The sequence below is a fragment of the Heliconius melpomene genome, chromosome 21 (genome assembly GCF_056956725.1).
Source record: "Heliconius melpomene rosina isolate 202511_hmr_F chromosome 21, ASM5695672v1, whole genome shotgun sequence".
NCBI classification, from domain to species: Eukaryota; Metazoa; Arthropoda; class Insecta; order Lepidoptera; family Nymphalidae; genus Heliconius; species Heliconius melpomene.
This window is the reverse complement of record NC_140409.1, coordinates 509,021-581,109: the sequence shown is the minus strand read 5'-3', so window position 1 is coordinate 581,109 and position 72,089 is coordinate 509,021. Positions and strand designations below refer to the sequence as shown.

Below are 72,089 nucleotides of genomic sequence, written 5' to 3'. Positions count from 1 at the left end.
GTGTTGATCCTCCTCTTCCTATCCGTCGTCAATATCTCTCCGATCGATTTGTGGGCAAAATGTTACAGCTTTCTTCCCATCCTTTAAGGTCTAAGCTATCCGAGTTAGCCGACCTTATCCCTCATGACAAACCCCTACCATATGTACTTAATAGTTTCCTTAAATTTACCAATCTTCCTCATCCTCTGTCCTGTTCTCCATCTAACCCATTGTTTTGTACACCATACAAGGCTTTGGTTTATGCTCCTCGTATCATCACAGATCTTGGCTTGATCAAAGAAGATCCTGGCACCAACACAAAGTTTCAAGATATAATTCAACTCAATTGGTGTAATCATCTTCTCATCTACACTGATGCGTCAAAGCTCTCTAAAGAAGGCTGTGTTGGTGCAGCATGCTGGATCCCAAAATTCAAAATTATTTTGCAATTTAAATGTCCTCCCGAATCCTCTGTGTTTACAGGTGAGGCTGTTGCTTTATTAGAAGCAATCCTGTTTGCACATTCCCATGACTTTAGACAGACGGTTATTTTTACTGACTCGCTAAGCTGCTTAATGGCGTTAAGGGGTAACCCATTTCATAGTAAATTAAGATCTTCAATTGTTTTAAGGATTCGTAAAGAATTGTACTCATGTTATCTAAAGGGTTTGGATATTACTTTAGTTTGGATTCCAGGGCATTCTGGAATTAGTGGGAATGAATCGGCAGACTCCTGCGCTAAGTTAGCTACACAGTGTGGCACTTTAGATCATTTCTCTAATTCGGCCCAAGATTTATTGTCCCTTGCATCCACTCATCTCGACGAATCCTGGAGTAAATTCTGGGAAAGATCAAAGTCTCTAAAAGGTAAGTACTACGCTTCTATCCAACCTTCTATCCCAAAGCGACCTTGGTTTTTTTCTCAAAAATTTACTGAACGGAGAATTATATCGACAATTTGTCGCTTGCGTTTTGGGCATGCATGTACGCCTGTTCATCTGGCTAAGATCAGGGTCAGGGATCACTCTCTGTGTGAATGTGGCCTCGACGACGGTTCTCCTTCTCACATCCTTTTCTCTTGTCCTAAATTGACCCGTCCCTTATATGACATCCTTCCTTATAAAGTTCCCCGCCCCCTTAATGTTCAGTGTTTGTTAATGTTTGTGTTTAGTCCGTTATGTAAATTTTTATGTAAATATATTAAGAATAACAAAATTAAACTGTAAACTAACATTTTTGTAAAATAATAGTATAGATTTTAGTTTAGATTTAGATTACTAACCCTCTTGTTTATATATTGTATATATATATATTTTTTTTTTTTTGTATTGTTATAGGTGAAGGCAGTATTTTAACTGGACCACTCTTAAAAACATGCATTTTTCTGTTGTGTAATATTATTTCTCTTTTTTTACCGTACAACCTCTTTCGTGAGTTCTCCATTCAACGTGACACTGGCGAAGTGATTTTGTGCTCAACTGGCACGCTCGGAACGCCATATTAGAAAGAACAGAACAGAACAGAACGATTTCAAAGTATTATAAATGAACCAAACACAAAATAACTAAACTGGGTGTTAGAAATAATAGCCGTGAAATGAGTGATGTGCATCATTATTACTATTTTTGACCAACACAATTTACGTTTCGATACTAAATCGCGTCTTCCACAACTTAGAACACCAGTCAAAAAACCAAACAACGTTCGAAGTTGAACACCTACTGTGGTCACAGGACTCGCAGGATATCGCACTCGCACTGATATAGAAACGATTGTTCAGTGCGTCACAATAGTAAGACGAAGTGAATAGCGCATTATCACATATCCTTCGTTGGTTTGATATTAACAATCTAATGTTAAATGACAAAAAAACTAAATATATCGAGTTTACTTTACTTTACCAAATGTTAAAACATATAACTTTAGCCTAGTAATTATCGGAGACACCCTCAATGTGTGTCGATATCGGCAATTTTCTTAGCCATAACAATAGATTCCACACTACAGTGGAACACTCATCTGGAAGCACTTGCGGATAAACTCAGCTCTGCCGCGTTCGCAATTAAAAAAGCAAGACAAATGACGGACGTTGACACAGCCCGACTAGTCTACTATAGCTATTTTCATAGTATTTTGCTATGGAGCAGTGCTTCAGATATAAATTCAATATTTATTGTCCAAAAAAGAGCTGCGAGATATATTTATAACCTAAAGGCTAAAAACCTAAAATCTCTGCGAGATGTTTTTAAAGATGCAGTTGCAGATCATAATTTGTATATTATAATATTCTCTTTGTCCGACAAAATATACATTGTCATAGTAAACATAGTGACAATCATACGATAGAAACGAGAAATAAAGATAAGCTTGTTACGCCAAGTTTTCGCCTCCAAAAAGTTAATAAATCTTTTATGGGTCTGAGTACGTGTATATAATAAAATTCCGCAGTGTATTAGTTTGCCACTACCAAGAAGTAAAGCTTATTACACTGTTCAAGAATATTTAGAGGACAAACATGTCTGGAATTAATGTCTTTCGAATGTAATGCAGGATAGCTGCCAACTAATGTAATAGATTGTACCATTGATTTTGAAAAGAGCAACTGTTGAGTTTCTTGCCGGCTCTTCTCAGCAGAACTGCCTTCCGAACCGGTGGTAGCTTTTTGTTGACATGTACATTCGACGATTCAAAACTGTTTTTATAGTTTATTTGAATAAAGAATATTTTGTATACACATTAGTTTTGTGGGTAAATAATTCCCTAGCTTTCCTCAATGTATTTCTCACCATCAACTTGCACACTTATTTACTGTTACCCGACTGCATTAACAGAACACCAAACAACACTATATTTGGAGACGGTTACAGACAGGACGGGCGTGTCCTGACATGTAGAGAAGAGCTTTTATCATTTTTAAAAACAAAATAACAGACTTCGAACAGTAAACTTAAATGTTAAAATTGAGTTATTGGTCCATTTTTCGCGCACATACTTAGTGCAAGTATAAGACATATATTATTTTCTCATGCAGGACATTCTTAGGACTGGACCAAATTATAGGGCTCCATGGCGCAATCGGTAGCGCTTCTGTTCGTAAGAGAGAGGTCCCAGGTTTGAATCCTGGCGGAGTCATGAGTACTGTAACCCCCCTTTGGCGAATATAAACCACTGTGCCAGGGCCCAGGACTTATTGGTCCAAAGCCTGGCGCAGTGGTCCATCCAGGTGGCGGTTGTTTCGGAGCCCTACAGCGTTCCTGACAGAGACAACTGGGTAGCCGACAACACCGGGGTGGTGACTATTATCACCCAGGTCGCAGCGGGCTCTCCGCCCTTCTCACGAGTAGAGAGGGGTGCGGGATGCGTCGCAGCACTTGTCGGCGACCTAGTTGTCGTTGGGGTCTACTTTTCCCCCAATCGAATTCTTGCGGAGTTCGAAGAGTTCCTTATACGATTGGGGGAAATGGTAGAGCGATTTCGTCCGGCGGAAGTGGTGGTCGCGGGCGATTTCAACGCGAAGTCCAGCGTGTGGGGCTCCGCAACGACGGATGTGCGTGGTGTGACGCTGTCGGAGTGGGTTGTTGCCACCGGTTTGTCTGTGCTCAACCGAGGGACCAAGAACACGTGTGTGCGAAGGCTGGGCGGATCCGTCGTGGACGTTTCGTTCGCGAGCCCGGCCCTAGCGTGTCGTGTTCGGGGCTGGTGAGTGCTGGATGATGTGGAGACTCTCTCGGATCACCTCTACATCTTGTACGAGATCTCCACACATCCTGCGGTGCAACCAGCCCCCAGTCCAAACTCGCGAGAGTACGGACCGCGGTGGCAACTGGGTCGTCTCGACAGGGAGTTGTTGGAGGAGGCCGCGATAGTGGAGTCCTGGCTGCCCCAGAGCTTGGCGTCTGCAGAAGACGCCGCATCCTGGGCGCAGGGGGCGCTGACGCGTATCTGTGACGCGTCAATGCCCCGTTCTGGGCGCCGCCCTCAACGGCGGCAAGTGTACTGGTGGTCGTGGGAGATCGCGCAACTGCGTAACACCTGCGTTGCGGCGAGACGCCAGTACAGCCACTATCGCAGACGGGTACAGAAGGTGCAGGAGGAGGAAGATCGACTGTACCGCGTCTATGTCGAGGCGAGAACGCAGCTGCAGGAGGAGATCGGTCGTGTGAAAGGCGAGTCGCACGACCGGTTGATCGCGGGGATAGACCAAGACCCGTACGGCAAACCTTACCGAATGGTGCTCGGTAGGTTACGGGCTTGGGCACCACCACTGACGCAGACACTCCGACCGGACATTCTCCGAGGGGTTCTGTCGTCGCTATTCCCGCAGCGGGCCAGTTTTGCACCACCCAGTATGGCCCGCCCTGCAGCGCGTGAGGAGGTAGAGGAGGACGACGAGGACAGCGTCACACCACCGGTGGAGGAGGAGGAGCTCGAAGAAGCTGTACGCCGATCTCGGCTGAAGAGCACCGCCCCGGGCTTGGATGGCATTCCCGGCCGGGCGCTAACTCTGGCCCTCAACACCTTAGGGCCCAGAGTGCGAGGACTATTCACTGCCTGTCTGGCTCAAGCCATAATTCCACAGCGGTGGAAGACAGGCAGGTTAGTCCTCATCAAGAAGGAGGGTCGCCCGGCGGATTCAGCCTCCGCCTACAGGCCCATCGTGCTCTTGAGCGAGATCGCCAAGCTCTTCGAGCGTGTTGTAGCCAGGAGGCTACAACACCATTTGGAGGGGACAGGTCCGGACCTCTCGGACCACCAGTATGGCTTCCGTAGGGGGCGATCGACGGTGGATGCCATACTGGAGGTAAAGTCCTATGCGCAGGATGCGGTGGCCCAAGGCGATGGAGTTTTGGCGGTGTCTTTAGACATCGCCAACGCCTTCAACTCCCTGCCATGGCCCTGCATAAAGGAGGCACTTTCATACCATCGTGTGCCTCCATACCTGTGCCGCGTCATCGGGGCTTACCTGTCCGGGAGGTCTGTGACCTTTCCGGCTCCTGGAGGAGGTTGGGAGGAGTTTGTGGTGTCGGCCGGTGTTCCACAAGGATCGGTGCTGGGTCCGATCCTCTGGAACATCGGGTACGACTGGGTGCTGCGAGGCGGCACCCTGAGGGGTGTAAAGGTCCTCTGTTACGCCGATGACACGCTGGTCTTGGCGCAGCAGAGGACCTACCGGGAGGCGACGGTCCTCGCGACTGCTGGAGTCGCGGAGGTGGTCGGCCGCATAAGGCGGCTCGGATTGGAAGTCGCCCTGAACAAGTCTGAGGCAATCTACTTTCATGCTCCCCGCAAGGGCCCACCACCAGAGGCCCACATCATCATCGGTGGCGTCAAAATTGACGTCGCCCGGAGCATGAAGTACCTCGGACTTGTTCTGGACGGTCGGTGGAGTTTTCGGGGCCACTTTACATCTTTGGCCCCGAAACTGTTGAAGACAGCGGCGGCACTGGCGCGCCTTTTGCCCAATGTTGGTGGGCCGAGCGCCTCTAGCCGTCGGCTGTACACCGGAGTGGTCCGATCGATGGCGCTCTATGGTGCTCCCGTATGGGCGGACGCCCTGGACCGGCACAACATCACTCTGCTGCGACGTGCGCAGAGGGTGATGGCCATCCGGGCGATACGGGGGTACCGGACCATCTCCGGTGAGGTGGCGTGCGTGCTGGCTGGAGTCATGCCGTGGGATCTGGATGCTCTGTCTCTGGCGTCGGTCTATTGCCGGCGTCGGGGCCTAGTGTCCGGGGAACCGGCAAGCCAGGCACGCACGGAGGAGGAGCGGGAAACCGCGGTTGAGTTGTGGGAATCCCGGCTGGCGACACCATCTGCCGGCCGGTTGACGATCGAGGCGGTTCGTCCAGTATTCCGCCAGTGGTTAGCGCGGCGTCACGGCGTCCTAACCTTCCGCACCACACAGGTGCTCACGGGGCATGGCTGCTTCGGGGGTTACCTGTGTCGGATCGCTGGGAGGGAGCCCGACGCTCGCTGCCACCACTGCGACGACTGCCTCGATGAGACGGCCCAGCACACGTTGGAGGTGTGCTCAGCCTGGGCGTCTCAACGTCGCGCTTTGCGCGACGTCATAGGGGACGACCTTTCCCTGCCGGCCGTGGTCAAGGCCATGGCCGGTAGCGAGACGTCGTGGGACGCGGTCTCATCCTTCTGCGAGGCAGTGGTGCTCGAGAAGGAGTCGGCGGAACGGGCGAGGGAGGCTTTTGCCGAAGTCGCCATCCGCCGTAGGAGACCGGGTCGCCGGAGGGCGGCACACGACCGCCGCCTTCCGCCCTAATGTGCCAGAGGGCGGTCAGCTTGGGGAAGCTGGCCGCCTACCAACCTGGCCCGAGTAGGCGCGCGCAGGTTGCTCCCGCGCGCTACTCAGAGCAGGCCGTCGAGGGTGCCCACACACCCTTGACTCCGCGACGTGCCTAGCAGGCTCCCGCCGCCGCGATTCGTGGACGATTCTAGTCCCCGCGTCTCGCGGCCAGTGGCGGTAGAGGAGGAGCACCGTGAGGTTTTAGTGGGTATGCGGACGGCCTACATCTGCCAAGTCCTCGAGTCCCACATAACCCGCTGGAGTCCCCACTCGGGCCGGTATCCGTAAAAGGATTTCCTCACGAAGGACTGGACCAAATTATGAAAAAAAAAAACAGAAATCGAATTCTCTCCCTCCTCCTCAACCTCCTTCGACTTTCTTGAATACAATATTAAGTGCAAGTCACACGTATTCTCGACGTTCATGCCATTATTATTTCAAGAAGGCGAGACAAATTACTGGTTAATGTTTTTGATTCGTTACAAGACGAGACTTTTCCTAATACAATTTGAGAAATATTATCAATATATACACAATAAACAAAGGAGGTTAGATAGATAGATAGATAAAATTCTTTATTGCATACACAAACTAATAAGTACAATAAAAAATAAAGAAAAACGATAACTATAGTAATACTAGCATGCATGCACTAGCATGCAAGGGCGACCTTATCACTATTAGTGATCTCTTACAAGGTACAAGGTAACCTTGAGCGTAAACATTTACAAAAAATAAATAGTAATATAAGAACTGTGTGGTGCATAAAAAGTTTGTTAATAATTACAATAATAGCGAATCAGAAAATAAACATACATATTACAAATGTGATATAATTTACATATAATACAAATACATATAACATATAATTATATATATATACATACATAATATACAGAAAAATAAATATATATACCAATATATATACATATATAGATACTTTAAAAAAAAGAAAACAAAAAATGTACTAACTGTTGTTTTGTTTTGCCAAATAGTAATGCTTCAAGGATTTTTTAAAAACGTGAAGCGATTTACAGTGTCGGATACAGGATGGTAAGTCATTCCACAAAATGACGCTTTTAAAAGTGAAGGAATCATTAAAACTTACTGTATTGCACATTGGTACCTTTAACTTGTTGTCGCTGTTGGAGCGGAGGTTGAGATGAGTCGGAGTATCGGATCCAAGGAATGTGAAGCGCTCCTTAAGGTAGTGAGGAGTGTTAGGATCGAAAAGTATAGAATAGAGAGTGCAAAGAACATGGAAATATCGACGATGCCGAACTGTTAACCATTGAAGCTTATTGCGATATGAGGATATATGATCAAATTTTTTCAAATTAAAAATATATCTGATACACAGATTTTGTAAGCGCTCTAGTTTATCTAGGTGTAATTGTGTTAAGTCAAGGCAACAGGAATCGGCATAGTCGATAATGGGAAGAAGGAGGGAAGTGGCTAATGTTATTTTTGTTTTAATCGGTAGGAAATTTTTCCATCGTCTTAGAGAACCCATTGTGGCAAATATCTTACGGCTAATATTTGAAACATGTGATGTCCAAGATAAAGTGTTATCCATGATAATACCCAATTTTTTAACGGATTTTGTGTAAGATATAGGGGTACAATCAAACATAACGGGTGGCAGATGTGTAATATTTATTTTTGCAACTTGTTTTTGAGTGCCAATAATTATTTAACAGATTTGGTGGGATTTAAGTTTAAGCCATATGATTTGCCCCATTCAAATATTATTTGAAGATTGCGGTTAATTCGTTCAATAGCTTCTGAGATGGCTTCTGCGGGAGATGATACATAAATTTGTAGATCATCAGCATAAAGGTGAAAAGGGACGGAAAGTAAGTCGGTTAAGGTGTTTATAAATATCGAAAAAAGTAAAGGAGACAAGACCCCTCCCTGTGGGACTCCTACTTCAAGACAACGGGGTGTAGTAATATTGTTGTCGTACCGAACACTTTGTTGGCGATTGTGTAAGTAGGAATGGAACCACTTGATGACATTATCGGACATGTTTATGTGTTTAAGAATAGCAAGCAAGATGTTAAAGTCTATGGTATTAAACGCATTAGAGAAGTCAAGCAAGACTAAGACAGTGACTTGCTTATTATCTATACCACAACGAATGTCATCACAAACTTTAATTAAAGCGGTAGTGGTGCTATGTCCGGGCCGAAAGCCAGATTGGAATTGACTCAGAGTATTGTTTTTAGCCAAAAATTGTAGTAGTATAGTTGTTGATGTATAATACGCTCAAGTACTTTAGAAAGAAAGGGAAGTATAGAAATTGGTCGAAAATGTGTATATAATGAGGGAGTAGGTATTTTAGGTATAGGGATAACCTGCGAGGAGCGCCATACTTTTGGAAATGAGCAAGAGGATAACGAAGAGTTATGTTGTTATGTGAGACAGAACTGGAAGGATCATATGAAAGGATAGAGTCAACATTTTACGACTAATACCATCGCTTCCGATGGCATCCGAATGTATTGCTTTTATGTTTTTTCTGATATCGTCATCTGAAATTTCCCGAAACTCAAGAACAGTCGCATTTCGCTTAGGACGTGACTTAAGATCGAAAAGAGTGTCTAATTTATTTGGAATGTTGACAACTGTCGAAGCGAAATGCCTATTTAGACTATCAAAATCAATATTGTAGTGCGTTTCTTTCGTCTGACGTCCAATGCCCATAGATTTAAGGAACTGCCAGGCTCTCCCAGAATCCTTCACATCCAAAGACTGGTGTATATAATTCCATTGTGCATCCCTACACAACTTGTTACATGCATTGCGTAGACGCTTATATTTGGATAAGTTGACATCCGATGGATTGTGTTTATACTTTGGCATTATTGCGTGCTTTATTATATTTGTTAAGAGAAAACCTAAATGACGGCATATTTCAGAGATAAACATTTTGTTATTAAATAAGATTATTTCGTCCATGTTACCCATGTTGGGTTGGTTGTTTTGTTTCAACGGCCACTAGTTACAATACAAATTAAATGTTAATGAAATGTTTAGTTTTTTTCATTGTAAATCTGTACTTTTCCTTGAAAATAAATAAAGTAAAAAATATAATTTTATATTCAAGAGAAAATAAAGCTAAATAAATCATCAAGTTAGAGAATAAAAAACCCAATCACATACAAGCAATCTGTGCCCAAAAACGATAGTTTGCAATAGACAACAAATCAACATCCACGAGCCTCGAACCTGAACCTACCCATTCAGTTTAAACCAATGTAGAACAAAGTTTGACAACCACAGAAATACTTTGTAATAAGAAAAAAACTTATTTTTCTTCTCCTATATATAGATTTTTTAAATTCTCTGCGCGGGGAACGCGGAGAACTTAGTGCTCTCAGAATTATTAGGCTTTCGAATTTTTTCCAACATTTTAAGTAAAATTCATTCATTCATTCATTGATATTAACAATAATAGAATTTAAGACCAAATAATAGACAATAAAAAACCTCACCTTTCAATTTAATCAAAGAAATAACTAAAAGAAGACAACCACTAGACTAAAAACAAAACAACAAATTTATACTTCCAATCACTTTCTGCTTTATCCAAAATAGCAACTGGACAAGACTAGTGTCATAACACTCCAATTTAATCCGCTTTAAAGATGGCGGATGGTGCAACTTAACGCCGCGTTATAATCTATTCCTTTGATAATAAGAATGGAACCTACAATCTTGAAATATTACTTAAAAGGAATCTGCCGTAATGTATTCATATACTTGTAATAGTTGACCCGGCGAACTTCGTACTGCCTAACAGTCATTGTTTAGTTTTTATTTTTTTAATACTTATTCTGCTATTGGGGGACACCGGGTCAGCTAGTAAGATAAAAAAAGATAAAATAAAGTGGGTAAGTCAACAATCACATTATGTTATTTTTTTCTTTTAAATCATTTAACATTCTTTCAAAGTATTGAGATCATGCGACATACGAATAGTTCCATAAATTAAGCTTCTTTCATTATGTACGAGCAAGCGCGTACTTGAGACCGCTTAGCTTGCATTTCCTTTATATGACCTAAATTACGCATTCCCAATATTGTAGTACGGCGCGTGGCTCAATTTATTTTTGCATTTTATTTATAAACACACATATTGGTTCTCCGAGCCTACATAACAACGGAACCCTTGTACATCCGCGTGTGTGCGGTTCCGTATACCGGTGTACTTGTAGAGATACAGTGCATTAACTATAATAAGTGACTTTCGTGTACTACGTGTATCTACGTTAAGAGTTCCAGTGAAAATCGCCTGAACGCTAAGGATTCAGGCGCGCAGATTCCAAGTAAGATCTGTCCATTTATTTTATATTATTTCTCTCTCAATGATGTCTTCGGTGGCGGATATTTTGGATAACCTAAAGCAGGTGGCATCGGCCATAGAAAGGGTATATACAAATTCTAAGAAAGATGGCGCAAGTAGATACATAAAGAAGGCGTTGGTCCTTCTAGACAGCTATTGGTTTGCATATGGGAGTAACTTTTCGAGACTGTTGATTAAGGAGTTAGAGATTCACACTGGTGGGATGATGAAAGAGAGGTAGAAACCACAATCTCCCCTCGGCAAACCTCCCACGTTCACACTGAAAACACAGGAGCCTAATAAAGGATTGTCTCCAAATAATCCACAACCGGGCGGCAGTAGGGCTGCTCTACAACACTCACATACGGATAGCAAAACCGTAGACATGCTGAGAAAGCAACAAAGCAACTTCAGGGCCTTCCATAGGGCAATGGAAGGTAAGCCTACGTTTAGCGGAAACTACAATAACTGGGTTTTATTCAAGGACTTGTCCAGTGAGACTATTCATAAAAATAATAACATGTCTGACGCACAGAAGATGCAGTATTATCATAAACCGTCCTTTATTAATAGTAAAGTAATTTCACCAGTTCTTAACAATCCGCAAAACACTCGCGCATCGACGGAAGTCGGTCATAGCGGTGAGGGCAACTCTGCTTATACAAGGGAAAATGCCAGCGCAGAAAAACAACTTCCACGTAACTCACACGTGTCAGTTCAGGAGGATCCAAACGAGATCTTACTTCCTACTACAAAAAGGCACGATGACGGTCGATACGATAACTTCGTATTCGTTCGTTCGTTGCCACTGAAACCCGAGTACCAGGAGAAATTAGGGAATTCAAAACCAAAAGCAATAGCTCAATTTTATAATTTAGAAAGACGACTTCAATTAATTAAACCAATTAAAAATGATTATTCGCAATTCATTCAAGAATATTTGTCGCTCGGACATATGACACCAGCGGCGGTCGATCGTAATGCATTCCTTAGATGTTATTTACCTCCCCATTGTGTCACCCGAAACGATTCGACGACAACTAAATTATGCAACTTTTTTACTTTAATTACTTCAACAAGAATTATGGATCTCATTCTGAAGTTGTGACAATTTAAATGGTAAACAAAAAAATGTTTAGGCAAATATGGGTAAGTAATAAAGATAAATAAATCCCTTACCAAGTAACAATAGTATTTATTTCGACCACATTAAAGACATGCAAATAATTATAGGCGACTGGCGGCTAGTAGTGTATTACGATACTCAACCGTATTCAGAAGGCATTAAGGCTATTGGGAAATACATAAAGTACCTGAAAAATATTTGTGAAAAAATACAATCACGATCACATTGGGACGGCGCACTATGGAAAATCGAGGTCTGTATCAGATCAAAAATCGATAACTTTTTTATTTGTTAAGATAAACAATTGAATTTTTGCACAAGCATAAAGTATGAAATAGTGCGTTAGATGATGTTCAGATATTATACTTTTATTGGAGAATATATATATATATATATATATATATATATATATATATATATATATATATATACATATATTTTTTGTTTTTTTTTTTTTTGGAGAGTAGGCGTTAAAGTGCGAACACGTGAAATTTGGACTCTCGTTCACATGTTGTGAATTCATTAAATATAAATAATATTAGTAAAGTGATGTAATTAAAAAATCATCCCAGCCACCAGCAAAACTATATTTTATTAAAGGCACAGTATATATATATATATAACAGCATATATATATATAACAGCTACACACAGTATATATATATATATATATATATAACAGCATATATATATATATAACAGCTACATCATATTCTACAGTATTAGTGCACTATGGAATCTATGAAGCACACTATAAGTGAGTTAAGTGATCTTTTCAACAAAAGAATGGCAGAGTTTGAAAATAATCTTCATAGTTCTCCCACTCCAGCATTGAGCCCAGGATCTAACCTAGCAGCACAATTTACAGAGTTTAAAACCTTTGTTATGTCAGCGTTAGAAAATCTTCACAAGCAACTCATGTTCCTAACCAGCAAATTTGAAGCTTTTGAAATGAAATCCAGAAAGAAGATCATTTTAATTCATGGGATTCCTGAGAAAAATAATGAACATGCTTCCTCTACAGCTGTTAAGGTATTCTCTGAACATCTTAATATGTCTGATTTTAACGCTCCTCTTATAAGCCGGTGTCATCGCTTAGGTCTCAATAATAAAAACAAGCCAAGGCCTATTTTGGTTAAATTTCATGACCTAGCATTGAAAAACAAAATATGGTTTGCTAAAACTAATTTGAAAAATACAGGCATAACAATGTCAGAATTTCTCACTAAGGAAAGACATAAGGCATTCCTCTTGGCTCGCCAAAGTTTTGGAATTGGTAAATGCTGGACCAAGGACGGTCAAATAGTTGTTATGGGCAATGATAAATCTATTAATCGGGTCACATCTGTGGCTGAAGTAAATTCATTACAAAAATCTTGCTCTCAAGCCGGCCCATCAAGCACCAGCAGTCATGCTAGTCAGCAAAATCCAGGCTACAAAGAAACCAAGGCATCACAAATTAGGTCAAAACGGACTGTGAAAAAATAAACAGAGTGTACATTCCCTGTGAGTATTTAGTTTTCAACCTATAAATGTTGATAAGATTAGATTGTGACCTTGGTAGTTATCTTTTTATTGTTTTCTTGGTGTTTTTTTGGTGCTGGTCTTTCTTTTTTTATAATATAGTGAAATATTGTATTATTACTTTTTTCTTTTTCTTTTAAATAGTAATAGTTACATATCTTTGTATTTATTTATTTTTATTTTTCCTGATTATGGTAACTTTACTTTTTTTTTTTTATGTACTAGGTAACTAAACACTGTTTTATGTAATTAATGTTCACTTTGTTCTTTATTTGTGGTTAAGTATGTTTACATTGTTTGACATCTACAATTTTTAAAATTAATTATTTCTTTTTATGTCACCGTGACTTAAAATGTGGATGTCGAATACAGGTTATTTTAATCATTTGCACTCATAGACAACATTATATTATATTTCTAGTTTATTTTTCTATTTGTATTTCTATTTTGTTTGTTTAAATAATTAAGACTAGATTATTATATAGTTTACTTACTTATATAGATACATATTTTAAAATAGCTTTTTAGTTTACTTAAATAAAGTAGACACTATTACTGTTGTTGATTTGCTGTGCTAATTTTATATATAATAATAATTTATTATTATTATTTTTAACTTATGTTTGTACCTATATATTTAGTTACCTTTTATTATTGTATTAATAATTAAATAGCAATATTTTATCGTTTGCTTATCCTGATTGTGTAGTGTGAGTATGAGTGTTGCCTTCTATTTTTTGTTTTATATATTTTTTATTATTATAATTTCATTGTTGTGCTTTTATAGGCATCATTCAACGCAATCTCTTTCTTGTTTCTTATTGCTGGTGGTCAAGGGTGAATAATGTTATATCCATATTTGGTAGTAATAGCCGTAGTGGTAGTTTTAGTAGTGTTTATATATTAATATATATATATATATATATATATATATATATATATATATATTTTCTGTATCTATTATAGTATTTGTTATGTATGATAATAGTATTTTTAATATAAAAGACGATTCTTTTTACTCTTTATCATCTTCCTCTGATGGCAGTCTTCACAGTACTTCCTTACCCATATCTACCTTCCTTGACAATACTTTTTCAAATTTCCAAAAAAACTTTAATGTTGTTCACACTAATGCCCAAAGCATCCCTGCTCATCATACTGATCTTTTAACTTCTTTTGATTGTGAAAATGTCCATGCAATTTTAATTTCCGAATCATTCCTTAAACCCTATCTACCTTCTGCTTCCTTCTCCATACCTAACTTCCACCTTATACGGAATGACCGCATTGGTAAGGGCGGTGGTGGTGTAGCCATTTACATTCGCGACCATATACCGTTTACGATTGTTACCAAATCTCCATCAGAATACTCTGAAGCTGCTGAATATATTTTTATTGAAGTTCTACTCGGGCGATCCAAGTTGTTACTTGGAGTGTTTTATAGCCCATCCCTGCATATAAATTATTTTGACACTTTAGAATCTATATTAGATAAATACGTACCTACTGCTGATCACACTGTGATTCTTGGTGATTTTAACAAGTGCATTATAAAAAATGACCCGCGTACGAAACAGCTGTGTAACATTATTAATAGCTCAAATTTGAAATTACTCCCATCGAACCCTACACATTTCTTCCCTCATTGTGCGCCGTCCCAATTGGATCTTATAATTGTTTCCTCGATCGATTATGTAAAGCACCACGGACAATTTCCTGCCGAAGCCTTTTCCTACCATGATTTAATGTATTTGTCTTATGATGTTCGCCCGCCTAAGGTAAAGCCGTCCATTGTTATGAGACGCAGTTTTAAAAATTTCAAGCATGATGAGTTCATGCGCGACCTTAATGATATCAACTGGGATTCCATCTTTAATGCGTCAACTATTGATGCTAAATTAGAGTTGCTGAACTCAATTATAACTGAGCTTTATGACAAACATGCTCCTCTGCGGCCTATGAAGTTAAAACACTTACCTGCGCCCTGGATTACGCAAGAGATTAGATCGTTAATGACCAAAAGAAATTCTGCTAAATCTAAATATAAAAAAAATCCTACTGACCAAAATCTTCTAAAATACAAATCCTTGCGTAATCGGTGTAGTAGAGTGTGCAGAGATGCTCAAAGAAATTATATTCACACAAATTTGAAAAACTTAAATACCCGCAAATCATGGAAGTTTCTGCAGTCACTAGGGATCGGCCGCCAACGTCAGGACATGATTCGGGACATCGATATAGATGCCTTGAATATACATTTTGCATCAATTACACCCATGGACGATACAGTTAAGGCAAATACATTAAATGTTATCCGTTCCTTGCCCACTCCTTCAACCACTCCATTCCTTTTTGATTTAATTACACCTGCCCAGGTTAAAAAAAATATTCTGGCGATAAAATCAGATGCTGCTGGTTTTGATGGCATCAACCGTAAGCTATTACTTTTACCCTTAAGAGTGCTGGCACCGGTAATTACACATATTTTTAATTTTTCCCTCTCCTCTAACTCCTTTCCAAGTGCATGGCGAATAGCCCGCATTATTCCTATACCAAAATCCAAAAATCCAAAATCCTTTTCCCAATACCGTCCAATCTCAATACTTCCCTTCTTGTCTAAGGTCTTGGAACGTATTGTCTCGGAACAATTAAATCGATACCTTTTAGAAAATCGTACTTTGTCTCAATTCCAATCTGGTTTTCGAAGTGGACACAGCACAGTTACTACTTTAATCAAAGTGTGCGACGATATACGGTTTAATATGGAGAACCAAAATCTTACCCTCATTGCATTGCTTGATTTCAGTAACGCTTTTAATACTGTTAATACTGATTTACTAATTGCTGTCTTACCATCAATAAACATCTCCCCAGAAGCTACTGAGTGGTTCCGAAACTATCTATCGAACCGGCGACAATACGTACAAGCAAACGACAAATCATCTTCCCTATGCTCATTGTCTGCGGGTGTCCCACAAGGCGGTGTCCTTTCCCCACTCCTGTTCTCTATTTTTATTAATACTGTTTCCCAAACCCTATCCTCTTCCTTCCATCTATATGCTGACGACTTACTGATTTACTTAGCGACTCCATCCAGTGATATGGATGTGGCCATTTGTAAATTTAACGAGAATTTACATAATATATCTGTGTGGAGTACATCTTACGGACTTACTATTAATCCTAGTAAGTCCCAGTTAAGCATTATAGGCAGCACTAAGCAATTAAAAAAACTTGAGGGTATAAAACTTCCCTCAGTACAGCTTAATGGTGTCGTTTTAAGTGTTAATGCGTCTATAAGGAACCTTGGGATTATTTTAGACAACTCGCTATCTTGGTCAGCGCAGATAACGGAGGTCAGCCGAAAATTATTTGCTAGTATTGGATCCCTCAAACGATATAAACATTTCCTACCGGTTAAAATCAAAACTACTCTAGCTCACTCACTACTGCTACCGATTTTAGATTATGCTGACTCATGTTACCCAGACTTATCTGAGGAACAATCAAACAAACTAGAGCGGTTACAAAACTTATGTATTCGATTTATTTATGGTCTTTGTAAATTTGATCATGTCTCAGATCATCGTCGTCAGCTTGGATGGCTTCCTATTCTGATAGGAACATCGCCGTAACTTCCGGATGCTTACTCTCCTCTATTCAATCCTTTATAATCCTCTCTATCCTGCTTATTTAAAAGATCGTTTCTGCTTCCGCGGCTCCGATTCTAGCCTACGCCTTGAACTTAGGTCCAGGAGCGATAATCTTCTTAAATTTCCAACTTGTCGTACCCAATTCTATTCCAATTCCTTCACTGTAAAATCTGCTATCCTCTGGAATGAACTTCCGTCCGAAATACGTCATTCTAAATCACTTAATATTTTTAAAAATCGTTTAAAAGACTATCTTTTTCAAATATAACTGTAGTTTATCTTTAGTCGTTTATATATATATATATATATATATATATATATTATGTAGTATTATATTATTATTATGTAAATATGTATATATATATATATGTATGTGTGTATATTCATTATTATTTTATTACTGTATGTTATTTCATCTAATTGGGCACTATAACGTTATTCCCATTTCTTTATTTTTAGTCCTTTATTTTACAAGGGTTGCCTGGAAGAGATTGCTTGAAGCAATAAGGCCGCCTTTGCATACATTTTATAAAAATATATTGTTTCTTTCTCTTTTATATGTATTTATGTGTGCAATAAAGTTTTTTCTATTTTTTTTTCTATATATAAAAAAATAATGAAAAGAAAAGTTTTCAGTAAATAATAATAAAAATTAAAGGAATAATAGTAAAAATGTATTATTAAATTAGTTTATTATTATTCCCGACTACTAAGGAAGAGTTATGTTTTTCGCGCGTATTTTGTATGTATGTAAATAAATACACACATAAATAAATACACACATAGATACCATATATACATTCATATAGAGATACAATAATAGACTTACATATATACATATGCACAAAACAGATACATAGATTATAACGATAGGTAGTACTCCTTAAGCCGGCGCATTAAGATACCAACTGATGTCGACTGCCTGATGCACCGGGGTAGCTCGTTCCATAATTTCACCGTTTTTACGGTAAATGATTCACTGTAGCACTTGGTGCGACATAGTGGAACCTTCAATACGTTGTCATATCTTGAACGGAGATTGAAAGACTGAGAGTGGGAGCCCAGGAAAGTGAATCTTTGTTTGAGGTATGAAGGAGTTAAAGGAAGATACAAGATAGAGTATAAAAGGATAAGTGCATGATAATTGCGTCGATGCTTGATGGTCAACCATTTAAGTTGAACTCGATGTTGAGTAATATGGTCATACTTCCGCAATCCAAAAATGAACCTAATTATTACATTTTGAACACGTTCGAGCTTGTTTAGTAATTGCTGTGACAAATCTAGGTAACAGGAATCTGCGTAATCCAGAAAGGGGAAAGAGAATGGATTGAGCTAAAGATATTTTGGTTTTAAGCGGCAATAAATTTTTCCATCTCTTTACCCTCCCGATAGCAGCAAAAGCTTTTCGACCTAACTCTGCTATTTGAGGAACCCATGTCAAAGAACTATCCATCCTGATACCCAGATTCCTCACGCAAGTACCAAACTCCATCTTGCAATCATCAAGCATTACGGAAGGAAGTAGGGAGTAGTCAATTTTGGAGAGTTGCTTTGAGTTACCGAGGATGCACAGCTGAGACTTGGTAGGATTTATCGACAGACCAAATGATTTGCTCCAGGTACTAATAATGCTTAAGTTAAAATTGACATGCCGTATAGCATCAGCAATTATACAGGCATACGCACCAACTGAATGTTCTACACAAGAAGATTTAGATATATTCTATAAAGACTTGGAAAAAGCTCACGACATGATCTCAACACATTACGTAATAGCTATGGGCGACTTTAACGCTCAGGTCGGCAAACCAAATAACTACGAGAATAAAGTAGCGGGTTTCCATGGTTTCGGAAACAGAAGCAAGAGAGGGGAAAGATTAATTCAGTACGTGTCCGAACAAAATCTGAAAATAGTTAATACAATGTTTAAATTAAAAGCCAATAGAAGATGGACCTGGATTTCACCTGACAAAAACACAAAAAAAGAAATCGATTATATAACAACATCCAAACCTAAGTTATTTTCCAACTACGAAGTGCTGAATTCCTTTTCCTTTGGCACGGATCATAGACTTTTGAGAGCGACTCTTTGTCTAAGTGGGAGAAAAAAGAGCAGAAAAAACTTCACCAGCCCTAAAAACTTACTAAAAACTCCAGAGGAGCTGGAAATATACATAAAAAAATTAAGCAAATTGATACCTAATCTAATCGTAAACCATGAAAAGCAAACAGTTACCGAATACTATAAGAAAATAGAAAATTCTATATTAACAAGCCTGAGAAACAAGAAAACATCAAATAAAGTTCCAATTCTATCGGAAAAAGCAATTCAATTAATGATTAAACGATGCAGACTACAAAACAAAGGTAAACTTACTAAAAAGGAAAAAGAAGACCTAAAAAACCTATACAAGCAAACGAATAAAGAAATAAAAATATGCTATGATAATCATAGATTACTTAAACTGGAAAAATGGCTAGAAAAATCGAGATCTACTAAAAAGGCATATAAAGAACTAGATAGTTCAAAAAATGGATTCCGTCTCTACAGAGGGGATCTTCAATCTGTACATCACGGAGTGACATTGTAAACATAGCTAGAGACTTCTACGCAAACCTTTACAATTCTACTTCAGATTTAACGAAAAACAAACAACAAGACATACCAAAGACAACAATGAACATTCAAAGGTTTACGGAGACAGAAGTTAAAAATCAAATAGAAAATTTAAAACCAGACAAGAGCCCAGGGCCGGATAGTTTAAGCAACGAATGTATCAAGCACGGTAAAACTCTACTACTAACACCACTTACAATTTTATTTAATAAAATTCTAGTGGAGGAAATTGTACCGCAGCAATGGACAGAATCAGAAATTATCCTACTTTATAAAAAGGGTGATCCTAAAGATATAGGAAATTACCGCCCGATAAGTCTCATGTCTTGCCTATATAAGCTTTTCGCATCTTGTTTATTAAAAAGAATAACTCCACAGTTAGATTCATGCCAACCGAGGGAACAAGCGGGTTTTCGAAGCGGATTTATTACTGCAGATCACATTCATACCGTAGATCAAGTCATCGAAAAGTATGTCGAGTACAATAAACCTCTCTACCTAGCTTTTATTGATTTTAAGAAAGCTTTTGACTCTATTTCACACTCTAGCATCTGGGAAGCATTAAGCAAACAAAATGTAAATGCTAAATATATAAATATTATCAGAAATATATACATAAATTGCACTAGCAAAATCAGGCTAGATAGAGTGGGTACTAGAATTAACATTAACCGAGGAGTCAGACAAGGCGATCCCATTTCGCCGAAATTATTTATAGCAGTTCTGCAAAACATAATGGAAGACTTAGCATGGTCAGGCCAAGGCGTCAATGTAGGTGGAGAACATCTAAGCCACCTACGCTTTGCGGACGACATCGTCTTGTTCTCTGAGTCTTCAAATAAGCTCAATGAAATGATTAACGAACTTCAATCTGCTAGTGCTCGCGTAGGCCTGGAAATGAACCTAGATAAAAGCAAAGTTATGACTAATAGTGAGATGTCTCCAGTACTAGTTAACGACGTGCCGTTCGAATACGTAGAGAGCTACGTTTACCTTGGAAAACAGATCTCATTTAGATCAGACCGGAATATACAAGAAATTAATAGGAGAGTAGCTATTACATGGAAAAAGTACTGGGTTCAAAAAGAGGTTTTCAAATCAAAACTACCAACAAGATTAAAAAAGCTAGTTTTAGACACAACCATTTTGCCTTGTCTTACATATGGCTGCCAAACTTGGACATACGACCACAAGGCAAGATGTAAAATTCAGACAACTCAGAGGGCTATGGAGAGAAGTTGTATGAATATGAAACTGCGAGATAGAATAAGAAATACAAAAATTCGAAAAATAACAAAAGTGAAAGATGCCTTGCATTTTGCTAAATCTCTAAAATGGAAGTGGGCTGGTCATGTGGCGAGGTTTGCCGATGACCGTTGGACAATCAATGTCACAAAATGGAAAGGACCACATGGCAAGAGAACCAGAGGTCGCCCACGCGCTCGTTGGCAAGACGAGATTGTAGCACATGCAGGAAATGCGTGGATGTTTACGGCAAACGACAGAATAAAATGGAATTCTTTGGAGGAGGCTTTTACCCGGAGGGGGTCCACATAATTAAAACAGAAAGAAATATTAATAATAAGGAATTAAAAACAAACACAATTAAGAAATAAAAATATACAAATATACACATTAAAAATAAAATAAATAATATATGTAAATAGTATTAGTTAGTTAAGTAAATTTTGTAATGTAAGCAACATGTATTTTTTGTGGAATAAATAAGCTATTTTATTATTATTATTATTATTATTATAGCATCAGCAATATCATCAACTGCCGTGGTCGTATAAATCTGCAAGTCATCAGCGTAAAGATGAAAGGACAATGTCAGCAATGGAGTTAAGAAGTTTATAAATATAGAAAAAAGTTACGGAGAAAGTACACCACCCTGAGGTACCCCAGCACTGAGTCGATTGTATGAGGACTGTTTGTCATTAGCACGAATGCATTGTTCACGATCGACGAGGTAAGAATAAAACCATTCAATAGCGTTTTGCGATATATTAATAGATTTAAGTATAGCTAAAAGTATGTCGACATCAATTGTGTTAAAAGCATTAGAGAAATCTAATAAGGCTAATATAGTAATATTTTGCTTGTCTATTCCACTTCTTATATCATCGCATACTTTGTTAAGTGCTGTAACAGTGCTGTGTCCCGGCCGGTAACCAGATTGGAAAGATGATAATATATTATTTTTCGCTAGGTACAGCGAGAGTTGGTGATGTACAATTCTCTCGAGAAATTTGGATAGAAAAGGAAGAATAGAAATAGGCCTATAGTGTGTGAAAGATGTAGGATTGGTAATTTTAGGTATAGGGATAACATAAGCAAATCTCCAAGAGCTAGGGAAGGAATTGGTAGAAAGGGAACAGTTAAAAATATGACAAAGTACAGGAAGCACCACATTCAATGTCATAAGAATCATTTTACGACTCACCCCATCAGCGCCAATTGCGTCCGACTTTATGGCAAAAATATGCCGTCTAACATCCGTGACAGTAACTGAAGAGAAATTGAAAGGACTAAAAGACGGAAAAGGTTGTGAGGAAAGTGACAAGAGAGTACTGGATTTAATGCTCTGGCTTAAGAGGTTCACAGTAGTAAAATGCTTATTAAGTTGATCAAGATCCATTCTGTCGTTTATGAGTGTAGTTTTACGTTGTCGCCCAATACCCATAGAATCGAGAAACTTCAATACTTTAGCAGGACTATTATTAGTTACTGACTCGTGTATGTGTTTTCGTTGGGCATCCCTACAGACTTTGCAACATCGATTCCGTAGTTTTTTGTATTTGGAGCGGTTAGCATCCGTAGGACTTATTTTAAATTTGGTTTTTGCTCTATTCCTTTTCGACATAAGAATTTTAATATCGTCCGTAAGCCAAGGAGCTGGTAAATGTTTTAGCTTGGCAGGTCGTAAAGGAGCATGTACATCGAAAAGGTCAATTAGTAATGAGTTAAATATACTAACTTTATCGTCAGTTGTCGGTGCGTTTAGAACAGTATCCCAAGGTAGCCGGTTCAGATCCTGCAAAAAACTATCGTTGTTGAAGTTCTTGAAAGTTCTACGCATCACGACTGTTGGTTTTTGTTTTGGCGGGCGAATTTTATATGAGAGGTATATAAGATCGTCGTACGAAAAAGCTTCTGCTCCCAGTTGTCCATGCGTTAGAACTCTATCAGTAGACGATACTATTATTAAATCCAGTAAAGAAGGAGGGTGTGGAAAAAAGTGAGTAGGATTGGAAGGAAGTATATCTAAATTGACACTTTGGTATTTGACAACTGCTTTGTACGCCAGACATTTTTTAGCAGACAGGTGTTGAAATCACCCATTATTATAACGTGATCCGCATCTGGTACGTGATTTTCCAGGAATTCTTCAATGTCTCGAAATAATTAATTTGAGATGAGGGGCTATAAAATACTCCGAGTAACAGTTTTACAGTACCGAAAAGTACTTGGATAAATAAATGTTCAGATGTTCTTGAGTATGGTGATGGCGACTTGTCCAGTATACTAAAAGGAATATGACTACGCATATAAATAGCAACACCTCCACCACCCTTTTCAGTTCTGTCGTTGCGTATTAAGTGAAACCCTGGCAATGCAAACGATGTCGATGGTAAACATGGTTTTAAAAATGTTTCCGAGACCAGGATCGCATGGATATTCGTTGCTTCAAATGAACTGAGTAAATCGGGATAGTGGGCAGGTATGCTCTGTGCATTTCTATGTACGACATTAAAATTTTTCCCATGATTTTCAAAAGTTGTATTTAACGCTGAATTAAGTGGCAAGGAATCGATACTCTGGAAACTATCATCTGAACTACATTGAGAAAAAATGTCGTCATGCGAGTCATCACATTCAGAATTATGTCCAATATACATAGCAGCAGTATATATAATAGCAAATAATAATAAAAATTATCAAACAAATTACTAATATATAAATAAACTTATTGTAATTTAAGTAATGATCAAATAATAATATATATAAATAAAAAGATATTTTAAAATAAATGTATATATAATAGATAATAATAAATACAACTAATATAAAAAAATCTATGAATATTAAGATATATTTATATCTAATACTATAAAAACTCTTATGCATCGCTTCCCGCCAGCATAACATCCCATGTTACTTGAAGTAAGAAATTACGTTTGTGGCAGTCGAGGGATTGAAAAAAAACCGAATAATTATTAATTATTTATTAATTATATATTAATACAATTATCTTAAAACTAACGACTGCTTTAATCGAAGTGAGAATAAAGAGTATTTTTTAACTTCTAATAAGATATTATAATTACGAGAATTAAAACACAGGTGCATTGGACAATTCGAAGAAATCGCTGGGTGGTCGCCTGAGATCAGGCGAGTACTTTGGTACGTCAGCATATTCGTAGGGTTAGGGTTCCGTAACTCCTCCACCCCTAGAGAGGCAACTATTTGAGAATGTTGAGTGAAAAAGTTGCCGGAGTACACGCTTCCTTAGGATCTTCTGGGTTATCTCCATTTTCCAAACTTTCCTCATTCTTTCCAATAGTTTTCTTATACTTTTTATATTGTAATAAAATGATAAGTGCACCTGCACTGAATAATATTGCGTATACTGGTATGGTTGTATGATATACTGTAGTATCTTTTTCGTGTTCAATGTGTAGCGGTGATTGCATCACAATTTTATCTTTGAGTCTATGGAGTCCATGAAGATTTATAGATGATATATTAATAGTTGTATCTAGGTGAGCAATTTCATCGGATATCTTTATCAATTTTAAGGGCTGTCCTCTTATTTCGTTGTTGTCGTTGATTAACGTAAATTCTTCGGATATAATTTGGCATCCTAGGGGAATAGTTATAAGGTAGCTGCCTTTTAATGATGTAAATTCGTGTTTATTGCATGATATTTGTATCTTTTGATTCTCAGGAAACGATATAATATAGTGCATATCGTCTAGTTTCTCCATAGATCCTCGTAGAAGATTAACTGTAGTTAAGTGACAAGATTCTTTCAATATTTGGTTAATAATTAGCTCGTGGATACAATCGGAATTTGTACGTATCTGATGGTTGAGTTCTACTTGGCAGAGATACCAGCTGCTATGTTTCGGGCATTCGGCCTCTATGTACAAGAATGAATTCTCGTTTGTTGCAATGAAAGGAGAGGATGGGATAAGAGCCTGTGATTTTTTATTAGGTACTACTGCTAATCTATATAATAAAAAATTATCCTTAGAAATAATAGGAAATCGGAATATAAAAACTATTTGCTTATTAGCATAGTAAGAAGCCGGTTGAATTATAAGAAACTAACTTAATATATCTATACTAATCATAGAATGGTGCATGCTTGATGCATGTATAAAAGCTAAACTATTTTCTATTCTTAATAATTCGTTCCTTAAATCGTCTATGTTTTCACTTAATATTACTAATAGTTGGCCAAATTTCGCATATTTAATTAAAGTCAAACCATTATTCATTTTGTTAGAAAGTATTAACATTAAGGTACTATTAATTTTACTTTGATTTTCTACTAGTTGAGTCAAAACGCTATTATATTTAGTGATCCATTCTTTGCTTATGCTTAATTGATTATTAATTTCATTTGTAATTTTATCTTGATTACTTTCTAATAATTTTATAGCTTCGTTATACTTTAAAGCATCAGTATAGTCTAAGTTCCCTGTAATACTTTTTATAACTGTTCCGAGTCCATCAATGATTCCTCTTTTAGATCTAGTGGGTTGTAAGGATTTAATTTGAAGTAATATCTCGTCTAATTTGTTAAGCAAGTAATTTATCTGTATTTCATATACTGAATACATGCCCTTAGGTAATTGATTCTTATAATTGTTTAAATGATTCTGTAGACTGTGTGTGTTATCTTCTATGTCGTCAAGTTTTATGTATTGTAAGAATGTATGATGATGTGTCGCTATTTTCATCGGTCCAAGTTTGTAGGAAAGTATTCCAGGTCCATCATCAAGACTCTCGAATTTAATGTCCTGAAGATGCACCAGGGGTAGCATCGCGAACACGAGGATCCTGTAACAAATTCGCTGCTTTAGAGATTCGCTTTAGTCGCGATTTTGCTATAGGGCCACGTTTCTTTTTAGTGTAAATATGTATGGGTAAATCGACAAGGACAGTGTCTTGTGTATATCTAGGGGCTGTTTTTTGTCTTTCAGCTAATGGATTCTTTACAAAGATCTGTTGATCGGGTGCATATTCTATCTCAGGTTCGCGTGTATTATTTCTATTTTGGTATATAGGTATACTTAGTGGAAATATGCGTGGTGCGAATGTGTGGTCAGTAGCGTTAGGTCTAGCGGTTACGGTTTTGTTAAATTTTGAAACCTCGTAACGGCTGTGCATGTACATAGTATTAAGTTCTTCATGTACATATTCCAGAGCTTTTTCTATAGTTGGTGGTCGCATACAACGAATGCGGGATCCTAATGGTTCTTTAAGACCACGAACATAGGCCTGCATTGTTACTTTTTTATATAAATCGCGCTTTGCTTCGATAGTGGTGGATAGTGTTTCATGTAGTGTAACATAGGTCATTAACATGCTAAACAAATTTTGACAATGGTCATAAAATTCTTGAGGGCTTCTATTACCCTGTGTGGCTAAGGAGAGATCATTATATAGGGCGGTCTCATCCCTTTGGTCGGAAAAGTTATTAATTAAAAGTGTTTTAATACCTAGCCAACTATCGGGTATTCCGTTTGAATTAATTTTGCTTGCTGCTGTGCCCGTTATCTTGTTTAAAATTCCATTTAACAAACATACGTTAGAAAATTCACTACCAGGTAATTCACTTAGATATTGGATCGCTAAATGGTCACAAATTTGAATAAATCGAGTTAAAATATTTGGGTTCCCGTCGAACTCCGGGACAAGGCGGAGGGCCTTAAATATGGTGTCCGGATCGTGAGACATGTTAACTAAATTAATTAAATTAGAATAACTACAATCTAAATTTAAATTTTTTATTTCTTGCGAATTAATATTTCTTAATCTATCTATACCTAACCGACGGGCCTGCCTAGATGGAGGCTCTCGGGTCCTAGATGTGTTAGGATGGAAAATTTTGGTAACTTATGAATAGGAAGGAGCAACACGAGAACAATTCTTATGTACTCACATAAATTGCATTATCTGGTCTCTTCTCAGTTGAATCGAAGGCTGGATTCTACTCCCGGCTGCCACAGGTCCGTTGATTCTGGATTCTCGAACGGTGCTCGATAGCCACCCGGGCGGCACGCGACGCGATGATAATTATCGAGTAATTAATTTAAACCGATCGCGAACCGGCCCGCGAAAATCCTACCGACGGCGCCAATTACGTTTGCGGCAGTCGAGGGATTGAAAAAAAACCGAATAATTATTAATTATTTATTAATTATATATTAATACAATTATCTTAAAACTAGCGACTGCTTTAATCGAAGTGAGAATAAAGAGTGTTTTTAACTTCTAATAAGATATTATAATTACGAGAATTAAAACACAGGTGCATTGGACAATTCGAAGAAATCGCTGGGTGGTCGCCTGAGATCAGGCGAGTACTTTGGTACGTCAGCATATTCGTAGGGTTAGGGTTCCGTAACTAAGAAGTAAATAAATGAATAAGTTATATATGATAAATAACATAATAACAATATGTGTGATAATGTAGCTTAAATATGTAAACTAAACATATTATCAATACAGCAATATTATTTCCACATAATATGACATTAAAAGTTAATTAATAATTAATTAATATAATATATGTTTACTGTCAACTGTCACTTGGCACTTATTGTCAAATATGAATGTTTAGTTTACTTCTTAAAGACAAATAAAGGTTTTTTCGATACCCCTCGTTATACCTTAATTAGGGACTTCGCTGACGTTTGTTTTGGCTGACACACGTGTTAGTGAGAGTATCTTGTTTTAGTATTCTATTTTAAAGTGAAAAAAGTTGCAAGTTGTTAAAAGATATCTATAGAAAAGGTGTTTGGTTGTAGTGAGTGTTTGTGTTGTTTTGTATTTAGATTAGTCGTAGTATAAGGTAGGTTAGTTTATGTAAATTTAATATGGATCCTGATCGCCCACCTGATCCCCCCGATCCGGGCGGTGATATACAGGCAGCTTCCAGAAAAAGTTCTTCCTTCCACCCATGGTAGTGACCACTTCCCTATTTTACTTTCTTTGTATAATAGACTTCCTTCTGCTCCCATTCCTAATACTCCACCTAAATATAATCTTAAAAAAGCTAACTGGATTGAGTATGCTAACTCTGTGGATTGCATGCTTGACAATCTTCCTGAGTCTGGTAATTCTGAGAATATCATTCTTTGCTATGATCGGTTTGTCTCTGCCATTTTATCTGCAGCTGACTCTCATATCCCTAAAAAACACTCCATTCAGAATTGGATGCATTTCAATCCCTGGTGGGATCAGGAATGCTCTGATTCTGTCAATCGGCGAATATCTGCCGAGGAGTCATACACAGCCTGTATGACTATGGAGAATTACACTGAGTATACACGCAATGACGCGAAGTTTCGAAGAATGGTTGGGAAAAAGAAAAAACTTGGATGGGTTAATTTTTGTGAATCCCTTGATCCACGTTCCCCTCCTTCCCTTGTATGGACAAATGTTAAGAGATTTCGCCGTTCTCTTAACAATGCTCCTAGTCTTAATTCCAACAATCCCTCTTTATGGCTTAATAATTTTGCAAACAAACTGGCACCTCCTTTTGTTCCATCCCATGATTTATTTATATCCCCTCTGATTGAAACTTTGGACGACATGGATGCTTGTTTTTCATTCGAAGAACTCAATAACGTCTTAACGGATTTAAGAGACACTAGCCCAGGCGAGGATTGTGTCTCTTACTCTTTTATTGCTAGACTAAATGAGAAGTCTAAGCTACATTTTTTAAATTTGATTAACAACATCTTTCAATCAGGTATCATTCCCGAATCCTGGAAATCCCAAATTGTTATTCCCATCCTAAAACCTGGAAAATGTCCCTCTGACCCTAATTCATACAGACCCATTGCCCTAGCATCTGCTTTATCAAAAATTATGGAACGGCTTTTAAAAAGTCGTTTGGAGTGGACAGTGGAAAGCAGAAATATCTTAGCACCCTCTCAATTTGGCTTCAGAAAGGGGTTAAGTACTACAGATAGTCTCAGTGTTTTTACTACAGACATTCGACGAGCATATGCCAAAGGAGAGTATTTGGTTGGTGTTTTTCTAGATGTTGCGTCTGCATATGACAATGTTCTTCTTCCGGTACTCAGGCAAAAATTGCATCAGCTGAGTATTCCGCCGAGGATGACTCATTTCATATGTAATCTGCTGACTGGTAGATCAATATCTGTAAAGCATCCACTTCTTACTATACCTCCCAGACTTGTCTGGCAAGGTTTGCCTCAAGGTTCAGCTCTCAGTCCTCTGCTGTATAATGTATACACTCATGACCTTGAATTGTCTGTCAATAGTTTTTGTAACATTCTTCAGAATGCTGATGACATCGTCCTTTACTACAGCTCAAAATCTGTGGAGGATATAACTTATCGTTTAAATACTGCTTTGCACTATCTAAACCAGTGGCTCTCCAATCATGGCTTGGCACTATCAGTAGCAAAGTGCCGGGCGGTAGTGTTTACCAAAAAGAGAGTAACTCCTGATTTCCAAATAGTTTGCGGTAATAGTACTATTCAATTAGCAGAAAATGTTAAATTCTTAGGCATGGTTCTTGATAAAAGACTGAACGGAATTGCCCATGCTGAACATATCAGTAAAAAATGTGAAAGCGGCATCAATGCTTTGAGAGCGGTGTCTGGTGTGTGGTGGGGTGCACACCCATATACTCTTAAACTACTGTACAATGCCATAATCCGTAGTCACATTGACTATGGATTATTTGTTTTACACCCCTTTAACAAAGTTGCTACTGAGAAACTCAATAAAATTCAATACAAATGCCTAAGAAATATTATAGGTCCAATGAAGTCTTCCCCCACCAACGCACTGCAGGTGGAATGTGTAGATCCGCCTTTTCCTATCCGTCGACAATTCCTATCTGATCGGTTTGTTGGTAAAATGTTACAGCTTTCTTCCCATCCCCTATGGCCTAAGCTATCTGATTTAGCGGACCTCATCCCTCGAGGCAGGCCTCTCCCTTACTTGCTCAATAGTTTCCTTAAATTTACCTCTCTTCCTCATCCCTTGTCATCTTTTCCATCTAATCCTTTATTCCGCACGCCTTATAAGGCCCTAGTACACCATCCTACTGTCATCACTAATCTTGGCCTAACCAAGGGAGCTGTTGACACCAACACTAAATTTCAAGCCATAGTAAATGAAAATTTTTCAAACCATATCCTCATCTTTACAGATGCATCAAAGCTTTCTAAAGAAAGCTGTGTTGGTGCAGCATGCTGGATACCAAAATTCAAAATTATATTACAATTTAAATGTCCTCCCGAATCATCCAATGTTTACTGGAGAGGCTGTTGCTTTGTTAGAAGCAATTCAGTTCACATTCTCCCACAACTTCAAACAGACTGTCATACTTACAGACTCATTAAGTTGCATATTGGCTATAAAGAGAAATCCATTTCATAGTAAATTAAGGTCTTCAATTATTTTAAGGATTCGTGAAGAACTGTACTCATGTTATCTAAAGGGCTTGGATGTTACTTTGGCATGGATTCCAGGGCATTCTGGAATCAGTGGGAATGAATCTGCAGACTCTTGCGCAAAATTGGCCATCCAGTGTGGTATTTTAGATAACTTTTTTATTTCGGCCCAGGATTTGTTGTCTCTTGCATTAACTCACTTGGATGTGTCCTGGTCTGAATTCTATGAATTAACAAAAACTCAGAAAGGTAAGTATTATGCTACTATCCAACCCAATATCCCAAGGCGACCATGGTTTTTTTCTCAAAAATTTGCTGAACGGAGGATTATATCAACTATTTGTCGTTTGCGCCTTGGGCATGCATGTACACCTGTTCACCTAGCTAAGATCAGGGTCAGGGACCACTCACTGTGTGAGTGTGGCCTGGACGAAGGTTCCCCTTCCCATATCCTTTTCACATGTCCAAAGTTAATTCGTCCCTTGTATGATGTCCTTCCTCATATAGTTCCCCGTCCCCTTAATGTTCAGTGTCTGTTAATGTTTGTATATACTCCTTTGTGTAAATTCTTATGTAAATATATTAGATCTAATAATATTATAGTATAAGCTAACAATTTTGTAAAATATAATCTATTACTAACCCTTTATTATGTATATATTGTGTATAATTTTTGTTTATCTTATAGGTGAAGGCAGTATCTTAGCTGGATCTCTTTTTAACGTGCATCTACTATTGCGTAATATTGTCTCTTTACCGTACACTCTCCTTTGTGTGTTTTCCATTCAACGTGACATTGGCGAAGTGATTAGTGCTGAACTGGCACGCTCGGATCGCCATAATTAAAGAACAACAACAACAACAAGGTTTTTTCGCTGACGTTTGTTTTGGTTGACACACGTGTTAGTGAAAATATCTCTTTTTTAGTGGTGAAACTCTTTATTTACTTAGTGGAAGCATTATATAATAATGTAAATAGATCCATACTAATAAGGTAATTGGTAATAGTGAGTAGTTGTGCTGTTTTATAGTTTAGATTAGTTTTAGTTTATAGTTAGGTTATTTTATTTAAAGATGGATCCTGATCCTCCGCCTGACCCCCCGGATCCTGGGGGGGGTAATGTAAATTCTACAGTTCTAATTAATAGAAAGAGGCAAGTTGAGGAAACATCCTCAAGCCAGGATATTATTAAAAAAACTATTATAAACCCATCCACCGCCACTCCTTCCATCCAGAATGTATGGACCCACCCTGCCTTATCCGATGCCCCAAAATCCTATATTAGTACTGATAAAGGTCCCTTTATCGTGTATGTGTCAAGGGAATCTCCTGGTCCATCTGCAAGGACCTCTATAAGAGCCATTAAATTTGGTCAATTTCTCCATACTAATAAAATCACTGATATAGTTAATGATGGAGTTAAAAATGTGGGTCGCAATAAAATCAGTGTCCAATTTACATCTGCTGATGCAGCAAATTGATTTTTGAATAATCCTGTTCTTAGTCTATGTAAATATGTTTGTGTAATCCCGACATTTAATATTACAAGGATGGGAATTGTAAAAGGAATTCCCGTTGAATGGTCTTTGGAAGAGTTTGTTGGCTCACTGATATTTCCTAGTGCGTGCGGAGAAGTTATAAAAGCAAGACGAATGAACCGCAAGAATGTAAGTGAGGGTGTAGTTACATGGGTGCCAACTCAAACTGTTGTAATTACTATACGTGGCCAACAATTGCCTGAAAGAGTGTTCTCCTATAAATCTGTCCTTAATATTGAACTTTATAAATATCCTACAATCCAGTGCCTTAATTGCTGTCGTTTTGGTCATGTTAAGTCACAGTGTAGATCAAAGCCAAGGTGCTATAGGTGTTCCCAGTCTCATACTGGTGACGCATGTGACATCCGGCAGGAAATTTCAACCTGCATCCATTGCTCAGCTAAACATTTTGCAACTGATAAAGGGTGCCCTGAGTATGTAAGACAACAGAACATTAAGACGGTTATGTCGCAATAGTGTATTTCCTATATGGAAGCATCCTCTCGGTTCCCATCTGTCCAACGTTCCTATGAAGATGTTGCTAAGGAAATGTTTTCACCTCCTGTTTTCACGAACTCCCAATCCCAACAAAGCAGACCTGCTACTTCCTCCAAATCCTATTGTAAAACAGTTTTCCAAGCTCCCCCCCCGTCCCCACGCTCCTATGGCAAAGGGATACAATAGACAAGCTCACCAGTCCATTATTAGCAATTGTTCCTCGTCCCTTCCTAATGGTTGAGCACTAAATCAAGGTTCTGACAGTCCAGCAGAATCTACAAAGGATCTGTTAATTGCTTTGACTGACACTCTTGTGAGCATAATCTCAACTGCTGATGAACTTCCTTTACCGTCCTACGTTGCCCAAAACCTACTCAAAATCTTTAAAATCCTTAACAATGGCTCCACTATTCTTCCTACAGTGGAATAGTAAAAGTATTCGTGCTAAAAAGCATGAATTACTTTCTATTATTTCTCTGCATAATCCTGTCATTATTGCCCTCTCAGAGACGTGGCTGATGCCTGACTCCCGATTCAGGGTGCCAGGTTTCGCCTGTTTAAGGGAGGACAGAAATGACGGGTATGGAGGTAGTGCTATCCTCATCCAGCACTCTTCTCCATATTCCCGTATTCCTCTCCCTTCTCATAGTCAACAGTTGAATGCTGTTGCTGTGAGGGTCCTTGGTATTTTCTTCCTTTCTGTTTACATCCCCCATCCTTCCCCTTCCATCTTTTTACAGCTTAAGTCTATTATCTCTTCACTTCCTAACCCTGTGGTGGTCCTGGGTGATTTTAACACCCATCACACTTTGTGGGGGTGTTACTACTGTGATGGATTTTCGCCTTTGTTGGTGGACATGATTGATGATGTGGATCTCTGCATTCTCAATGATGGATCTCCGACTCGTAGGGTTAATCCAAATCAGAACCCTAGATCTGCTATTGATCTTTCCTTATCTTATCCTTCTCTTGCTTCCCAACTATCATGGTCTGTACTTCCATCTACCCATGGTAGTGACCATTTCCCGATTTTGCTGTCCTTAAATAATAGACTTCCCTCCACTCCTAGTCCTTCCCTTCCCCATAGATTTAATTTAAAAAAGGCCAACTGGAACGAGTACGCCGACTCTGTGGATTGCATGTTGTGCAATCTTTCTGAGTCTGGTAATTATGAGAGTATCTCTGTTTACTATGAAGGGTTTGTCTCTGCTATTATGTCTGCTGCTGACCTACATATCCCAAATACCGCGCCATTCAGAATTGGATGCATTTCAATCCCTGGTGGGATCAGGAATGCTCTGATTCTGTCCTTTGGCGAACATCTGCCGAGGAGTCATACGCAGCCTGTATGACTATGGAAAATTTTATCGACTACAGACGCAAGGATGCGAAGTTTAGAAATTGCATTTGGAAAAAGAAAAAACGTGGTTGGATAAGTTTTTGTGAATCCCTTAGTCCTCGTTCCTCGTCTTCCCTTGTTTGGACAAATGTTAAGAGATTTCGCCGATCTCTTAACAATGACAGCAGTCCCAATTCCAATAATCCTTCTGTTTGGCTCAACGATTTTGCAAACAAATTGGCTCCTCCTTTTGTCCCATCCCAAGATTTATTTATATCCACACCGGTTGAATCTTCGGAGGAAATGGATCTTCCTTTTTCCTTTGAAGAACTTAATAACGTCTTAACGTATTTAAAGGATACCAGTCCAGGTGAGGATGGTATTTCTTACTCCTTTATTACAAAATTAAATGATAACTCTAAACACCATTTTCTAAACATGATAAATGAAATATTTCAATCAGGCAATATACCCAACTCATGGAAGTCCCAAATTGTTATCCCTATACTCAAACCTGGAAAATGTCCTTCAGATTTTAATTCCTATAGACCCATTGCCCTGGCATCTACTATATCTAAGATTGTTGAACGGCTTTTGAAAAATCGACTGGAATGGATAGTGGAAAGTAGGAATATCTTAGCGCCCTCTCAGTGTGGCTTTAGAAAGGGGCTAAGTACTATTGATAGTACTTAGCCCCTTTCTCAGTATTCTTACTACAGATATTCGACGAGCCTTTGCCAAAGGAGAGTATTTGGTTGGTGTCTTTTTAGATGTCGCATCTGCATATGATAATGTTCTTCTTCCGGTGCTCGGGCAGAAATTGCGTCAGCTGAGTATTCCGCCGAGGATGTCCCATTACATATGTAATCTGCTGACCGGGAGATCGGTATCTGTAAGACATCCGCTTCTTACTATACCTTCCAGACTTGTCTGGAAAGGTCTTCCTCAAGGTTCAGCTCTTAGTCCGCTGTTGTATAACATATACACACATGACCTTGAATTATCTGCTAATAATTTCTGTAACATCCTTCAGTATGCTGATGACATCGTCCTCTATTACAGCTCAAATTCTGTGGAGGACATAACTTTTCGTTTAAATACTGCCTTGCACTATCTTAACCAGTGGCTCTCTGAGCATGGCCTGGCATTGTCGGTAGCTAAATGTCAAGCGGTCGTGTTTACAAAAAAGAGAGTAATTCCAAATTTTCAAATTTTGTGTCATAATCAAATCAATCAATCAATCAAATTTTTAGGCATAATACTTGATAAACGATTGAACGGAGTTGCTCATGCTGAATATCTCAGCAGGAAATGTGAAAAAGGCATTAATGCTTTGAGAGCTGTGTCTGGTGTGTGGTGGGGCGCACACCCTTATACAGGGTGAGTCATATTGAACTTTCCGATTTCAATAAGGTGTGTATTAAAAACAAAGCGACATGCAGTAAAAAATATTTTATTGTTTGAAAGCACATAACATGCAGTTTTAATTTAGTTGGTTTTAAAAATGATATCCTGTAAATGTCTACCTCCATTGACCACACACTGCTGAAGCCTTTCCCGGAAGTTGTCCATTACTCGTCGAGTCATATTCAGCGGAATAGCATTGATTTCTTCCGTGATTGCAGCCTTCAGTTCATCGATGGTTCGGGGACGATGCGTGTACACCTTTTCCTTCAGGTAACCCCAGAGAAAGAAATCGCAGGGGGTTAAATCAGGTGATCTCGGCGGCCACCCAACGTCACCTCGCAAAAAAATGAGATGACCGGGAAACATTTGTCGCAGGATTTCCATTGAACGCCTGGATGTATGGGCTGTAGCACCATCTTGTTGGAACCAGATGTTATCGTTGTCATGATTCTGCGTTAATTCCTCCAATTTCGGTTTCAGAAAAGTTTCAAGCATGTCGCAATACCGAGCAGAGGTAACTGTGACGACTTGACCATCTTCTTCAAAAAAATAGGGACCCCACACACCAAACTCTGCAATAGCGCACCACACTGTCACTCGAGGGCTGTGAAGTGGTCGTTCGTGTAGGTTTCGTGGGTTATTCTCAGCCCAGTATCGAAAATTCTGTTTGTTGACAGTTCCGGCGAGGTGAAAATGTGCCTCATCACTGAAGATCAAAACAGCAGTGCGGGGGATCTGCTGAATGTCGCGGCATAAATTTGTTCGTGTGTCTAAGTCTCTAACTGTTAATTCTTGCACTACCTGAATCTTGTATGGGTGAAATTTAAGGTCTCTATGCAGTATTCTGCGGACACTACTGAAAGATAATCCTAGTGAAGCGGCATGTTTCCGAACAGAACGCCGAGGGGATTGTTGAATTGAAGCCCGCACTCTATCCACGTTTTCCGCTGACGTTGACGTCCTAATTCGGCCTTGTGGTCTTGTTTTTAATGCTGATGATGTTGCTCTAAAATTTGATACCCAATTTCTGATTGTTGGTCCAGTGGGAATGGGATCACGTCGACCAATAGCAAAATGTAAACGGAACGCACGCTGTGTTGTGATCACGGAGCCGCCATTTTTAATAAACTCTTCAACTACGAACGCACGATGTTGTCCCGACCAAGCCATTGCTCACACTAAAACTGCATGTCATGGCGCGTCTAATGACACCATCCCCACCCTTCTACTCCTTCCCTTCTTCGTGCAACGTCCTTCCAAAACCGGAAAGTTCAATATGACTCACCCTGTACTAAAACTGCTGTACAATGCTATAATTAACAGTCATATTGACTATGGATTATTTGTGTTAGACCCCTTTAATAAATTACCTACTGAAAAATTAAACCGAATACAATATAAATGTCTTCGGATTATCCTAGGTGCGATGAAGTCTACTCCTACCAATGCATTGCAGGTGGAGTGTGTAGATCCTCCACTTCCTATCCGCCGACAATTCCTTTCCGATCGATTTGTGAGTAAAATGTTGCCTGTCTTCCCATCCTCTACGGTCTATATATAAACCTTTACCATACCTGCTTGATAGCTTCCTTAGACTTACCTCTCTCCCTAATCCTTTGACTTGTTTTCCTTCTAATCCACTATTCCTTACACCGTACAACGCCCTAGTTCATTCTCCTTGTATTGTCACAAATCTTGGCCTAACCAAGGGAGATCCTGGCACCAACACAAAATTTAAAGAAATAGTTCAATTCAATTGGTCGAATCACCTCCTCATCTTCACTGATGCATTGAAGCTCTCGAAGGAGAGTTGTGTTGATGCAGCCTGTTGGATACCAAAATTCAAAATTTTTCTACAATTTAAATGCCCTCCCGAATCATCTGTGTTCACAGGCGAGGCTGTTGCTTTGTTAGAAGCAGTCCTGTTTGCACATTCCCACAATTTTAAGCAGACGGTTATTTTCAATGACTCACTAAGCTGCTTAATGGCCTTAAAGGGAAGCCCATTTTATAGTAGATTGAGATCTTCAATTGTTTTAAGGATTCGTGAAGAATTGTACTCATGTTATCTAAAGGGTTTGGATATTACTTTAGTCTGGATTCCAGGACATTCTGGAATTAGTGGGAATGAATCGGCAGACTCCTGCGCTAAGTTAGCTACTCAGTGTGGCACATTAAATCACTTTTCTAATTCGGCCCAGGATTTGTTGTCCCTTGCATCTGCCCATCTAGATGAGTCCTGGAGCAAACTCTGGGAAAGATCAAAGTCTCTGAAAGGTAAGTACTATGCTTCTATCCAACCTTCTATCCCAAAGCGACCTTGGTTCTTTACTCAAAAATTTACTGAACGGAAAATTATATCAACAATTTGTAGTTTGCGTTTTGGGCATGCATGTACGCCTGTTCATCTGGCTAACATCAGGGTCAGGGATCACTCTCTGTGTGAATGTGGCCTCGACGACGGTTCTCCTTCTCACATCCTTTTCTCTTGTCCTAAATTGACCCGTCCCTTATATGACATCCTTCCTTATAAAGTTCCCCGCCCCCTTAATGTTCAGTGTTTGTTAATGTTTGTGTTTAGTCCGTTATGTAAATTTTTATGTAAATATATTAAGAATAACAAAATTAAACTATAAACTAACATTTGTGTTAAATAATAGATATTACTAACCCTCTTTATTTATATATTGTATATATATATAATTTTTTTTTTTTTTGTTGTTATAGGTGAAGGCAGTATTTTAACTGGATCTCTCTTAAACATGCATTTTTCTATTGTATAATATTATAACTTTTTTTTAACCGTACAACCTCTTTCGTGAGTTCTCCATTCAACGTGACACTGGCGAAGTGATTTTGTGCTCAACTGGCACGCTCAGAACGCCATAATAGAAAGAACAGAACAGACAGTTGACATTTGTAGCACAGAAGTCTCCTAACTATATTGTAAATTTGTGTTTGTTTTGTTTTAGGTGAAGGCTGTACTAACACAGGATCTCTTTTTTTTACATGTATTCTATAATTGTGTATATGTATCTTTTTTATTACCGGTCAATTTCCTTCGTGTGTTTTCCATACAACGTGACATTGGCGAAATGAATTGTGCTCAACTGGCACGCTCGAAACGCCATATATTGAGAAATCAATCAATCAATCAATCAAATAAAGAGAGATTGCATATTATACCATTTGTAAACAAAAAGATAAAAGTTTAAACTAGTTTGCATGACAAGAATACAAATATAAGTAAAATACAAAGCTTAATCTCTTTGTAAATTTTAAATTGTAAATTTAAATTAAACAATAAAATAAAATAAGCTATTATATTATATAAATAAAACAATTTTATATGAGAATTTAATTAACTAAATAAAAGATATTTTACAATTCAAGTAATTAATAAATGACTAATAAAGTTACTTTTTAATTTGTCTCTTTCTACGTGAGACTAAAGTTGTTTTATTTATTTTGGAGTCTAGTGAAATGTGTGGTGGCCTAATCTCAGAGACACTAGAGATCTTTTTCAACTCAACTATAGAAGTGAAAGAATGGCGCTTCCCATCTGAGCTTATAACATTAATAACACCGTCTTTTGTCCAACACTTAGATATCCCAAATTGTTGTCTAGCCGCTAGGAACGCTTCATGTCTGGGTTTTGTCAAGAATTCAGACAAAGTAATCCCCGTATTCTTAAGATTAGTTTTACTAAATCAAACTTTATTTCTGGAATTGAGATCTTTGAACTTAACAAGTATGGCTCGTGTCCTATTAGAGGAAGAAGTTCCCAACCGGTGGCATCTGTTCACATCATTAACAGACAGATCAGAGATTTTCAGATGTTCAGACAGTACCTGGATGACTGCAGCAGATGTATTCTCTTTCTTATCCTCCGCTACCCCATGGACTAAAAGAATCTTTCTTCTGCTGCGCATTTCAATCTGATCATATTGTTTGGACAACAGTTGTACCTGCATTTGAAGACCTTCAAGTGCAGACATTACAAATGACCGGAAAGCGTTAAATTGTGTTGCCAAGTGAGAAGTTTGACTTGTAGCTGGTATACTATTAGTACATGAATTCAAATTTTGTTGGAATTCAGTCATTTTGCTGTTAAATTGCTGTGTAAGTTCTTGAATTGAGTGCTTTATTGAGTCCATAATAGTAATATTCTATAGAATTGAGTACTCACAGTTGGTCAGTCACCACAATCAATGTCACAATCAGAGTAATGCTTATGTTATATATCTTGAAGAATGGATGTATTGCTGGCAGGTTATTTAGCTTCTAATTCATTGTTTTACTTATAATAAACATGTATTTATAACTTTTACAAAAATATTAAATAGAGAGCTCACAAAAAGACGTTTAACTTTTTTTGCCTACCGCCGGCTTACATAATTGAGGTATCGTTGTATTTGCTTTAGCAGCCCAAGTGTTCTTAGATAGGTGACGTTAAAAAATAATAATCATGGCGGCTGTGGGACGCCATTGGACTTAGTGAAAAAAAAATTTTTGGTTTCGAATACCACAATATGGGTATCAAATTCAAGAGCTCAACACGAGGATTTCAAAAATGTATATCATGATTATCATTACCATAATAAATCCTAACAAAAATTTGAAAAATAAAAAATATTTATTAAAAAACAAACACCCCGACTGATAAATCTGAAAAGAAATTAACAAGCCCAATAGTTTATTTGGATGAACAGTCGGGACCTATAAGTAATTCTTCACTCAATAAAATCTTTACCAGGAACCTCAAATAATATAAAGAGGTGCTAATTCTTCTCCTATTGAACGTATACCCTGCACCTTCAATGTATGGGAGTAATAATTCACGCTTGAAACACTAAAAGTATTCGTCATTTAGAAATTTAGTGAAGACACTTAATAATCAAACGTCTGTTAGTAATTTTATTACTAATTTGTAATATTTTTTTAAAATTAATTCACTTTTCATATAATTTCATAAATGAGGGTAGTGTGAATAAATGATTGTGCAAAATGTGTGCAAAATGAAGATAAAAACGTCCTTTTATCAATAAATAACAATAATTTTATGGAAATTTACCGCAATCTAATCAATTAAATAGTAAAACATTAGAAACTACAATAGATAGAGTTTTCGTGTCCCCTGACTTGTATCGCAGTTTCCGTGATAACTTCTCAGTCTGCAGGTCTCTGCAGCTGATTTTTGATAAATATTGTTTATGAATATCTGGACTATAAAACAATATCAAATATAACGCGTCAGGAGACGTCGGTAACTGTTAAAAGTCTCGATGAACTTTAAACACGTACCTTTTTTCTCTTCACTTATTGTTAATATTTTTATAAAAATATAGTCACGATAATTGTTTTAAAATCTACATACTATGGGCTCTTCAAAAATATATACCACTTTATACCTACTTGCACATTTTTTTAAGGAAATTATATTTAAAGTATCAAAGTGAACAACCTGAAATAGACATTCACACGAATGACAATTTTTCACGATGAATAAATATATATTCCAAATGTAATTCACGAAAAAATAATTCATAACATTAAAGTTCCACTCTTATACTATTAATAAAAAAAAAATTGAGCGTCAGGGACGACTTTGAAAAAATGACTTTTGATCTGACGTTGTTCTACCATTTTCCATAGTGCGGCGTCTTATTGCAGCTACGGCATGAAGTGACGTCACTGAAAGCTATGGAAGAATCAGACGTCGGTGGTAGAAGCAGAGTTTAACTTAATAAAACGCACTGAGGAATATCGAATTAATGAAAAATACCGAACCCTTAGCAGAAATGTATTTTCACGACGTCCACCACTATGCTGCGATATACATGTTATTCGCTTTAGTGGGCCTCGGTGGAGCAGTATAGGTTTACAATTGCAGCAGCAGGCGAGCGTAATGGGCGCCGGAGCGAGGGCCACAGGCGGCCCCGACCCGAGAGGCGCCCCCGTCGACTCAGTCTACAATCAGTCTACTCAGTCTACAAGTGCAAATGTCTTAGTGAAAGAGACACGTAGACTTAGTGTTCCCGAGGGATATTGGAACACTTCTTCAGTATAAGTTAGATGTTAAGAAAAAAATGTAATCATCTAGTAATCATTATTACTAATCACGGGGTTCATGGCAGTTAAGCAATTTTGTAATAATCACCTACCTTGTTATCATCGCAGCATCTATCTCTTCTACTAACCCTCATCTTTCCCGCCCGGGAATATGTACGAGCAAGCGCGTACATGTAGCGCTTAGCTAGCATTTATTTATATGACCTAAATTACTCAATACCAATATTTTAATTATAATACGTCAGTTCATCGCTATCGGTCATTAAGAGTACCGCGCGTGGCTCAATTTATTTTTGCGTTTAGTTCATTATACTTTTAGATGCATTTAATATTATATATTTGTTAAAGAAAACTGTTTTATTTATAAACACTCATCCCGTACATATTAATATAATTTGACGTTCAAAGTAGAAAATATAAAAACATATTCATTTCAATAGATTTGTAACATAAAAATATTGTAACACATTAAAAAGTAAAACATGTCTACTAGACTTCTAGACGACTACTACTACTACTACTACTACTACATACATCATACCTATAAATAATAAAAAATAATGTTAAAAACTCCTATAGTTCTAAGAGGTGCGGGACTCAACAACAGGAAAATTAAATAATAGTTATTTCTCGTATATGGAAATTATATCTAAAGATGTCTTTAAAAAAAATCTGTTTTTTTAATACTTTAATTCCTTCATAAAAAAAATTACAGTATAATAATACTTAGGTATATAAGTTGCATTTCATTATTTACTAATAATTAAAGATTATAGAAATTGCAAATGGGAACACAACCCACGACCAACTTACAAATTTATATTAATGATAATAATACTATTTATAATTATAACTAAAATACCATTACTAGTATGTTTAATTAATTAATCATAATCAATCACAAATAACAATCTCAGTAATCTAAATAAAAAATGTAAGTTATTCCAACTCAAGCGAAGGTTAAGTTAAAAATAATATATTTCTTAAATTAATGACATAAGAGAAAACAATAAAGAAATGTTCACTGGTGAAAGTTATTAGCCTATAGCCAACAGCCTACTTCCATAAACAGACTATTCATAAAGTAGTTCCTGAGATTACTGAGATTGTACTACATGTGCTATAAATAATTGTTAATACATTTTTTACATCTTATCTTGGTTATATCTTCAGAGGCGCCTCTCGTACAACGCCGCATATCTTTAATATAAATAATAAACAAACATTATTATTTATGAAAAACTGATTAATTATCAGTATCACGCTGTATCCCGCACACAGCAGGTAGGCAAAAGGAACCTAGTGTTAAGACACTCCCTTCCCTACTTTCTGCCAAATTGTACAGATATTGTGAGTTAGTGCTTTGCCTCGATACCAGGGCGAAGAAGTGGAAATATAAATTTAAATAAATATTTCTTTTTCTCGAGTGGGGATAGAACCAACACCCAGTCAGTTGTACAGTCACACTAATTAATGTCAATAATAATTTATCTTAACATTGTACCCACTGGCTCCACGTACAGCAGGGATGAGCGTAGAAGCGGGACACATCAAATTTTACTTACAACAAAATTTGTCACAAAAAAATTAAAAAAACGGGACAAGCGCGAGTCGGGATCGCCATTCTAGGGTTTCAATCAAAAATTGAAGGTGTCGAGCCTTTGTGAAATTCAAGCTTAGCTTAGCGAGAGCCCTTTCATCTGACACCTCACTTTGAACTAGCGGCTTTTATACCAAATTTTGCCTCCGTTTTAAGGCTGTTAATTTTAGGATTTAACCACAAATCTATTGTTTCAGATCGCGTTTTTTGCTAAGCGGCCATATGTTTTTTTTAGTTAATGTAAAAAATACGATTTTTTTCAGGAAATCAAATTTAAATGTCAACTCTATATTTCCAAGCATTTCTGAGATAAAGACTCTTGACAAAAAGATCAGACAGACAACAAAGTGATCTTATAAGGGTTCCTTTTTTCCTTTAAAGATACGAAACCTTAAAAAACAACATTTACACGAACATATCTGTTCAAAGCTGAAGTCCAGGCCAGAAAATATTTCCAGATACTCTACTAATAGCACAGTAGCTAAGGGAGGGCAACTTCATTTATCATGCACCATTTTACTTTCAATACATAACTATCAAACCGATAAATATAATACCGTATTTAATGAAACATTCACATAATATAATAAGAGAAAGTAATTATGAATAAGCTTACCAGATGGTCGCGGCGGTCCCGTCTCCCCTCGCCCGCTCCCGTCCTCGTCGCTCTCTGTAATTAGGAACCAGGAAAAAATACAATCTGTAATCTCAAATTGTATTTTTTCCTGTAATAACGTTAAATAAGCATTTATTACTTTTCGGTTGGGGGGGTGGACAGCCTCAATCCAATGTTTTTATCAAAAAATTTTAGGTAATTAAATATATATATATATATATATATATATATATATATATATATATATATATATATATATATATATATATATATATATATGCACAATACATACATACAATGGAACTCAACTTTTTGTTAAGCTGAGTTCCCAGGTTCTCTTGCCACCCTGTTGAGTGTTGGAACACTCAACAAACACTGAAAGTAAAAAGACATTTTATATACCTTTCACAGTTCCTTTTGTTCCTTCGCACATCAGAATCATTCTGAAGAACTACTTTTGTCAACTTTTTTGAAGATTTTTGATAGTTTCGACATTGGACATATTTTTTAGTTCTTCTGTATTAGGTGCAGGAAGTAGCCGGTACGATGAGTCGCAAGCAGCGCCGGACACTAGCATTTGTATGCTTCAATACACTCTCCGTCACCGCCATCTGCAAAACGTATGTGTTTAATTTTTAATTTTAATTTATAACCATGATTACACAGTTCGAGCCCCACTTTCTGTTCCAATGTAAGATATTTCACATTAAGTGGCAAATGTTGTCCCCGCTCCCTCCAGGTTACCCGAGCAAGAAAATTTAAACAATCCATCACCAGAAGTAGGAATCGAACCCATGACCATCACATATCAGACTGTACTACTACACCACTTGATTAGAATGTACCTAATAAAAAAGTATAAAAAAAATTTTAAGTTAAACGGTTTTATATTGCAGATAAATGTACTAAAAGCTAAAAAATAATTTCATAGAAATTATGATTACTAAAATTTAATCGTGGGGCACGTCCAATATCTACAATTGAAAGACATAGCGTGAGACTTCACCCACCTAGTGGTAAGTAGCAAGTGTTATGTATATATATATATATATACATATATATATATATATATATATATATATATACATAACTATCAAACCGATAAATATAATACCGTATTTAATGAAACATCCATATAATATAATAAGAGAAAGTAATTCTGAATAAGCTTACCAGATGTTCGCGGCGGTCCCGTCTCCCCTCGCCCGCTCCCGTTCTCTCTGTAATTATATACAGTATATATATATATATATATATATATATATATATATATATATATATTATATATATTATATATATTATATATATTATATATATTATATATATTATATATACTATATATATTATTATATATTATGTACAATTATGTATTATATCTATAGAATTATATGTAGATATGTGTATATATATATATATATTTTATTATATATATATTTTTTTTGAACTATAACATTATTCACATTTCTTTATTTTTAGTCCCTTATTTTACAAGGGTTGCCTGGAAGAGATTGCTTGAAGCAATAAGGCCGCCTTTGCATACATTTTATAAAAATATATTGTTTCTTTTTCTGTTATTTTCTGTTATATGTATTTATGTGTGCAATAAAGTTTTTTTTTATTCTATTCTTTGTAAATACACATACATCTTTTCCCAACTCTTTTAAATTGTGATATAGAACATTCTCTTCACTCAAATCACTCACTTCAAATTCAAAATATTCTTTATTCAAATAAACTATAAAAGCACTTTTGAATCGTCGAATGAACATATGAACAAAAAGCTACCACCGGTTCGGAAAGCAGTTCTGCTGAGAAGAGCCGGCAAGAAACTCAACAGTTACAACAGGTAAAAGCATACATATTGTCCCATACAAGAATTATGGACTTTATGCAATCCAATTACAAGTGTGATAAGTTTAAGCCTATTTCTAGTACCGATTAATATTATGTACACCACCCATTTTGATAAAATTATTAATATTTCTTAACATACATAACATTTTCAAATTGGTAAATTTTAGGGCTTAAGTTATATGGAGATAGCATGAATCCCTTGCTTTTGCAAGACAAAATGCAATTGATGTAATAATATATAATTAATACCATAAATAGGTCAAAGTAGCCAAAAGAAGAAAGGCAAGCTGTTTCCACAGCAGCAGCAGTGATAGACAACAATATCAAATATCTTTTAATGGAAAAACGTCACTATACTTAACAATGAGTTAAAAGTTATGTTTTGGTTTTCTCCATACCTACACGAGGTCTTCATGTATGTATTTCTATCTTTGAGTCCACTTGACACATGTAGTGTTGGGCTATAAGACCACAACGTCCCACAAAAAGTGAGAAGCTCTTATACAAACCAGTAATTGTTTCCAATTGACAAAGCGGACAAAATAAAAACTACTATTAAATTTATTTACTCTCACTAGTTTTCAATTTTCTAGTTCGACATTAATGTAGCTGAATGACAATCATTTTAAAGTCAGCAATATAAAGATGGGATGTAATATTCTTTATATAATTTTATAAACTATATATATAATAACACAGTGAAAATATTTTGTCTGTACATTTAATATTTTTGACTGAAATGGATAGAGGAACACTTAAAGAGCAAAAATATTTTTTTTAATTTCTTGTCTGTCTGTCTGTATGTATTACGGTAATGCGATAACTAACTCAACATTAAAGTTTGTTTCATCTAAATCTGTTCATTAAAAAAAGTTATCGGCATTTGAATGAACTCCAAGGCATGAGTTTGTCTGCAAATATATAGCAATCCATATCCATACTTATATTTATAATAAATCTGTATTTTAAACCATCTTTTAAAGCAAGGAGGAGGAGGAAATATTTTGAATTGAAAATATTTCCTAGGTTCCTTAGGTTCATTAAATTATTTGGAATTTGATTTTGATATTGGATTATTTGATTCAATCAATAACATTACATTTAAGGCTGTTTCTGAACGAGTTACTTAAATTAGTCATTGACATCAACACATATGGCTGTCAGTCGATTCTGTTTTTCAAAGCTTTTATTTAACTTGCAATGTAATTTAAACGAATAATCAATCATCTAGTAGATTAATGTTATTTCTTGTTTTAGTAAAAGTAAGCCAAAAGATTTTCCAAAGTAACTATGGAATTTATACCACCATTATAAACCAAATAGAATTGCAAATTAAATAAGAATAGTTGAGAAACTATTCTAAAAATTCAATGAACTTGAGGAATAATCAAGTGACAAATTTCCCCATAGGGTTACATGTCTCCTTTAACGGGGTAATGCTGAGCGCCTGCTATAGATACCGGTCAGGTCATTAATGCAACTATAATTGAGTTTAGAAAACAATTGATGCTCGCTTCGCTCAACATGTGAACACTACCGCAGCGAGTCAACATTGAGGTCCGATTCGCGCCCCCTAGTTAATGTTATTATAACAGCTTAAAATTACCCTTTATACCCAAATAAAACTGTCACACTGTGCCCCTGCGCCAGATTGGCCTCAATCATTAATTTCTTATTTCTTAAAATATCATAAATAATAAAATACTCACTTTAGAAACTGCTCGAATGTGCTTACACTTACTTTTAGAAGACTGACGACACAACATGACAGCACGTGGCGGCGATACATTTTGAAATAACAACTGGAAATGAAATAAGTAATTGTCAAACACTAATATCATGGAATAATCTAGAGAATATTTAAGTATTTGTAGCTAAGTTATGATAACTTGAAATCTTAACAATTGCAATGAGAATAGTCCGCCATTACCGTAGGTAGGTACTATTAAAATAAATATAATATATTGTATTGCTGAACTAATTTTATTAGCTTCGTTTGTAATAATTACTTTAAATATTTATATAAATGTAATTAAAGATCACATTTCAAAACTAACACGACAAAAACTAGTTTTTTTTTTTTCGATTTTCGTCGCCATCTTTCTAAATTGAAATTTACGAAATAATTATGCATAACTTATACAATAACACAAAGCAACGTGAAATTACCAAATAAAGTAGATACACAAACAAATGAAGTTAAATTTATGTTTTAAATGAATATAAAAAAAATAAAAGTACATTTACCCATTAGCGTCGTTCAGCGGACACAGGGAAAAAGTGGAAACAAGGATGATATTCAAGATTACTGATGTCGATTGTCCGCACAGATCACAGAACACATTTACTCAAAGAATGTTCACTTCATACTAAAAAATGGGTGACAAAACGATGCTGCTGCCATCTCTAGCATGCCCAACGAAACACAACTTGCGGGAAATTCAAAATTTGGCTTTAAATCGATTTTTATTCAAAAGCCAGAATTATTACTCCTTCAAAATCATTTGGAAGTATTATTATTTAAATTATGTAATAATACTTCCAAATGATTTTGAAAGAGTGAATAATTTATATATAGTACAATAAAAAAAATAAATGCAGAAATAAAACTAATAAACATTTTACATTTTCTTTATTGCTTATAAACATTTGTTTTAATGATATTTACACAAACAGTATTTCTGCAAAACAATTAAAATATACTGCTAAAGATTACAACATTGCTACAAGACAAACTTGCCCTTATATGTTAAAATAACAATTTTAATTTTTATAAGTTAAATAGAACATAATCTGCAAAAAATATATAATTTATATATTTATTAACCTATAAGATTGTGGGCAGTTGTACTTGATTGTTGTGTTATTGAATTTATTTTTTTAAAAAAAATACAGACAAAGATAAAATTAATAAAGTAGGTATAATGAACTTAATACAGTGTTGGTCAAATTAAATCTAACATTAATATACAATTACTTTTAATATATCTATTTTCCTTTTTAACAATTTCTGATAATCTGCAAATTGTTTATTTTTAACTAAACAAAATCTTTTTACCGTTATGTGGAAGACACTATTACATATAAAATCAACATTTTCTTTAAGATGTTCCTCACATTGGGCAAGAAAACTAAAATTTACATCTTTTTCCAATTTGCAGATTGCAAGTTTTTTGAGGTTTAAAGAATATGATAATGTTTCGTATAAATTATTGCAGATTGTGGCACAGTTCTCAACACATAAAATGTTATAAAAGTTTTGAGATACATAGTTTAACTTCTTTTTAGCATTATCACATTCTTTGAAGTCCATAAAAGTGTATAATAATATATTATCGGTATGTTTCAATTTTAAAACTGAATCAGAAAGCTTGCCAATGCAAGCTTTGTGATTTATAGCTTCCCATAGCGCCCATTGGGGCGAGCTATGACAAATGTACAATTTTCAAAAAAGGCATACATTTTCTTCAAATGATTGAGTTAGAGAAAAAAGACATACATTTTCTTCAAATGAAGAATTGTCAGTCATGTTGGTGTGGCTTTCGATCTGCAGAATCACTATTTCAGCAGCTAAACAATTTATCCATATAAATCCTAAATTTGCAGTGACTGTTGCCTCTCCAGGTAGCAATCCTGAAAATAACAAGAGTTAATAAAGGTCAGGTTACAGAAACTAAAACCAACATATCATTGTTAGATGAATCTTCTTGATTAAGCAATTAAAAGAAAATTAAAGAAATTGTTTAAGATTAATGTAATTGTAGTTCTAACTATTAGTATTTTGTTAAATTTATCGTATTGTTTTAAAACTGTTAATTAATATTTTATTTTTACATATATATCTATGTGTTTTAGGTTTTTTTCACTGTTACCATAAAATAGGCTATTTATTATGATAAGTTTTTAAGTTAAATATATTGTCATTACAAGTGAACCAGTATCAATTAATAGTATACTTGAATTACCATTTGAATACTTGTGAATACCATTCTTTGCAATGGTCCAGGTATAACATTTGCAGGAAAATGTGATGTCCCTGGTTGTTCAGTGGAAAAATTTAAATCTTGGATTACCTGATTCTGAAAATAAAATATAATTGGATGAAAATACATTGCCAATGTATGATTACTAATATGTACATAAATAAAACAGTTTTTCTAAACAGTATTTTTTTTTTCAATAAAATTGACAAATGAAGGCCTTTCAAAATGGTGGCAACATAACATTCTATGTTCACCATACATTTTTTTCTGAAAATCGATAGAATACCATGGGCCTTCGGGGAAGCAAAACTTGGCCCAAGTTTCACAACTGAAAAAGTACAACATTTAAGATATGACTTTATCTAGAGTAGTTAATACTTAATGATTACTTACCGGTGTGAATTGGAAATTTCAGGATCTTCACGAGGGGACATTTTTCAAATTGTCTCCCATATTTTAGATCCATATATTCAAACAGAGAGAACAACTGAACAACAATAGAAATCTAAATATAAAATACAACAGAAATGTTAAAAACAGGTTGCTTGTTTAAGTCGCAGTAGTATGTTCGCCATTTGCAATGTAAATGCTACCATTGCCATATCAAAACGTAATCCTACTACTGTACTTTAAATACCGGTTACATAAACTGTTTCTCATATCGAATAACATTTTATCACGGTACCTTGCATACATGAAATATTATAAAGAAAGTTATTTATTAAACATTAAGTAACTAAATCGTGCATTAAAATTAAATTCTTAAAAAAAGTACTTTTATAAAAACTACTAATTAGTAGTTTTACATTAATATAGCAATACCATGGGTCCCAAGTTAGGTGTGTCGCCCAAGCTCCTTAGGAAGTCGACCGGGCCTGGCACAGATAATTAATGCTTCAATATAAGCATATTGCATATTATCACAGGTTATAAACCATTTATCTAAAATATTATTGTATCATTCTTTTTTTTTTTACCTAAAATAGTGAATATTTCAAAGATTAATTTGTTAAAATTTGTATGTAATATTTATAAATTTATACGCTTAAAACCTTTTTTGAATATTATTATATGTGCTTCACACGCTTGTGATGGCTCGGCAAACGCTTACAAACTCCTAGGCTTCACAAACGTTTAGCCTTCATTTATGGCAAAGAGTAAAGTAATACATAATGTACAGATAAAACATACTTGCTAAAAGTAAAGAACTGATTCCAAAATCAGCACAAACAAATCCGAAGGTGTTTTTTAAAATTTTCAAAATTGAAGTAGTCTCCTAGACGAGAAATGATTTTTAATACTCCCATACAATATCAAAGATCCTACAGGCCAAATATCAGTTATACACCGCGTAAATATAATGCGAATTTTGTATTGTCTCCCAATCATTCTGTAATGGAACAATAAATAATACATTTGTTAAAGTAAATCTACAAAATGCTATTCTTTATTTGTCTATCTTTCTTATTTCTTTATATTTTAACCAAAAATTGTGGAAAGGTGTTCCATACATTTTAGTTTTTGTAGTGTTTAATTTTATGTACTTGCTCGATATAACAATATTATGTTGGTGACCAGTGCTGCCAACCTCAGGAAACCAAAAAAATAGACTAAGGAGACTCCCGTGCTACAAATGTCAACTGTCAAATATAGTACTGCAATGTGTCAATGTCACTGTCAATATCAAAAAGCCCGCTCTTTTAATTTTGTTATTAAGTTAGTAGATTGAGATCTTCCATAATTTTAAGGATTCGTGAAGAACTGTACTCATGTTATCTAAAGGGTTTAGATGTTACTTTGGCATGGATTCCAGGGCATTCTGGAATCAGTGGGAATGAATCTGCAGACTCTTGTGCTAAATTAGCCATCCAGTGTGGTACTTTAGATCACTTCTCTATTTCGGCTCAGGATCTGCTGTCTCTTGCACAAACTCATTTGGATTTGTCATGGACTAAATTCTGGGAATTGTCAAAATCTCAGAAAGGTAAGTATTATGCCACTATTCAACCCAATATCCCAAGGCGACCTTGGTTTTTCTCAAAAAACTACTGAACGGAGGGTTTTATCAACTGTTTGTCGTTTGCGCCTTGGGCATGCGTGTACGCCTGTGCACCTAGCCAAGATCAAGGTCAGGGACCACTCACTGTGTGAATGTGGCCTGGACGACGGTTCACCTTCCCACATACTTTTTTCCTGTCCTAAATTAATTCATCCCTTATATGATGTTCTTCCTTATAAAGTTCCCCGTCCTCTTAGTGTTCAATGTTTGTTAATGTTTGTGTTTAGTCCTCTATGTAAATTTTTATGTAAATATATTAGATATAATAATATTAAACTATAAGTTAATATATTTGTAAAATATTGTTTACTACTAACTCATGTTCATGTATATAGTATATATTTATGATTTTTTATTTTATAGGTGAAGGCAACACTTTAACTGGACTCTTTTTGACATGCATTCTCCTATTGTGTAATATAATCTCTTTTTTACCGTACAATCTCCTTTGTGTGTTTTCCATACAACGTGACATTGGCGAAGTGAATAGTGCTCAACTGGCACGCTCGAAGCGCCATAAATAAAGAACCGAACCGAACCTTGTTATTAAGTTACTAATTTAAGCGGGAAGACATATTTGGCCCTCATATACTTGAGGTTACACGTGTTGTAGTCGATGTGATTTGTTACTAGGTTGTTAATAGATAATTATTAGCAAGTTATAAAGTAATTTAAATGTTTTAATTAATAAATATTGTGAATTGGTTAAAAGAGCTGCTATAATTAACACTGAGTAAATACCTATATGTGTTTTCGAATGTTGTTGGTGTTTTATATAGGTTTCTAGTTATTTAAACTTCAGTTTATAGTTATTTTGATTTTTAATAAATAAGATTGTATTTGTAACAATAGTGTTGTATAGTTTTCTTTTGATATTTCACTTCTGAAACCTAATTTTAGAAGTGGGATACCTATCTAAGCCCATCAGGCCAGATTCTTTACCTTATAATTTTGTTATTTTTGTGAAAGCAAATAAAACACCAGTTTCATCATTTCTCTTTTCTTAAAGTATTTATTGCCTATATAGAAATACAGTGTTAAATATGGGTGATGCTGGAAGTAAATCACAAAACAAATCACGTCGACCGGACACGACACGTGGTCGCGGTTAGCGAGATAGGTTAAGTCATTTGAAACTGACTCTGACTCTGTTATCAATGATATTGAGCTATAGTATGAGGAGGTGGAGAGGGTTAGAAGTGCTAATAACTTGAATGATTCAGAATGTTTATCACATGACTCTGGGCGCCTTAAGGGTGATGTTCATGGTTGAATGAGTGAGTGAGTGATTACTGGTGATCATAGGTGGTTGATGTTTTATGCAGGCTGATTCTGAAGAGTCCTGTGGTTGTGCTTAGTGTGCTAGAGGAGGGACGGGTGCCAGTTTGCCTAGAGATGATTCTTGTCAATGTATATAGGGCTTAGTGAATTGAATTGAATTCTTGATATATGGCGTTTCGAGCTTGCCAGTTGAGCATAATTCATAGTGACTAAAAAAAAAGGAAAGACAAGAGATTCATAGCTTAATAATTGGGCGTCCGTTACACAATTCTTTTAGATTGGAACAATTTTATGGTTGGTGAAGGGGGTGTGAGTAACATTGGATAAGGAAACCTAGAAATGGTAGCAGTATGACTTGTAACCTTTGTTTGTTTTGAAATGTTAGTTGTGTGAGGGAGAATCAATAAACTGTACCTTAGAGGGTGAGTAATACTGTTAATTTGTTGGAAGGAAATGGTTTTGTTTCCTTGGCTATTGATGAGCTCTCGCTTGGAGCCGACTTGATAGTTGTTCTGAGATCTTGCATGCCTGTTCTAGTTATTATAGATGCTGATGTTATTGTATGTAGAATGTGTGTGCTGTTATGTACATTTGGCTTAAAGTTGTTTTAAAAAAAAAAGATTTAATCAATGAAAAAGAGATTTGGTAATAATTTAAAACATATTAATTAAAGTCTCAATCATAAAACAAATAGAATTGAGTCACAGTGGAGATAGAAAAATGTGTAGCTGTTAGGAGAGTTTCAGGTAGACTAACTATGTTTTATACTAATGACTTATTAATGCATACATAGTATTGAAGTGATGCAATGCTGCAGATAAGGGTGCAAACCTTGTATATAACTTAGGATTTATTAAATTAAACAAATTAGGATTATTAATATTTTTAATTTATGTGCAATTGCAACAATTGTCTGCTATAAGATTGAAATCAGAATGAGTAGAATTTAATTTAATTGTTGGATTAATTGAACTTTTTATATTTACTTGTTATGTAAAATTCATTATTTTACATAACAAGTAAATATAAAAATTGTAAATTTTATGTTAATAAAACCAAATGTAATATTTTCATGCCTAATGGTAGAATGTATATGGAGACTAAATATTAATAATTAATTAATTACATCTGTAACATATGTTGTAGGTAACATTCTGAGTAAATAAATTCAGCTTCAAAGTTAAAATTCCAGTGTCAAATAAAGTTACATTGAAATCATTGTTATTACAATTAACATGCAATTTAGTAGATTTGAATAAATAAAGACCCATCAGTTATTACCTAGTGATTGACAAAAATGTAAATTTCCTAAAATAAAATTTGTTTTACAAATAGTAGGAAGTGAATTAAAAGCCATAACGTACATAGACATAATTTCAGTTTCACAAATAAGATTATCGATTACATCAAGTTCATTAAGATTACTACATAAATAATTTTTGCTAAGACTAAGTTTACAACTATTACTTATATAACTGAGGATACAATATTTAGACTTACCTCTATTAATAGCTATATAAGTAATTAGCGGGAGGGATTATTGTAGCAGAAGATTTCTGTGTATTACTATTATGAGGTTACAGAGTTTGAATTATTTTAAACAAATTAAAATGGGAAATTGAAACCAGAAGAATGTTTATAGTAAATAATAATTTATTGTTTATGATATAGGAGACAATTTCAGACAACTTAATTAGTGAGGAGTAAACAATGCCTAGGAATGTCTATTGAAGTGTCTATCCTGGTCTGAAGTGTGAAGTGTGTCTGAAGTGTGTGTCTGTATTGAAGTGTCTGTCAGCACATTCAGCGTTTGGCAACACATTAATGTACCACTTAAGTTATTAGCTGGATTTTCTTATGTACATAATAAATAAATTTTCACATTATTCGATCGCCGGTGCCATTAAATGTGCAAACAACGGTAAATATGGGAAAATGCTTATCTTCTATATGGGGTGGGGAAAAGCTTAAAGTACATGAATTTGTCAGCTATCTTGAAGAGAGGAGTGTAGTATGTGTGTTGGAGGGTGCAATCCAAAGTGTGTATATGTGTTGATTGTGGGGCACTGAAAGGGTTGAATATCGGAGGATGCTATCTTCTCCCTTTGATTGATGATCAAACACGGATAATTTGGTGGTGGTGGTGGTTATGAATATTTTATGTAAACACATATTGAATGTGGTCATGTTTTAGAATATGTTGATGACGTGTTGATAATGCTTTATGATGGGATTCAGTCACTATTAATACTCAAACGAGAAACCGATTTTCCCATAAAATTTCGAATATGTTTATTACTTCAACAGAAATTGAACATGTTGGTTGAATTATAAATAGAGGTCAGGTTAGGCCGAGCTTCTATAAGACTGAGGCAATTAATTATTGAGTGGTGGTAGTTAAACCACTCGAGAAGCTCTAACATGGTACAATGGCATGGGGATTAGTAATTGGAAATTTGTACTGCCTTTTTCGTTGTCAAGTTATTTTAACTGTATTGCACTAATTCTTGCTTTGTTGTCTAGCACAATTTCTTTCTAAATCATTACATGCTTACATACATACAGACCGACATTTTATTTTTCTCTTCCTCCATTAATTCTTTTTCTAAATGTTTAATTTTTGTCTGACAACCAAGGTGGGGCTTAGTGTACAATACTGGTGTAATGTGGCAGTTTGTTTATTGAGTTCAATTGGATGTGTGGTCCCTTTGGGCACAGACATGAGGTTGGGTTGGGTGTTTTGACTTTGGGGTGCTATGTCGGTTACCTCCTCGTGGAGCACCCTGGGCAACGGGACGGGCAGCAGCATCACAGTCGTGGTGTTGCTGCTCGTCGCGGCTAATAAACCGACACGCAGGAATGCGCTCCGGCGCTCTGTATTATAAGAGTTGTCCCGTGAGCGCATTGTAGGGAGGTACTCCTATGATGGCTTTGCGCGCACGCGCTATGTCATTGTGTAGGTATGGCGGGTTCGGCGTGCGCTTACCCCGCCGTCGGACAAAGCAGTGCTCTCCGTCCTTTTCGTAATCCCGTGAGCGGTGTCTGTGGTCATGTCTCACGGCCACGCACGGGACCGAGGTCTTGCCTTCACCGGCCGGACCGCGAGGAAGAAAACCTCTATAAAAAATTACCCCAACCCAAGCGGCGAAGCAGCGCGAGGGGTGCGAGGCTGATGGGGAGATCAGTCGTTACTGCTGTCCCCGCCCGGGTACCGGCCGACACCCGTGGCGGAATTAGGCTTATCCAAGTACAGGGGGCACTACTTGGACGGACCGTTTTTCCCCCATACTCGTGGGACTAGTATGGATATTGTAAATGAAAAAACCCAAACAAATGATGATAGCGGAGGAGTTATAGAGTCTGCTTCAGACTCAGGCGTCGTGCGGCGCGCTCGGCGAAAACGCATGCCTGTAACAATTGGAGAGATTTCTGGGTCGGAAACCGAGGCAGGGCTTTCCAAATGCCACACGGCGAGAAGAGGTAGGCCTCCGAAAGCCCTTGGCGCTGGACAGGCACGAATGCGCAAAGAACAGAGACAAAAGGTGTTAGATTTAGACAGAAGCCTCTCAGATTGGGCATCACAGCATGACAGGTCTGCCCAGACGACGGATGCGGAGAGTTTGTTAGAAGTAGAAGATAACAGAGATACTTCTCAGTATTCAGCTGAAGAGCTGCGCACGTACGCCGGAGAATGTGCAGCCGCTATACTGGATGTAGCGACTAAATCTGGCAACCTTAAGGGCACTTATGTGCGTAAACTGAAGGACGCTGCTGCAGCCCTGACTGACATAGTTGAATCTCTAGTCACTCGTACTGAGAGTGAAGAGGTTCGCCGTGCACGAGAGGAAAACCAACGCCTCACTAAAGAGGTAGAGAAACTGCGAGCGGAAGTGCAAACCTACAATAAAGATGTAAAACAGCTCAGAGTGGCCTTGGCAACAAATAAAAGGACGCCTCAGAATGTTTCAGGATCGACTCTTAGCTTAGGTGAAGACGTACTGGAGGAGTTAAGGCGCTCGATCGTCTGCTCAGTGGGGACTTTGATAGAGGCTCGTTTTGCTGGTATCGAAGAACGTCTCTTGCCTGCAAAGAGAATGCGTCCTCCTCTAGCGGCAGACTCTAGGAGAACACTACCTGAACATCCTCCAAAGACGTCACAGTTGGTGTGTTCCGAGACCGATAGGCGGAAACCGAGGCGCAATAAGACCACAGTTCGTTCGGAGATGCGAGAGAGTGCGCCTTTGCCAAACGCTCTGCCAGAGCCGGAAGTCAGAGCCTCTAATGTGCAACAAGCGAACACTGTTGAAAATAGAATAGGTGAGGATGGTTCTTGGACTACAGTGGTAAGGAGAGGTAAAAAGGGAAAAAAGTCTTCTCGCGTCCCTGCGGCGAACATGACGGTACCAGTTGCTCGCCGGCCTAGACCTAGAGTAGCCAAGCCACCCCGCACAAAGGCGGTTATTGTTACCTTAACGGACGAGGCCTTGGTAAAAGGTGTAACCTATGCTCAGGCATTGGAGCGAGCGCAGCAGGGTATCAATCTGGCACAGTTGGGTATAACCGAGGGCCTAACAGTGCGCCAGGCGATTTCGGGCGCTCGGTTGCTGGAGTTGTCTGCTGCACACTCCTCAGAGAAGGCGGATGCTCTAGCGGAGCGGTTGCGAGTGGTACTAGATGGGTTGGCTGTGGTCACCAGACCCCGTAAGAACGCCACTCTAAAGTTATTAGGGCTTGACGACTCAGTCACCAGAGAAAAAGTGGTTAGCGCTGTTGTGAATACTAGTGGCTGCACAGCCGACGCTGTCACAGTTTCCGAACTCCGCGTTGGTTCCAGAGGCATGATGACAGCGGTGGTGCGATGCCCATGTGAATCTGCAGATACTATCGCGACTAAAGGCCGGATTTTAATAGGCTGGAGCTCTGCCAAGGTTCAAGTTCTAGAGGAGCGTCCTTTGCGCTGTTACAGATGTCTCGCACTTGGTCACGCTAGGCCACAGTGTCCTTCAACAATTGTCAGGGAGCATCTATGCTTCCGTTGCGGTTCTGAAGGGCACAAGTCTTACACATGCCGTGCTGAGCCTCGGTGTATGGTATGCACAGACGCAAAGAGACCATCCGGACATGTAATGGGTGGCGCTGAGTGCCGTCCACCGCCTGTCAAGCGATCAGAGGCCCTTAGGACCAGAGCTTCCTCTGCAATCGGCGGCCTACAGGACGTAGAGGAAAATGTTATGTCATCATAATGGATAGAAGACAAATACACTTCCTACAGGTGAACATCAACCATTCTGCCAGAGCGCAGGATTTACTACTGCAATCTATGGCAGAGTGGAGTATTGACATTGGCGTTGTATGTGAGCCGTATTTTATCGCCCATCATTCTCGTTGGTTGGGTGATTTGGATGGCACTGTAGCTATCACGTCTGGAAGCATCACCAATATTCCCCTCTCAACCCTAGAAAGAGGCTCGGGATATGTCGTGGCAGAGTGGGGAGAATACGTCATAGTTGGTGTATACTTTTCCCCCAACCGCAGTCTGGCGGAGTTTGAGAATTTTCTTGACTCCGTCAGAGTTGCCGTTGCTAGACAGTCGCCGAGGAAAATCATTGTCCTCGGTGATTTCAATGCTAAGTCCCGCGCGTGGGGGAACCCTACATCAAACGCAAAGGGTAAAGCGGTGCAGGTGTGGGCTCTGCTCTCCGGGCTGTCTCTCCTTAACGTAGGGACAGCCTTCACTTGCGTGCGGCATAATGGGGGGTCCGTAGTGGACCTCTCTTTTGCCTCTCCATCTGTCGCGTGCCAGGTGAATAATTGGAGAGTAGAGGAAGAAGTGGAGACTTTGTCCGATCACCTTTATATTCGGTTCGATGTGTCCGCTCAGCCAGCGCTGGTGGTTCAACGTAGGGGTCCATCTCAAAGGTTCCCTAGGTGGGCTGTTAGTCAACTTAACCCAGAACTGGCCAAAGAGGCTGCGATTGTGGCAAAGTGGAGCTCTCAGGAGAGAATAATAAGCTCCAGCTCAAGCGTCGAAGTTATGGCAAGCCAGTTGCAGAACGCAATGACTAAAATTTGCGACGCCTGCTCAATGCCGAGAGCCCGGCGGTGGTCAGCCCGTCGCAAAATGTACTGGTGGTCCCCTGAGATTGCTGCCCTGCGGTCTTCTTGCATCCGGGCCCGACGGGCGTATACAAGGTGTAGGAGAAGGAACGGTCTCAACCCTGCACTTGAGAGTCAGCTGCAGGGCATATATAAAGAAAGAAAGAAGGCTCTGCAGCACGCTATTAGCTCAGCGAAGCGTGAGGCTTATCAGGAGCTATTAGCAGGTCTTAACAGATTTCCATGGGGGCGGCCCTATCTGGCTGCCCGTAAAAAGGTCCGTGCGCAAAGCGCTCCTCTAACGGAAACTCTGTCACCAGACTTTCTCTTACGCCTTCTGGTGGACTTATTTCCGGAGCCGCCTAGGCACATCCCCCCTAGAATGGCTCCGTCCTCTGTGCATGAGGAGGTTATCCCGTCGGTTATCCCTCTCATATCTGAAGGAGAGATGAATATGGCACTCAGGAGACTGAGGGCTAAGAAAACGGCTCCGGGACCAGATGGTGTGCCAGGAAGAGTTTTGAGCATTGCCCTAGAACACCTTGGTGAGCAACTTCGGAAGCTATTTGATCAGTGCCTTTTAACTGGACAGTTTCCGAAGTTGTGGAAGGAAGGAGGACTATGTCTACTGCGCAAGGAGGGTCGTCCTCTGGACTCTCCTTCCGCATATAGGCCAATAGTGCTGCTGAATGAGATGGGCAAGATCTTAGAGAAGATCATTGCTGCCCGCCTTGTTCAGCACCTAGAGGAGGTAGGTCCTGGTCTTTCAGAGGCGCAGTTCGGGTTTAGGGCCGGCCGCTCGACCATTGATGCCCTGAACGCCCTGAAGACACAGTCGTTGGCCGCGACGGCAGATAAAGATGTTCTTCTCGCCGTCTCGTTGGACGTGGTCAACGCCTTTAACAGTCTGCCGTTTGAGACGCTAAGAGAGGCACTTCGGTACCATGGAGTGCCTTTCTATCTCCGGCGGCTGTTAAATGACTACCTCCAAGACAGAGTAGTCTTATGGATTGGGGGAAATGGCCAGATCGGTCGACGAAGCGTCGGATGCGGGGTTCCACAGGGGTCGGTTTTGGGCCCGATACTTTGGAATCTCGGCTATGATTGGCTCCTGCGTGGTCGTCTTCCTCCTGGTATGAGTGTCATATGTTATGCGGATGACACTCTAGTCACGGCCAGGGGAACGTCTTACCAGGAGGCGGCACACTTGGCTGAAATCGGCACCTGCCTTGTCGTCGACCGTATCGAAGCTCTGGGTCTGAGAGTCTCTATGCCCAAGACTGAGGCCCTCCTATTCCACGGCCCGCGTAGGGGTCCCCCCCGTAGGGCTACTCTGCGCATCCAGGGACAGGACGTGGAGGTTCGGACTCAGATGAAGTATCTGGGTCTGACCCTGGATGGACGGTGGTCATTCGCTTCGCACTTCGCTCAGCTTGTGCCGAAGCTAGTAAACGCTGCTGGGGCCCTCGGCAGGCTCCTGCCGAATGTCGGAGGGCCAGATTCTCCATGCCGACAGCTTTATGTCGGCGTGTTGAGATCCATGGCTCTGTACGGTGCCCCTGTGTGGGCAGATTCTCTCACCGTTCGCAATAAGACCCAATTGCGGAAAGCGCAGCGTCTCATAGCGGTGAGAGCAATTCGGGGGTACCGTACGGTGTCCTGGACGGCGGCAACTCTCTTGGCGAGCGATCCGCCTTGGGAATTACAGGCGGAAGTGCTTGCCAGAGTTCATGCTTTCCGCACAAGCGAGCGGTCGCGAGGCGTACAACCATCGTGTGAGGATGTCGCACGGATAAGGAGGAGAGCGGATGAAGCCCTGATCCGGCGATGGAGGGGGGACCTGGGGTCTCCGGCGGCAGGCCTAGCGACAGTGGAGGCAGTTCGCCCACACTTGGATCGCTGGGTTAAAAGGAGGTTTGGTGTCCTGACGTTCAGACTGGTGCAGGTTCTGACGGGGCACGGTTGCTTCGGTAAGTACCTGCATCAGGTTGCACGTCGGGAGATGTCGCCGGTGTGCCATGAGTGTGATGCCTCCGTGGATTCGGCGCATCACACTCTGGCTGAATGCCCCGCTTGGGCCCCACAACGCCATGCCTTGATGGCGGTAGTGGGTAGGGACCTCTCACTGGCCAGTGTGGTAGGGGCTATGCTGGACTGTGAGAGGAGCTGGTCTGCAATGGTCTCCTTCTGCGAATCAGTAATCGCATTGAAGGAGGCCGCGGAGCGGGTGCGCGAGTCCAGCTCGAACGCAGATTCGCTCCGCCGCCGTAGGCCAGGGGATAGAAGAAGGCGGTATGCGCATCTTCTATTCCCCCTACCCTAGAGGAGTTACCGCGGGAGGGTCAGGGTGATCTTCCTTCAGGTTATCAAGGCTGCGGATGCCCTAGGAGAAACCCCAGGGCACCCAGAAAACGACGATGGCCTGCAAAAGGCCTTCCACCGAGGCGTCGTAGTAGCATGCGCGAGCGATCCTGCGGCGTCTCATTTTGGTGGAGAGGGTTTCCGCTGGGTTTTAGTGGGTAGGATCGGTTTTACCGATGAGTCCCACAGTACCGCTCATCCGTAAGGCTCGCCTTCCGTATGGGCGGTCTGCGTAAATGCATTTCCCAGCGACAAAAAAAAAAAAAAAAAGGGTGTTTTGACTTTGACTTTTGACTTTGACTTGTATCAGACGTTTGGTCTGATGAGGCATATGGCCTGAGAAATTTTGACGGGGGTGTGGCCATGAAAGATTTTGTGAAGAGCATGTGGCTCTGAAGGACGTTTGGTCCTTGTGGTCAAGGTGGACATTTGGTCCTTGCTGACATTATGGCCTTGTGGACGTTTGGTCCTTGCTGACGTTTGGTCTTTGTGGACCATGTGACGTCTATGTGGACATTTGGTCCTGGCAGACAGAGGGGACGCTTTCTGACTGTTCTGTTCACAGGTTCCGGAGTTTGCTGCACCGGACTGAACATACTTGGATATGAAGATTTTACAGGGTTAAAAATGAGAGCTCTCAAAACTTTTTATTTTTATATCTTTTGTCTGTATATTTTGATTGCCTATCCGTTTGTTGTAATGTTTAGACATTTATAAACTTAAAATTTTAGATGATGAAGACAGCGAATATGGTACTACTGTAGAATTTTCATCAATACAGCCATGAAACGACGCTGATGACTTTGGGGCTAATCGGGATGCACCAGCATGTGATCAGGCAACTGGATATTAATTCAGCTACGTCGGGGACGACGCAGGGTCAGAATGGCCGACTTAGGAGACTCCCGTGCTACAAATGTCAACTGTCAAATATAGTACTGCAATGTGTCAATGTCACTGTCAATATCAAAAAGCCCGCTCTTTTAATTTTGTTATTAAGTTACTAATTTAAGCGGGAAGACATATTTGGCCCTCATATACTTGAGGTTACACGTGTTGTAGTCGATGTGATTTGTTACTAGGTTGTTAATAGATAATTATTAGCAAGTTATAAAGTAATTTAAATGTTTTAATTAATAAATATTGTGAATTGGTTAAAAGAGCTGCTATAATTAACACTGAGTAAATACCTATATGTGTTTTCGAATGTTGTTGGTGTTTTATATAGGTTTCTAGTTATTTAAACTTCAGTTTATAGTTATTTTGATTTTTAATAAATAAGATTGTATTTGTAACAATAGTGTTGTATAGTTTTCTTTTGATATTTCACTTCTGAAACCTAATTATAGCATATTATGGAACTAAAAAAACAGTAGAAAACAGTAAAATAAAATGTCTCTCTAAGCTGGTTACCACAAGATCGAGTATCGGATATGTTAAGCTGAAATGAATATCAAATAACTAGAATTACGAATCTTATCGAATCCCTTGGAGCTCAGAAAATGAAAAGTCATGTAATCTAAAAATACGAGCGATTATAGTTTTTGCTGCATTTTGTATAAAATTCAACTCGTGCAAACTCTTTATGGTACTTCCTGTGGACCTACAATTCTGAAATTTGACTAAAAGTGAAAACTTACAATACATCGAAGTTATGAAATGAGTGCAAACTTATACACATTTGTCAACTTTAATAAGCAAAGTTCCTGTTGAACTACAATCATAATTATTTTTACGCCTTTCAAAAAACAGTAGATATGAGGACTTAAACAGAAAACAGGGATACAAGGCAAAAAATAGTCTGTTCTGTTCTGTTCTTTTTATTATGGCGTTCCGAGCGTGCCAGTTGAGCACAAAATCACTTCGCCAGTGTCACGTTGAATGGAGAACTTACGAAAGAGGTTGTACGGTAAAAAAAAAGGAATAATATTATTCAACAGAAAAATGCATGTTTAAGAGAGATCCAGTTAAACTACTGCCTTCACCTATAACAATACAAAAAATATAAATACAATATATAAATAAAGAGGGTTAGTAATATCTATTATTTTACACAGATGTTAGTTTATAGTTTAATTTTGTTATTCTTAATATATTTACATAAAAATTTACATAACGGACTAAACACAAACATTAACAAACACTGAACATTAAGGGGGCGGGGAACTTTATAAGGAAGGATGTCATATAAGGGACGGGTCAATTTAGGACAAGAGAAAAGGATGTGAGAAGGAGAACCGTCGTCGAGGCCACATTCATACAGAGAGTGATCCCTGACCCTGATCTTAGCCAGATGAACAGGCGTACATGCATGTCCAAAACGCAAACGACAAATTGTTGATATAGTTCTCCGTTCAGTAAATTTTTGAGTAAAGAACCAAGGTCGCTTTGGGATAGAAGGTTGGATAGAAGCATAGTACTTACCTTTCAGAGACTTTGATCTTTCCCAGAGTTTCCTCCAGGACTCATCCAGATGGGCAGATGCAAGGGACAACAAATCTTGAGCCGAATTAGAAAAGTGAACTAAAGTGCCACACCGAGTAGCTAACTTAGCGCAGGAGTCTGCCGATTCATTCCCACTAATTCCAGAATGTCCTGGAATCCAGACTAAAGTAATATCCAAACCCTTTAGATAACATGAGTACAACTCTTCACGAATCCTTAAAACAATTGAAGATCTTAATTTACTATGAAATGGGTTACCTCTTAACGCCATTAAGCAGCTTAGCGAGTCAATAAAAATAACCGTCTGTCTAAAGTCATGGGAATGTGCAAACAGGATTGCTTCTAATAAAGCAACAGCCAACAACCTCACCTGTAAACACAGAAGATTCGGGAGGACATTTAAATTGTAAAATAATTTTGAATTTTGGAATCCAGCATGCTGCACCAACACAGCCCTCTTTAGAGAGCTTTGATGCATCAGTGAAGATGAGAAGATGATTACACCAACTGAGTTGAATTATATCTTGAAACTTTGTGTTGGTGCCAGGATCTTCCTTGATCAAGTCAAGATCTGTTATGATACGAGGAGCATAAACCAAAGCCTTGTATGACGTACAAAACAATGGGTTAGAAGGAGAGCAGGACAAAGGATGAGGAAGATTGGTAAATTTAAGGAAACTATTAAGTACATATGGTAATGGTTTGTCACGAGGAATAAGGTCGGCTAACTCGGATAGCTTAGACCTTAAAGGATGGGAAGAAAGCTGTAACATTTTGCCCACAAATCGATCGGAGAGATATTGACGGCGGATAGGAAGAGGGGGATCAACACACTCTACCTGGAGTGCGTGAAGTGAATGATTGAATGATTCGGAGACATTTGTATTGAATTCGATTGAGTTTTTCTGACGCTACTTTGTTAAAGGGGTCTAAAACAAATAAACCATAGTCAATATGACTACGAATTATTGCATGGTATAATAATTTAAGAGTATAAGGGTGTGCACCCCACCACACACCAGACACAGCTCTTAAAGCATTTATGCCTTTTTGACATTTTTTGCTGAGATACTCAGCATGTGCAATTCCGTTCAGTCGTTTGTCGAGTATTAAACCTAAGAACTTTACACTTTCCGAAAAATTTATGGGAATATTATCATATAAAATGTTAAAATTTGGAATTAGTCTCTTTCTTGTAAATACCACCGCTTGACATTTAGCCACTGATAATGCCAGGCCATGATCAGAAAGCCATTGGTTAAGATAGTGCAAAGCAGTATTCAAACGAAAAGTTATGTCCTCCACAGATTTTGAGCTGTAGTAGAGAACGATATCATCAGCGTATTGAAGTATGTTGCAAAAACTATTGACAGACAATTCGACGTCATGTGTGTATAAATTATACAACAGAGGACTTCTGAGCCGAACCTTGAGGAAGACCCTTCCAGACGAGTCTGGGAGGTACAGTAAGAAGCGGGTGCTTAACAGATACCGTTCTACCGGTCAGTAAATTGCATTTGTAATGAGATATCCTCGGCGGAATACTCAGCTGTCGAAGTTTCTGCCTGAGCACCGGGAGAAGAACACCATCATATGCAGATGCAACATCCAGAAAAACACCAACTAGATACTCTCCTTTGGCATAAGCTCGTCGAATGTCTGTAGTTAAAACACTGAGACTATCTATGGTACCTAACCCCTTTCTAAAACCAAATTGAGAGGGCGCTAGTATATTCCTGCTTTCCACTAACCAATCCAAACGGTTTTTCAAAAGCCGTTCAACAATTTTTGATAAAGTAGATGATAGAGCAAAGGGTCTATAGGAATTAGGATCGGAAGAACACTTTCCTGGTTTAAGTAAAGGAATAATAATTTGGGATTTCCATGGGATGGGAATATTACCTGATTGAAATATAATATTTACCAGATTTAAAAAATGGCGCTTTGCTTGTTCACTTAATCTAGTAATAAAAGAATAAGAGACACTATCCTCTCCTGGACTAGTGTCCCTTAGATCCGTTAAGACGTTATTGAGCTCTTCAAAGGAAAAAGGACAATCCATTTCCTCTGAAGATTCAACCGGCAAGGATACAAAAAGGTCATAGGATGGTACAGAAGGAGGGGCCAATTTGTCAGCAAAATCATTAAGCCAAATGGAAGGATTATTGGAGTTTGAAGAGTTGACATTGTTAAGTGATCTGCGAAACCTCTTAACGTTTGTCCACACAAGAGAGGAAGAGGAGCGGGGCCTTAGGGATTCACAGAAATTGACCCAACCAAGTTTTTTCTTTTTACAAATGCATTTTCTTAACTTCGCATCACTGCGTAGGTACTCAATAAAATTCTCCATTGACATACAGGCCGCGTATGCCACCTCGGCAGACTTTCGCCGATCGACAGAATCAGAGCATTCCTGATCCCACCAGGGATTGAACTGCATCCAATTCTGAATGGAGCGCTTTTTAGGAATATCTGAGTCAGCTGCAGATAAAATGACAGAAATAAACCTATCATAGCAAAGAACGACATTCTCATAATTATCAGACTCAGGAAGATTGTCCAACATACAATCCACAGAGTCAGCATACTCAGACCAGTTCGCTTTTTTTAAATTATACTTACGGGTAGAATAGGGATTAAAAGTAGGAGTGTGTGTATTATTGAAGGATAACAGAATTGGGAAGTGATCACTACCATGGGTGGAAGGAAGAACAGCCCATGATAGTTGGGAAGCTAGGGAAGGAGAACATAAGGAAAGGTCAATAGCAGTCCTAGGATTCTGATTAGGATCAACCCTGCGAGTCGGTGAGCCATCATTGAGAATGCAGAGATCCACATCGTCAATTATGTCTACCAACGAAGGAGAAAATCTATCACAGTAATAACACCCCCACAAAGTGTGGTGAGTGTTAAAATCACCCAGGACCAGCACAGGGTTAGGAAGCGCAGAGATAATAGACTTCAGCTCAAGGAAGAGGGAAGAGGAAGGATGAGGTATATAAGCGGAAAGAAAGGAGATATTAAAAGCCCTCACAGCAACAGCATTAATCTATTGACTGTGAGGAGGAAGAGGAATACGGGAATAGGAAGAGGAGTGCCGGATAAGAAAAGCACTACCTCCATACCCGTCACTTCTGTCCTCCCGTAAACAGGAGAAACCTGACACCCTAAAATGGGAATCAGGCAACAACCATGTCTCCGAGAGGGCAACAATGACAGGCTGATAAAGTGAAATAATATTCAGTAATTCATGCCTTTTGGGCCGAATACTGTTACTATTCCACTGGAGGAATTTCAATGGATCCATTATTAAGGATTTTATTATAGATTTTAGTAAGGTTCTGGGCAACGTGGGACGGTAAAGGAAATTCATAAGAGGAAGAGATTATGCTCACAAGGGTCTCTGTTAGAACAACAGATCCTTTCTTGTCATTGCTGAATTGTCAACACCCTGATTAAGAGCACAACCATTAGGAAGGGAAGAGGAACAATTACCAGTTATTGCCTGGTGAGCTGGCCTATCATATCCCTTTGCTAGAGGAGCGCGGGGACGGGGAGATTGGAACACAGTCTTACGGTAAGATTTGTTAGGACCAACTGGGACACTGGAATGAGGTAACTGGGATTTATTATTGGAAATTGGTTGGTATAAGGGGATAGGATGGGAGAACACTTCTTTTGCCATATCAGCATAAGAGCGTTGGGAAGAAGGGAAACGTGTTGACGCCTCCATGTAGGATATGCACTCTTGTGACATTAAAAGTTTGATTGATTGTTGTCTTAAAAACTCGGGGCAGTCTTTGTCAGTGGCAAAATGTTTACTACCACAATACATACATTTAGAATCCTCCTTGGCTATGTCACATGCATCACCAGTATGCAACTGGGAACACCTGTAACATCTAGGCTTTGACCTACACTGTGCTTTAACATGGCCAAACCGACAACAATTTAAACATTGAATGGTAGGAAACTTGTAGGGCTCTACAGGAAGGGAAGAGTGATAGGAAAAGACCCTATCAGGCAACATCTGTCCACGGACGTAACTACAACCGACTGTGTCGGAATCCATGTAGTTACCCCCTCACTTACATTCTTCCTATTTAATCTCCTGGCTTTCAGTACTAGACCACACCCAGAGGGAAATACCAAGGACTCGATAAGTTCATCTAATGAGAAGTCGACGGGAACATCTCTTACTATACCCATTCTAGTGATGTTAAAGGTTGGTATAACAGCAACATATTTACATAGACTCAATAATGGGTTAGTCAAAAATAAATTCGCTGCAGTAGCATTTGAGAACTCAACGCTAATCTTATTGCGACCAATGTTTTTAATACCACCATCAATAATGTCGTTAATTTTATTCTTGTGCAGAAACTGGCCAAACCTGATAGCTCTAATAGAGGTACCAGCTGCCGGGTCAGGAATTTCCCTCGACACATACACAATGAAAGGGCCTTTATCGGATTCAAGGTATGACTTAGCATTTTCGGAAAGGGAGGGGTGAGTATAAATATTTTGAATTGAAGGAGTTGCAGTGGAAGGATCGATTATGGTTTTTTTAACCATATCCACATCAGGATGCGAATCTACGCTTTGCCTTTTTCGGTTTACCTGTGCTTCTATACCACCCGGATCAGGGGGATCAGGCGGGGGGTCTGGATCCATTTTAAATCCTAACCTACAAACTTAAATATATGTAATAACACCAATCTTACTAATAACAACACAAACACTTACTAACACCAAACACCTTGATAATATGGAAACTCTAAAAACTTAAATTTTTCCACTTAAAACAATAAACAACACTAAATTAAATACAATCCTCACTGACACGTGTGTAAACCAAAACAAACGTTCCAAAAAATAGTCAATCTACTGTTAAAACAGTAGGGTTGGCAGCACTGTTGGCGACATAAGCTCAGTGTTGCCGACCCTACTGTTTGATTTGAACAGTAGATTTGATATTTACACAAAAAAGCCTCTTGTTATCTGTTTTCTGTTTCATTCCAAAATTTAACTGTTTTTCAATTAGTGTTCTGCGCCACCTACAATATGCAAATATTTTTGTTAACCACTGTCCACAATAAAATGCAAAAACTACTATATGGCAATATTAACTTTTGCTGTGCTTCGATGACATTACCTCGAATTCAAGGGCAGATTAAACAGTCATATTTTTATGCACGGGGAAATCCCTGTGTAAAAATGACAGCTTCAATTACAGGTTAAAACCGTTAAATAGTATTGCGTATTGTGTTGTGGCTCAAATTGACTATTAGTAAAATATATATAATCCCGCTGTTAATATTAAATAATAATATTTATTATCTTTGATAAAATGAGCAGTGATTCATGGACTGACAAAAGTCCTCCCAAAAAAAGCATTAAAATATGAACAGAAATTTAAAAATTCGTGGTTAAAAGATGACAGGAAAAGGAAAAGCACTAAAAGAGAGACCTATTTTTTTTTGTGCTGCCTGTAATTGTATATATACAGGATGGAATTGTCAGCAGCACTTTAAATGAAACCACAGTTTTAATTACTCTATAAAAGCCTAATATTATTCAGAAAAAAAAAATAATTCCCAAAAATGAAAAAGTTATTTTTTCAAACAAAATAATTAGTCTTTTATTTCGTTTGATTTCTCTTTTAAGTTCTATTTTGTGTTAAATATGATTATATACCAATGTGTGATAACTAAAAAAAGTATGTGATTGTTTTAATTATACGAATACAGTATGAAATTTGCATTTTTTTACTTAATCTACCGTTTTCTTCTGTTTTTTTTTTTTTAGTAAACTACTGTTTTCTCGTTTCTGGGGGTTGGCAACACTGCATAAGCTAACAAAACTCTGAGCGAATGAAATGGACGTTCAAAATTCAAATAAAATTTGATTTTTGGTGAACGATATTTACATTTAATAGCCTCATAAAGCTAATGGTAATTAAATAATAAATAATTGAATTGAATTGAATTCTTGATATATGGCGATAATAAATAATACATATATGATTGTTGATTGATTTCTCGATATATGGCGTTTCGAGCGTGCCAGTTGAGCACAATTCATTTCGCCAATGTCACGTTGTATGGAAAACACACGAAGGAAATTGACCGGTAATAAAAAAGATAAATATACACAATTATAGAATACATGTAAAAAAAGAGATCCTGTGTAAGTACAGCCTTCACCTAAAACAAAACAAACACAAATTTACAATATATACACAACACATTAGATTAGTAATAAATAATATTTTACATGGGTGTTAATTTAAAGTTTTATTTTGTTAAGTTTAATATATTTACATAAAAATTTACATAAAGGACTAAACACAAACATTATCAAACACTGAACATTTAAAGGACGAGGGACTTTATGAGGGAGGACATCATATAAGGGACGAGTTAACTTAGGACAAGAGAAAAGGATGTGGGAAGGGGAGCCGTCGTCCAGGCCACATTCACACAGAGAGTGGTCCCTGACCCTGATCTTAGCTAGATGTACAGGAGTAGAAGCATGCCCAAGACGTAAGCGACAGATTGTTGTAATAATCCTCCGTTCAATAAACCTTTGAGAATAAAACCAAGGTCGGCTATTAATATCAGGTTGAATAAAGGCGTAATACTTACCTTTATGGGATTTTGACTCACTCCAGAAATTATTCCAGGACTTATGCAGATGAATATCCGCAAGGGACATCAGATATTGGGCGGAATTGGAGAAACGGTCTAATGTGCCACACTGAATAGCTGATTTAGCGCAGGAGTCTGCAGATTCATACCCACTGATTCCAGAATGTCCTGGAATCCACACCAACGTAACATCCAAACCCTTTAGATGACAAGAGTACAATTCTTTACGAATCCTTAAAACAATTGAAGATCTCAATCTACTATAAAATGGGCTTCCCTTTAAGGCCATTAAGCAGCTTAGTGAGTCAGTGAAAATAACCGTCTGTTTAAAATTGTGGGAATGTGTAAACAGGACTGCTTCTAACAAAGCAACAGCCTCGCCTGTGAACACAGATGATTCGGGAGGGCATTTAAATTGTAGAAGAATTTTGAATTTTGGTATCCAACAGGCTGCACCAACACAGCTCTCCTTCGAGAGCTTCGATGCATCAGTGAAGATGAGGAGGTGATTCGACCAATTGAATTGAACTATTTCTTTAAATTTTGTGTTGGTGCCAGGATCTCCCTTGGTTAGGCCAAGATTTGTGACAATACAAGGAGAATGAACTAGGGCGTTGTACGGTGTAAGGAATAGTGGATTAGAAGGAAAACAAGTCAAAGGATTAGGGAGAGAGGTAAGTCTAAGGAAGCTATCAAGCAGGTATGGTAAAGGTTTGCCTTGAGGTATGAGATCAGCTAGCTTAGATAGCTTAGACCGTAAAGGATGGGAAGACAGCTGCAACATTTTACTCACAAATCGGTCAGAAAGGAATTGTCGGCGGATAGGAAGTGGAGGATCTACACACTCCACCTGCAATGCATTGGTAGGAGTAGACTTCATCGCACCTAGGATAATCCGAAGACATTTATATTGTATTCGGTTTAATTTTTCAGTAGGTAATTTATTAAAGGGGTCTAACACAAATAATCCATAGTCAATATGACTGCGAATTATAGCATTGTACAGCAGTTTTTGAGTATAAGGGTGTGCGCCCCAAAACACACCAGACACAGCTCTCAAAGCATTAATGCCCTTTTCACATTTCCTGCTGAGATATTCAGCATGAGCAACTCCGTTCAATCGTTTATCAAGTATTATGCCTAAAAATTTGACGTTTTCTGTTAGATGAATGGAAATATTATCACACAAAATTTTAAAATTTGGAATTACTCTCTTTTTTGTAAACACGACCGCTTGACATTTAGCTATCGACAATGCCAGGCCATGCTCAGAGAGCCACTGGTTAAGATAGTGCAAGGCAGTATTTAAACGAAAAGTTATGTCCTCCACAGAATTTGAGCTGTAATAGAGGACGATGTCATCAGCATACTGAAGGATGTTACAGAAATTATTAACAGATAATTCAAGGTCATGTGTGTATATGTTATACAACAGCGGACTAAGAGCTGAACCTTGAGGAAGACCTTTCCAGACAAGTCTGGAAGGTATAGTAAGAAGCGGATGTCTTACAGATACCGATCTCCCGGTCAGCAGATTACATATGTAATGGGACATCCTCGGCGGAATACTCAGCTGACGCAATTTCTGTCTGAGCACCGGAAGAAGAACATTATCATATGCAGATGCGACATCTAAAAAGACACCAACCAAATACTCTCCTTTGGCAAAGGCTCGTCGAATATCTGTAGTAAGAATACTGAGACTATCAATAGTACTTAGCCCCTTTCTAAAGCCAAACTGAGAGGGCGCTAAGATATTCCTACTTTCCACTATCCATTCCAGTCGATTTTTCAAAAGCCGTTCAACAATCTTAGATATAGTAGATGCCAGGGCAATGGGTCTATAGGAATTAAAATCTGAAGGACATTTTCCAGGTTTGAGGATAGGGATAACAATTTGGGACTTCCATGAGTTGGGTATATTGCCTGATTGAACTATTTTATTTATCATGTTTAGTGGTTGGTGCGGTGATTAGTAAAAATAAATAGTCTTTTACTACACAAAATATTTATTGCATTTACAACAATAGTCCACACATAAATAGTCCACACATATAAAGAA

General features: G+C 38.1%; 2 protein-coding genes and 2 long non-coding RNA genes across 13 annotated transcripts; 3 read left to right on the top strand and 1 right to left on the bottom strand.

The window, feature by feature from the left end:
- The first annotated feature begins 18,565 nt into the window (after window positions 1–18,565).
- LOC146526737 (uncharacterized) lies at window positions 18,566–21,414 on the top strand. Its single transcript, XM_085206110.1, has 5 exons — window positions 18,566–19,304; window positions 19,574–19,723; window positions 19,775–20,024; window positions 20,184–21,015; window positions 21,316–21,414. Exons 1-5 carry the CDS (start codon window positions 18,566–18,568, stop codon window positions 21,412–21,414), a joined length of 2,070 nt encoding a protein of 689 aa, XP_085062236.1.
- Window positions 21,415–27,668: 6,254 nt separating this feature from the next.
- LOC146526736 (uncharacterized) lies at window positions 27,669–32,450 on the top strand. The gene is made up of 7 exons (XM_085206108.1): window positions 27,669–27,735; window positions 28,547–29,428; window positions 29,588–29,865; window positions 29,984–30,476; window positions 30,916–30,966; window positions 31,795–31,895; window positions 32,244–32,450. The coding sequence occupies exons 1-7, from the start codon at window positions 27,669–27,671 to the stop codon at window positions 32,448–32,450; spliced, it is 2,079 nt and encodes a 692-aa protein (XP_085062234.1).
- A 9,292-nt stretch (window positions 32,451–41,742) lies between these two features.
- Window positions 41,743–50,289, bottom strand: LOC146526735 (uncharacterized). Of its 10 annotated transcripts, XR_014879355.1 has the most exons (9): window positions 50,188–50,259; window positions 49,529–50,112; window positions 49,118–49,231; window positions 47,322–48,785; window positions 46,894–46,954; window positions 44,472–44,518; window positions 43,701–43,909; window positions 43,299–43,407; window positions 41,743–42,282 (listed from the first exon to the last, which is right to left on the bottom strand). It is a non-coding gene; the product is annotated as an uncharacterized LOC146526735 (long non-coding RNA). The 10 variants fall into 10 exon arrangements; XR_014879354.1 differs by lacking the exon at window positions 50,188–50,259 and having other exon boundaries at window positions 47,400–48,785; window positions 49,529–49,781; XR_014879350.1 differs by lacking the exon at window positions 50,188–50,259 and having other exon boundaries at window positions 46,862–46,954; window positions 49,529–49,776.
- A 354-nt stretch (window positions 50,290–50,643) lies between these two features.
- On the top strand, window positions 50,644–53,346 carry LOC146526734 (uncharacterized). The gene is made up of 2 exons (XR_014879348.1): window positions 50,644–51,441; window positions 51,558–53,346. It is a non-coding gene; the product is annotated as an uncharacterized LOC146526734 (long non-coding RNA).
- The last annotated feature ends 18,743 nt before the right edge of the window (window positions 53,347–72,089 follow it).

Excerpts from the sequence above, each read along its gene's own strand:
- LOC146526736 (XM_085206108.1), top strand. The coding sequence starts at position 27,669 with ATGGATCCTGATCGCCCACCTGATCCCCCCGATCCGGGCGGTGATATA. Across the intron at positions 30,477-30,915 it reads ATTAACAAAAACTCAGAAAG|GTGAAGGCAGTATCTTAGCT; the intron begins GTAAGTATTATG and ends TTTATCTTATAG. Across the intron at positions 30,967-31,794 it reads TAACGTGCATCTACTATTGC|GAATTCCCGTTGAATGGTCT; the intron begins GTAATATTGTCT and ends GAATTGTAAAAG.
- LOC146526737 (XM_085206110.1), top strand. The coding sequence starts at position 18,566 with ATGCTTAAGTTAAAATTGACATGCCGTATAGCATCAGCAATTATACAG. Across the intron at positions 19,724-19,774 it reads CAACGAATGTATCAAGCACG|TGGAGGAAATTGTACCGCAG; the intron begins GTAAAACTCTAC and ends ATAAAATTCTAG. Across the intron at positions 21,016-21,315 it reads CTCGTTGGCAAGACGAGATT|CATCAGCAATATCATCAACT; the intron begins GTAGCACATGCA and ends TTATTATTATAG.